At 42.8% G+C, this 64,666-nt stretch overlaps 1 long non-coding RNA gene across 1 annotated transcript; it reads left to right on the top strand.

Annotated features, from left to right (window-relative positions):
- Positions 1-32,852: 32,852 nt before the first annotated feature.
- LOC310705409 lies at positions 32,853-62,414 on the top strand. Its single transcript, XR_014525248.1, has 4 exons — positions 32,853-32,942; positions 34,222-34,388; positions 57,839-57,941; positions 62,288-62,414. It is a non-coding gene; the product is annotated as an uncharacterized lncRNA (long non-coding RNA).
- The last annotated feature ends 2,252 nt before the right edge of the window (positions 62,415-64,666 follow it).

Here is a 64,666-nt window from a genome sequence, read left to right as displayed (position 1 = left end):
CCCCAATGGTCATCTTGTTCAAACCCCTGCAATGCAGTGATCTAAAAATCCCCTCAAAGACACAGACGGAGGACTGTAGGGTGGATGTAGGATGGGATATATACATTTCATCAGCAAGATCTGCCCAGTGTTGCTATGGAGTTCTAAGAAAATAAAAAAGCATAGTTTTGAAATTGGTGGTTAAAATCAGTGCAGTTTTGAAATATTCAGTCCACCATCTTTATTCAAAAAAAGGTGTCCACTTGTAACAAAACACAGACAAAAACCTGCTCCTTGATCTCAGGGACCCTTGTACAAAATTTGGTTACAATATTTTAAGAGGTATCAAAATGCATTAAAAAACAGACAAATAAACAAATAACTTTCTGAAATATATAGTAGATTTTATGTTGGTCGTGCTCTGAGAGGAAGCTGTGAGGCTGGACAATTTCCATGAAAGTGGCAGGAGTGCTCTTATTCCTAGTGGCGAAATGTTAGTCATACATGGTTTCCTTATGAAGTTCTTAGCCCTACTTCTGAGAGTCTAGCTAAGAGGGAAATTCTTTTATTTCATTTGTACTACAGTTAGAATTATAACTTCAGAAGAAATGCCATTTAGAAGGGGGGATTTTAAAGCAGTGTTAAGGGGAGGGAAGAAACTTCTCTGTATAAGGGTTTATTTTTATAGGAACCCTTTTTAAGTGCCTGTATGAAAGTATCCGACAGAAGGGCTACACAGTTACCCAGTAAGAACTGCTCCCTAGATAAATTATTATTATTTATACTAAATTTTTATACCACTCTTCATCCGAGGATCACAGGGTGGTTTACAATATAAAAGCACAAATATTAATAACATTGTAACAAACCAAAACAGTACCCCCAAGTTTAAAAGGCCATTGTTTGTTTAATTAGCCAAAGGCCTAGAAGAATCAGACTGTTTTTGCCTGGTGCCTAAACAAATGTAATGAAGGCATCAAGTGAGCCTCCCTGAGGAGAGCATTCTACAACCAGGGAACCACCACAGAAAGGGCCTATTCTTGTGCTGCCACCCTCTGGACCTCTCATGGAAGAGGCACACAAAAATTGGGCCTCAGATGATGACAGCAGGAACCTGGTCAGTTCACATGAGGAGTGGCAGTCCTGGAGGTATTGTGGCAGTTCGAATCCCCGCGATGGGGTGAGCTCCCGTTGCTTGGTCCCATCTCCTGCCCACCTAGCAGTTCAAAAGCATGTCAAAGTGCAAGTAGATAAATAGGTACCACTCCAGCGGGAAGGTAAATGGCATTTCTGTGCACTGCTCTGGTTCACCAGAAGCAGCTTAGTCATGCTGGCCACATGACCTGGAAAAACTGTCTGCAGACAAACACTGGCTCCCTTGGCCAGTAAAGTGAGATGAACGCCACAACCCCAGAGTCGTTCATGACTGGACTTAACTGCCAGGGGTCCCTTTACCTTTACCTTTTAAGTCAAACCCAGCACTTTGAATTGGACCCGGAAACTGACTGGCAGTTTCCATTACCAAGGGGATTTCTATAGATCACAGCCATATTTATTAACCATATTTATTATAGCTTAGGAATGCAATCCTTGATCTTTAGAATGCATACTTCCTCATTCTCTGGAAATGGGCCCCATTCTCTCTTAACATAATCTGTAAAATCTATGGAGTCGCCCAACTCCAAATCACCTTTGAACAAACAGCTATGTAATTCAAGAAAAGTTGATCCAACTTTTCAATGTGTTTTCTGTTCCCTGTTTCCATGTATCAGCCTGTTCAGGATCCCTACACTTAGTTGACTATCCTCGTAAGTGAACGGGAAGGCTGAGTCAGAGTCTACGTACTGAACTTATTATTTGGAGCCACCTCAATATGTCTCAATGGATACCACAATGAATATCAAAGTATTTCTTCACTGTATTGGGCTATAACAATTTATTTGATATCAATTAATTTCTTTGATATCATTAATTAATGCTGCAAGTTTGGGCAATAGCAGGATGTGCTTCCACATGGCAACTGTAGCACAAACTCTGGACCTGCGAACAGGGCTGAAATTAGGTTTCATGAGGCCCTGAGCTACTGAAGGCCCTATATATGTCCAGCTGTCCTTTGTCAACAACAAATTGCCACTGTGTTTTGTGTTGAATATATGCTATATGGTAATTTATGGACCTAATAGGTATCTAAAGCCATTTACACATAATAAAATATGAATTTTATCAAAGTAATTGTTGAACTGAAATACAATTAAGAAGTATCCACTTTTTTCCCCTTTAAATTTTTTTGAGTCCCCCAAGAGAGTGGGGCCCTAAGCCATAGCTTGTTTAGCTTATACGTAAATCTGGCACTGCCTGCGAATGTTGGACTCCTGCAAGACAATTCTATTCATGCTTCCTCCAAAGTAAGTCCAGATGTGTCCAGTGACTCTCACACTGGGCCAGCCCTACCATTAGACAGGGTGAGATAGCCACCTCAGGCAGCAGAATCATGGAATTGTAGAGTCGGAAGGAACCCCAAGGGTCATCTAGTGCAACACCCTGCAATGCAGGAATCTCAGCTGAAGCATCCATGACAGATGGTCATCCAACCTCTGCTTAAAAACTTCCAAAGAAGGAGAGTCCACAACCTCCTGAGAGGCTCTGTGGCAGGGGAGCTAGGCTGCAGCAGTGAGGTGTTGAAGAGCAGAACTGAATGTGTTACAGGCCAAGGCCTACACCCTTTAAGCTAGTCTATTGTTCTCAGGCATGGTGGAGTGTGGTGACCCATTATTGGTGCTGATTCAAGATTCCACTACAGTAGTTTGCTTCAGTACATGGGATGAGTAGGAGGCACCATTTTGTGATTCACTTCAAGCAGTAAAATTTATTGGGCTTGCCCTGCCCGCACATCAATAGGAGGTATAGAATTCGTCCACTGGCAGTCACTATAGTCCTCCCCTGTCCACCATGTTGCTTCAGTGCTTCCCCACTGCCACTCCTCTTACACAATTCACTGAGGCCAGAACATTCATTTCAAGGTGAGCTTCCTATGGCTTCCATTCATTGACATATTCAGAGATGTATGGTGTCCCCTTGACATGATCTTAAAGCAGGAGGAAAATGTGCGGTGGCCTGAAGAACAGTTTTAGTGTTAGCATTATTTCAATTTCTATTCTGCCTTTCCCCCCAAAGGAACCTAGGGTGGCGAACAACAAAGCAGAAAAACAATACCATTAAAAACAAAATAAAGGCATATTTAAAACACCTAAGAACATCTAAAGAAAAGAAAAATCACTCACTGACCCTCCCAACTCATAATTTCATGTTTCTAGGAACAGTATCTTTCAGTCATCAAATTCCTGGATGAACAGGAATGCTTTTAAATTCCTCCTGAATGTTAACAATGAGGAAGACAAGACGTATTGCACCAGGGAGGCATTCTCCAAATGGGCAAAGACTGTCGAGAAGGCCCTGTCGTGGAACCAGGGGTGCCAACTCAGGAGGGAAATGGGGGGTGGGGCTGAGGCTGATATCATGCATGATACTGTGTTGTTGCACACTGTGTCTGGGTGTTGCATGCGATGTCACAACACCCTGCATGACAGCCGGAAGTCGGACATGGCGCTGGTGCACACAACATCCAAACATCACCCAACAGCTTGGCTTCCATGACTGTTGGCTCCTCCTCCTATTCCTACCAGGAGTTGGGAACTGCTTCCCCTCCATAGCAGCAGCAGGAGGAGGAGGAGCTGCAGTGTTGCTTCTGGGCATCGTGTACACCATTGTGACACCCAGGTAAACATTGCAGCAGTTCAGCCCCCTGCTGAAAAATATTGGAGGGGCTCAAAGGGGTCAGTCCCTAGGAGTCAGTGCCCCTGATCAGAGCAGCACCATCCAAGCAGAGCAGTACTCAGCCCCAGCAAAGTCTCCCATGCCGGTCACAGGACCCAAGAAGGTTGATACTGGGGAGGAACTCTTCTAGATATCTGGGTCCCAAGCCATTTAGGGCTTTATATGCTAGCACTAACACTAACTGATCAAATTTGCAGATGACACCAAACTGGGAGGGGTGGCTAACACCCCAGAGGACAGGATCACACTTCAAAACGACCTTGACAGATTAGAGAACTGGGCAAAAACAAACAAGATGAATTTTAACAGGGAGAAATGTAAAGTATTGCACTTGGGCAAAAAAAATGAGAGGCACAAATACAAGATGGGTGACACCTGTCTTGAACATACATGTGAAAAGGATCTAGGAGTCTTGGTTGACCACAAACTTGACATGAGCCAACAGTGTGACGTGGCAGCTAAAAAAGCCAATGCAATTCTGGGCTGCAACAATAAGAGTATAGCATCTAGATCAAGGGAAGTAATAGTGCCACTGTATTCTGCTCTGGTCAGACCTCACCTGGAGTACTGTGTCCAGTTCTGGGCACCACAGTTCAAGAAGGACACTGACAAACTGGAACGTGTCCAGAGGAGGGCAACCAAAATGGTCAAAGGCCTGGAAACGATGCCTTATGAGGAACGGCTAAGGGAGCTGGGCATGTTTAGCCTGGAGAAGAGGAGGTTAAGGGGTGATATGATAGCCATGTTCAAATATATAAAAGGATGTCACATAGAGGAGGGAGAAAGGTTGTTTTCTGCTGCTCCAGAGAAGCGGACACGGAGCGATGGATCCAAACTACAAGAAAGAAGATTCCACCTAAACATTAGGAAGAACTTCCTGACAGTAAGAGCTGTTCGACAGTGGAATTTGCTGCCAAGGAGTGTGGTGGAGTCTCCTACTTTGGAGGTCTTTAAGCAGTGGCTTGACAACCATATGTCAGGAGTGCTCTGATGGTGTTTCCTGCTTGGCAGGGGGTTGGACTCGATGGCCCTTGTGGTCTCTTCCAACTCTATGATTCTATGATTCTAACACCTTGGATTGGGTCTGTCAGCTCACGTACCCTCCAGCTCCAAGGATGGTTAGCAAAATACTGCTAGAAATAATGCACTGGTGCACTTTTACATGGCACATGCAATGATGTAGGAAGGCTATTCAATAAGTGAACACAGGAATCCAGAAAATAGTTGTCTGCACCAGCCAACTTGGGAGGCACATTCTGACCCTCTCTTGAAGACTCTACAAATTGCAGGTGGTGAAGGAATGCCCTCCTGCTGGTGTTGAACAGCTTAAAAATGTTGTAGAGCCTTTACTCTCCCAGAGTGCTTTCAGGGGAGAAGGAATCCGTCTTCAATTTATTCTTTATCATTCACAGCACAAACTGCTGGAGCCAGAGCAGATAGATACAAAGCAAGGCCATAAATCAATCATTTCCATTAGGAAAACACAATAATGATTTTTGTGGATCTTATCATTCTTGTATCACACTGCTGCCTCAATCGCCTACAGATCTCCTGAAACATACTTTAAAAGTTGGTTTTTGCATTCCTTTCCTCTTCCCATGCCTGGTTTATGAGCATTGAGTGACATTTGTTTAAACATTTTCGTCCATTAGGGTTGGAATGCAGAATGGTTTAAAGTCGCATAAAACTATTTTAAGCCCAGAGAAGGCAAACATCACATTGCCTTTGAACAATGTGGCGGTGCACCTGTAGGCTGTTAAACATTTTGTTTCATTCCTTCACCTCTGGCCACTATTGCCATGTTGAGGGCTGACCCTTTTACAAAGTGAGGGCTGCAACAAAACATTGCAGTGTTACTCATGTTCAGATTTCCAATCATTCCATTCAGTTCTCCCTCCCCCCAGTCAGAGCTGGTTTAACCACTAAGAGAACTGGTGGAGCCTAAGGCAGCAACATTTTAGGGGTGGAAAATTAGAAGGGCAGTTCTATGCTCCTGTTGGTTCCTCTGTCAACTCATGGAGAGAGAAAAGATTTTACAACCTGAGTCTTTTTATTTTAAAGTAAATACCTAATTTGATTTGACTGCTGCCACTGAAAGTCAAAAAAGAATGGGGACATAGAGAAGGATCAAACTTGAAGTGAACTGTCATTGTTATTTAAGGACTCCAGACAGGTTTTACTTTTGCATCTTCACTTTTAAGCAAAACCATTTTTAAGAAGTTTTTTTTTTTTTAACAGGTGGGATGCAGTCTGGTAAACAACAGCTGGAAGCCATTTTGCAGTCCACACTTAATATTTGGTGCTTAAAACTGGTAAGGGGCAGAGGCGGACATTTCTAAAAAGGTTTCTTTTTGAAGATTGTTCTTCTCATTTCTTTTTGTTTCTCTCCTCCCCCAACAATTGCAGTACGAAGTCTGCCTCTATTTCAGAACTGAGCCCAAGTTTCTTTGTTTTTCAGACAGTTGCCTAGTCCTTCTATGGCCTCATGGCAGTTAAAAACATCAGCCTAAGGCCAGTTTTGTGCTTTGGGCATTCACTGCTGCCAACCAGCATTGGGATGTTTGCTTTGGCCATTGACCCTTGCTGCTGTCTGAGGTCTTCAGACTGTCCTAGGCTTTGCTCTGTTCAACAGTGCTTGGGCCTCATGGTGTGCTCTTGATGGAAAAGAATTCACGTAGACACGAAGGTCAAGAAGAGAGCGTGAGAGGATGAGTGTTTGTGCTCAGCTCTAACATCCTAAACAATTTCTTTCACCAGAGTAACCCAAGAAAAACCCCTTCCAGCCAACTGGCAGGAGCTGGCCAAAGGAAGGTTGAGCTGTGGTTATCTCCAGAGGCAACCCCAAGTGACAAGGCTGCCCCAAGGCAGAACTTGAGGAAGTGCTGGCCTTTGCCTTACTCGTGTTCGAAGAACAAATATTTGCTTGATAATACGTCACATGTCCCTGATCATTTGCTATCATATTCTGAGAAGCTGTTATCGTGATGCTTACGCATATTGCACAGGGACACAAGTTAAGGTTCCCACGGCAACCTCGGCTTCAAAGTACCCACCATTTGCTGCCTATTAAGCCTCCAGCCTAATCTTTCATTAACCCAACACTCTGCATTTAGCGTCATTTACATGTAAATGCAAAGAAGAGATAAAGTTTGTATTTAGGGCAAGGATCTGCAGTTTCGTGTGCTATCTACCTTGAGAAGATTGTTCAGCTGTGGAATCTGCTGTGTGGTATGATGATATAAATCAGATTGAGATCTATCAACTTGAATTAAAAAACAACCCAAGAACATATAAATACCCTGAAGATAAAAGAGGCTTGGTCAAATGAATGTTGCAAACTGGCTCAGCAGTGAGTCGACTGAAAGGAAATATGTAACCATTTGGTTCCATATCAGATAGCAAAATTAAAGTTAAAACCTTAAAATTAAACTATCACAGATATTAACCCAAGCAACAGCAAGGATAATCTTGCTGATAAAGTCCAGAAACTGAGTCCATTGGGGCTTATTCCCAGGTAAGTGGGCATATCAGGAGTGGCTAACCCTTTTCTGTCTGATGCCAGCATTGAATGTGGCCAAAATAGCTATTGCATCCTCACGTATTCACCACATGTACATACATACATACATACAAACATACATACATAGCACACAATCTCCACACATATACACACACACACACACACACAAGAAGCACACTCACACTTAAGGGAAATTCAGGTGTTTACATGAACTCACAAGCACCCAACTGTGCAGGGAGCAGGGTCATGCACACAGACCCCATCCCAACATCACCACACACAGAGTGCCATCTGCTCAGCCCCACAACCTCCCCATGTTGTGCGGAAAAGCTCTGCATAGGGATTCTTCTCACATTCCTCTGAGTAGAACTCTCCGTATGGTCACAGACAAAGATGAAGCAGGGGCCCTGATCCCATGAAGGGTTTGGCTTGCATCCAGGCGAACACAAGCGGAAGAATTCCTATGCAAGATGGGGAAGCTTGGGGACTGAGAGCTTGTCCACATTTCTGTTTGCCCCACTGCTTTCCCCTCTACTGCTGAATCAGAGCCAACGTCAACTGGGTTTTCCATGGACTGCTGTTTCCTGTGATTCAGTGGTAAAGAGTGAGTTTTCCTGGGGAAAGTGGTGAGGCAAACGGAAAACATCTTGAGCCTGTGCCTAGAAAGCACAGGGCAAGCAGAAAACCTCTCAGACCCATGCCTTCTGGGCACAGGACAAGCAAAAGTTTGGACGAGCCCTGAGTAGAGGGGAATCACTCACATTGAAGTGCAGCCTGCAAACACTTCCCTTCTTCCTTCCCTACAAATGGCTTTATTTCGGAGGTTTGAGCCTCAGTACCCCTAGGCAGGGCTGGGAGTGATCTTGACGAAAATTCTGAAGAGCTGCTGCTAGTCAATGTAGGCAATAGTCATCTGATCCAGTAGAAGGCAGCTTCTTATGTCAGCTCCTCATCACACCCACAATGAGAACACAAAAACAAATACAGGACACGTACAGAGACATTCAGACAGACACGCGGGGACACACATATTCTTATACTACACAATATATAAGATTGCACTCTTAGGGGCAGCATGAATTAGCTACTCTGAAAATTGTTTTAAATGGTGGGATATAGACAGTGCCGGATTTACGTATAAGATAAACAAGCTATAGCTTAGGGCCCCACTCTCTTGGGGGACCCAAAAAAAATTAAAGGGAAAAAAATGGATGTACATTTCCTAAATAGAAGATAAAAAACAAATAAAATGGCTTCAGATACCTATTAGGTCCATAAATTACCATATAGCATACATTCAACACAAAAAACAGTGACAATTTGTTGTTGACAAAGGACAGCTGGACATATAAAGGACCTCATTACCTTCAGTAACTTAGGGCCTCATCAAACCTAAATCCGGCCCTGGATATAGACCACAACACACATCAAAGCTATATTACAGTTACTTGAAATAACAAAGTTCATAAAGAGTTTTGTTGACACAAACATGTTTTTGCCATTTCTTTCAGAACATACTCTTTTGTGTGTTATGACCACTGTTACACAAAAAAACAGATCAAGGCAGGCGAAGCACCCCTGTTAGTTCAAAGAATACGTTCTCATATGAAGCCCAAGGAAGGGCTGGCACTGGAGCCCAGAACTCCGTCTAGCACATACGTTGAGAAAACATTGTTCCTCAGTTTTGATTTACCTGTCTGCAGTACATCTGTCAGTTTCCCACCCGAATCCTTTTGGCAAATAGCCCCACCTCTTTGGTATACAGGATGCAAAAGACCTGGAGATTTTTGATTAATGGATTTTGAGATGCTTTCCCAGCAGCTCTGCTCTCATAGCAGGAGATGTTGTTTTGTTTCTGGTTCCTGCACTAAAGTAACATTTCAGTCCTAAAAATGGTCTCAGTGAAAGCTAAAATGGACAAAGTAATCTATTTCAGGTGCATATCCCTCTCACGTGCATTTCACACACAAATCTGATCTATTCCATCCCCCCAATATTCTATGATTCTTGAAAAAACGAAAAAATAAAGCTGCATATAGTTTTTGGCTAATCTTCTCTCTATCTTAATGGTGTGTTGTTTTTAATGTGCACATACAGATTCACCAACTCACTAAGGCTTTCTGTGAAAGACATTGGAGCCCCCTTCAGGTCAACAGTTGACACAACCCTTTGAGTACCCTGCAAAACTGATACAAAATACCGTAAGCATCCTCCATTTTCTCAGTCAATTAATAAAACTGAATGGTTTTTGTGGTTATGGTTACGGACTCTTAAGGGAATCCAGACAAATTATCTGTGTATTCAGAAGGATCTTGAATGTAGCAAAAGGGTGTTGTCTTATCAACACAGCTTGTTTTGGAGAGAATACAGAACTATTATTTATTTAACCATGCAATGTCTGTTTAATAAAATGGCTCAGTGAGTTTTGTTGTCTTTTGGCGTGAATAGCTTACAGAGTTTGTGCTTTCTCAAACTTGCTTATGGCATTCCCCCAAAGCTTTGCTCTGCCATTTCTGCAAATAGAAACAATCTTGCATCAACCAGAGTGCCAGCCTGAGAACTGGCAATGGGTGAACTTTGCTAAGCTCAATTTAGAACCAACTCACCCCAAACCAGCCAATTCAGGCTTACAGAATCCAAACAGAAATGCATACGTTTAAATAAATAAACAAATAAAATTACTTTTGAGGAGGCTGAGAAGTTGCAGTGCTGCTTGTGCTTGTTCAACTGTTTAACAGTTTTTACACAGTGGCAGCAACAGAATGGCATTAGGAAAATTAACAAATGCCCAAGGAAAGGGAAATATCTTCATCTGAAGCCAAAAAATATCAGTGTCAGTGCATGGAAGTTCCCAGGAATGGTGTGTGTGTGTGTGTGTGTGTGTGTGTGTGTGTGTGTGTGAGAGAGAGAGAGAGAGAGAGAGAGACTTCCCACAATAAACTCATTGACAAGCAGCAAAGAGAATAATATAATATTAACCTGAACTGTTCAGAGGGAAATTCAATTTGATTCAGATTTAAAGTCGAACCTACCTAACTCACAACATGCAAACCTAAACACAGCCAGTTTTGGAAATTCACACATCTCTCAATTTTGCAATGTAATACTCCAGCCAAATAATTTGTATAAAAATGCACATACTAGAGTAAACATGTATCTGAAGTAGTGTGCATGCACACAAAAGTTTATACCAGAAGAAATCTAGTTGGTCTATAAGTTGCTACTAGACAAATTTTTATTTTTTTATTTTTTATTTCAACTGCGTCAGACCAACACGGCTACCTACCTGAATCTAGAGTAAACATGAACATGCATTATGTAGAGGGACACTGCTTTGCAAAAAAGGCGAATATTTGGCAAAGTTGAATACTAACATGTATTAGGAAAAATTCACTGATGAATTTTCCTGAGAACATTTTTTTTTAAAAAAAATTGCAGCCTGGTGTGAAAATGTGGAGAACTGAAAAGACTGGGAAAACATGCAACTGTCAGAAACTAAAACTGACAGATTCACCCCATCCTACCTGAACACCACCAGAATGCAAACTAGAGTTGAGCAAATGATCATATGCCGCTAAGAAGCAGCATTATACTAAATCCAATTGAAGCAAAAGTAGTAACATGGTCTAAGGGACCCATTCTACAGGAAGGAACAGAGTGGGACTCACATAGGATTGACTTGTCAATGTGTCAATCTCCTGCTCATGCTTTATAGACATATTGTTATACGTTTGTGGGGTGCAAGACTCCCCTAAATTTCTGGAAACAGGAAAGGGCTAGAATTTAAGAATCTCCCACATTTCTGGATCTAGCAAGGGTCAGAAATAACACCGGCCAACTTGATAATGGCCACTAAGATGGGCCATTAGAAGGGAACAAAAACAGGGAGATAAGCCATTGGACTATGATACAAGCTGAAGAGGAAAAATAGTTGTGTTTTGCAAGCTATGAGAAAGGGGGGCCAGAGCAGCCTGGGGGCTGGCAGTTTTGGATCCAACATTGCAGCCATGAGGGAGATGAAACTTGTCTTGAGTGTAATGCGTTGAACCTATTCCACAGTAGGCTCAGGTTGTATATATGTGTAAATAAACTGTATATCATAAAGACACTACAGTCTCTGTTGTGCCACATTGCCAAAAGGAAACACAGACCCTGGTAAGCGTGCCTGGTACCCCCTGGAATCTTGTACCACTCTGAGATTGGAATGGCATGTAATGAGAGAGAGAGAGAGAGAGAGAGAGAGAGAGAGAGAGAGAGAGAACCACACTGTTTCCTCCTCGTTAAACTGGAAAAGGCCATATGTTAACCATGAGCAATAACTGAAAAGCTACTGTTTGCTGTGCAATGCTACAAAATGTAATTGTCTTCAAGGGAACAGACATTAGAAACACAGTATTTTGCATAACAACTCTGTTGGTCTTTCCAATCTTCTATTGATTCTCTGGGTGTAGGTGAAAGCACCCATAGCAATAAATAAAGCAACCACACCCCCTTTCTTTACACATGGGGTGCATCTACAATTGTCCCCTTTTCTCTGGAATTGCACTTTTTATGGAGCATCCAACCCACCCCTTCCATAAACCATTAATCAGAACTGTATTTCAGAATATTTCCTACATGGTTCATAACCCTGACCAATTAAAAATGAATATTGAGTCTAGCACACAATAGTAGTCTGATTTCATCAATTGACCAACTGCATGGTAAGAGCACGTTGCACAGTCATCATGTCCAGTGCTTCTCCCTTAACTTTATTTGCAATGTAAACTTGATTCATATCTCTATTTCAAAAGAAAAAGAAACCCCACAAGCTGAGCGTTATTTTTTTAGCATTGTACATCCTCCTCGGATGTGGTGATCCTATTATACGGCTATATATGCTTTAAGGCATATTACTGACATAAAAGCATGTTGCACCACAAGCTATTTCATGCCACTGATGGGGTTTTATTTTAATTTACTGTAGTGTTTTTTGACAAGGGTTGCTTTTCAAAACTGAGATTCAATTGAGTGAAATAAGACCTGTAATTGTTTTCTTCCCTCCTCCTAAACAGCAGGTCACCTCTTGCTTCACTGACCACAGAGAATTAAGCAAGACTTCTTCAACATGAGGGGCAGGGGCAGGGGCAGGGGCAGGGGCAGGGCAGGGCAATTCTGAAGGTAAGTGTGAAGTTGTGAACATGTCTCTGTTGTGTCGTGTTTACTGCCTCATGCCAACATGACTGAATCAAATCCCTAATGTACAGTGTACAATCCTTTCTGGATTGAAGAAAAGAGAATTTGTAACTTTAAGTGGTACTTCCAAGGCATGAGCATCCATAGTAGTTTATAGCAGGGGTGGCGAACCTGTGTCTTTCCATTTGCCGCTGGACTCCAGTTCCCATCAGCCCTTGCAACAATGGCCAGTGGTCAGGGAGGATACAAGTTGTTGCCAAGGGCCACAGGTCCCTCATCTCTGAGCTGTACAGTCTCCATAGACCCATATTCTGTGTCCAAGCAGTACAAGGAAACTGGCATCATTTAACTTAAATGTCTGGGAATTACTACAAGCTCAACAGTAAGAGAAAAGAAGACAGGGGTGGTGGAAATATTGCATATTTTCTTAGCTTTCTCACATCCTATTGTGTACAAGGATTTCCTGTTTAATCATCCTGCTCTTGTAAAGTCCCCACACGGTTCTCTTCCCTGGCTCATGTAACATCACTAGGTCCCCTTCCTGTAACTTCACCCAGGCCAGTTACAAATTTAACACAGTAGGTGTTGTGTTCCTATCCACTCCACTTGTCAACACCCACACCATTCTCTTCACATACACCCCCTGCTGCTTCCCCTTCCTGCCTCATGCAACTACTGAGCTTGCTTTTCACTGTCCCAACCACATTTCCAAAGCTACTTGTCTCTTCTATTCTGCAGCCCTGCTTTGCATTAATTCTCACCTTTGCCTCATGGCTCATTGTCTCCTCCTCCCTCTCCTTTTTCACAATCCCCCTTTACACACAGACCACCTCCATGCTAACTTCTTGCATCTTCTTCTTCCCAAGCATTCACTTTCTGCCCAGTGATGAAGCCACCGCCTCCCACTGTACAGCAGGGGTGCTAGCTAGAATATTTGGGCAGGGGCAGGTAAGTTCCGCCCTGCATAATTGATCACATGATGTGGAGCATGCACACCATTTGAATGGCAATGTCCATTAACTGGGGGGGGGCTCCAAATATTTTATGGGGGTGGCAAAGACCCCTTGGGCTCTAGTAGTTGGCTTTTATGTTCTACAGTACAGAAACATTTCGCTTCGGCCCCATTCCCATACCTCCTACTCTGTCATTTTTCGTACCCACTATGCACGACTTTTTCACTTTCACTCTCTCTTTTGCTCCACTCTCCTCCTTTCTTTTCTCAACCCTCCCTTCCACCCAGATCACACCCATTTCCCTGTCTTATCCTCTCCCCTATTCCACAGCCCCCTTTATGTACACATGCTCATTCATACATGCCATTGCACCTTTATGGTGTACTCAAAAACCTTGTTCTAAACTGCCGCCCCATTGTTACTCCTCCTCATTCTGTTTAAACTTCTGCCATTGCTTACGGTAAATCATTTCCCCCCTCTGTTTCCCCCTGTCCCTCCTTTTCTCAAACTTGCTGTTTAAAACCACCATTTCCTCTTTGTACCTCAATACCATGCTTTAATCAAACAAACTTCTGCTGTTTTTCAAAACCATCATTTTCTTCTGCTGTTATGTAACCTGACTCCTCTTGTGCTCCCTTCCCCCAACCTGACTTAATGCAGATCCAGAATAGTCGTGGGGCAACTGCAAATCCTCCACTGGAAGCTGTACAGTGATGGTCTCATATTTTTATATATCTAGGAATAAATGGGAGGGGGGATGTTTTTCTAGCTGTAAGCTAAATTCCAATGTATCTTGTGGGAATGAAGTGTCCCAGAAACCAAGGATATGCTGTCAAAAGAAGACTGCCTTCCAGGATCAACATTTTCTCTGAAAAATGCCATGGGACATGACTCATCCTAATATGTTGAAAAGTGGGTCCAAAAAGTGACAAAAATCAATAAACTTGTTTTTGTTTTTATTGGCTCATGTTCCTTTTTGTTTTCAATTAGAAAATGGATTATAGGCCCCAAATGTACATCAGCGAATCATTTTGTGTTGGGGGTGGGTGTGTTTGTGTTGTGCTCTCTCTCTCGCGCTCTCTCTCTCTCTCTCTCTCTCTCTGTGTGTGTGAGAGAGAGAGAGAGAGAGAGAGAGAGAGAGAGAGACATCAGCACACACAACTCCCCCACAACAACCCCAAAGCAAAAACCAATAAACTTATTGAGACTTTTTTTCACCTCAGACACTTTCTGAAAAAAAGAAAACTGTGAAATTTGCCTGAAATTTGGTGAAATTGCTTTATACAGTGTAGGTTTTCTCACCAGGGGGAGGGAGCGCTGTTACCAACGCCTGTGGTCTTCTTCCCGAACCTCTAGATCTAGTTCTGGAGACTTTCCCACGTCACAGTGAATCCTTCTAGGTTCTGGAAGCCCTCCTGAACCTTCTGAGGGGTCGTGAAGCCCCCATTTCACCCTTTCGGTGAGTGCGCATCTCCTAGAGCCCAAGAAACGTGTGTCCGGAGTCGAGCTGCGGCAAACCCAGAAGCCCAGAGATTGGTATCAGAAGAATGCAGAGTTCTTAGAGTTGGTCAAGCTTTTGGCAGCCATCTTGCAAGGTGTAGGATCTCAGTCAGGCAGAACAGCATTCCTGCCACTGTGTTTGTACCCCACTGAGCTCCCTATAAGCTCACCTCTTAACCTCTCAGTAAACAATAGTGACCCACCTGTCAGGAAGCTAGCAAAATGGCAGCACCACACCTGGTGAGCTGCTACTACCATAGGAATCTCCTCTGCTGCCTTTAGTATCCCGACAATAGCAGGAGGGGAAAAGAAACATTCAAGGAGTATGCTGGTGGAGGTTTTGGGTCCAGTAGATTCTCCTGTTCCTCTGACACACAGAGAATGGGTAGGAAAGTGTGCTGGCCTTAATCCCAGTGTACTTATATTTCCTTCCAAAGGGAGGAGCTGTTTTTATAAGGACATGGAAAAGGGGGAGAAGATAAAGTGCCACCCTTCCATTTTTCTGCTCTTCCTTTGGTGGCTCCTCCACCTTGGAGCCCTCCCTCCCTTGAACCCTTTGGATTGTTTTGTTATTCCATTCTTATTTTTTAAACCACCTTCAAACAACACGTGATAAGGTGAAGGAAAAATATATTTTAAAAGACCTGAAATTTTATTACGAATCAGCTTGCTTATGTTGGCTAAAAGAATGGATGACATTGCAGAACTCAGATTTACTAGATTTGGAAGGTTTTGATAATCGCTTTGGGTGGCATGCCTACCCAGGATATGAAAAAGTTAAAATTCATAGAGGCTTCCTGAATCATATCATTTATTGGAACCTAAAACTCCGTGGTGGCTAATCCCTCTGGAGGCCATTGCAGTGAAAAGAAAAAAATGGAAACAAATTGGGCCATGCACAAAGCCCTATTAGAAGAAGATAATCAATTGAAAGTGAAACAATTTGAAGAAATCAGACATCACCTAATGGACTGGCTACAATATTACCAATTAAACGAGGTTTTAAAGACAGACAGGAAAAAAGGTTTTGCAACAGAAGAATCAAAATTAGATAAAGAATTAATACAAAATAAGAAAAGTAATATCTAAAATGTACAAGTTTCTTTTAGAGTGGGAGGTGAAAGATGAAGAGGTGAAAGAAGTAATGATTAAGTAGGCAAAAGATTTTGGTAAGAATATCCAATTGTCGGCATGGGAAAGATTATGGAATAAAGAATGGAAATTTACAGCATGTTATACGCTAAAGGAAAATTTCTAGAAGATGTTCTATAGGTGGTATATAACTCCCAGCAAACTGGCCAAAATGTATAAAATGAGATCTAATACTTGCTGGAGGTGCGAACAGGCAGAAGGGCCATAGCTTCATATGTGGTGGGGCTGCAAAAAAATTAAGAATTTCTGGGACATTTATGAGGAATTGAAAAAAACGTTTAAGCAAACTTTTACAAAGAAATCAGAAGCCTTCCTCTTGGGCATTTTGGATTCAGATATTCCAAGTAAATAAAAAAAAGGAGAATATTTCTATATGCTACAACAGCAGCAAGAATACTAATTGCAAAAAAATGGAAAGGAGAATCAATATCAACAAAAGAGGAATGGCAGAATAAACTATTTAAATATCTAGAATTAGCAAAAATGACAGAGACAATTAGGAGACAGCCAAACCAAAAGTTCAAAAAAGAGTGGGAAACTTATAAAGAATATTTTAAAAAAACAGTGTCCCCAAGTCAAAACCTGGACATGCTTTGATTAATTTTCGCAAATTACAAGACAGATTATAAGTATAGCATACAGATAACAGAGCAAATGGGAAAATGACCAAAGAAGCAGATTAACAAAAAGATAAGACAGACTCGCATTGAGGAAGATGGAAGTCCATCGGGAAAGTTAAATAATTGGGAATTAAGAATATGGTGGCATAAATTATCTTTTCAGAACTTATGGGTGTATGGGTGGGTGTTCTTCCTCCCCCCCCCCCATTTTTTATTTTGTGTGTTTGTGTCTGTTATTTGTTAGTAAGAAATGGAACAATTTGTAAAACGTAAGAAAACTAATAAAAAGCATTATAAAAAATAAATTAAAAAACATTTAAAAAGCAAGCACTTTGGACTGGTGTAAATGCTATTTTAAATGCTATTATATCAGCTCTGTAAATGCTATTATATCAGCCCTGAGTGCTCACTGGAAGGACAGATCCTGAAGCTGAGGCTCCAATACTTTGGCCACCTCATGAGAAGAGAAGACTCCCTGGAAAAGACCCTGATGTTGGGAAAGATGGAGAGCACAAGGAGAAGGGAACGACAGAGGATGTGATGGTTGGATAGTGTTCTCGAAGCTACGAACATGAGTCTGACCAAACTGCGGGAGGCAGTGGAAGACAGAAGTGCCTGGCGTGCTCTGGTCCATGGGGGTCATGAAGAGTCGGACACGACTAAACGACTAAACAACAACAAATGCTACTTTGAAAGACTAACTACTGTTGAGGTGGGAACACAGACAGAGCACCCAATATGTTTTATGCAATATGGGGGAATATTGGATAAAAAGAGTTCAAACGGATTCAGCTTTAGGAATTTTAGGCGTGTTAGGCAGCAATTTTTCAGACTCACAAGGTCTACAGATTCCATCAACCCTTCCAAGAATTCAGGCAACAAAATGTTCTGCTCTTTAAGTAACCCAACACTGTAAAAAAAAAAAAAAAAATATCCTACCAAACTGGCTTTCCCACTGCATGTTGCAACTGTTCCAAGACCAGTGCAGAGAGGTAGAGGATCAAGCTGATGTCCTGGCAGGTATTAAGGTCTAAAAGCCTGCTGGGGCAAAAAAACCCCTACTTATATTTTTAGTGTAACTATGTTATCCTGCCTCCCAGTCTTCCATCTGAGACCAGAACTTAATAACTGGTGGTCAGCAAACATCCAGTAGCCACAGCTGCACTTCTAAAAGGCAAAATGGAGTCACAAAGCTTGCCCCTGAATGAGACAAACCAGTCTGCTGCATCAACCCCACCCCCTATGGCCTCTCCTGTTTTACTACAGTTTTGATATTTATTTATTTATTTAATTTAATTTAGTTTAAAATATTTACTTTTGGTTCCATTGTTCTCTATGTCAATAACCCTTCTCAAGGTGTTTTTCAGATGCAGCTACATCCCTACATAGTGGCTACTTGCTATTCAGGGCTCTCATTCATTAGAGAAATTAGTAGCGAGTGACAGTGTTATCGCCCCAACTCTATTCATTATGTTCATTGCCATGATCCTACACTTTGTCGAAGGGAAACTCCCCACCAGAGTAGAAATCATATATCAAACAGATGGAAAGCTCTTTAATCTGAGCAGGCTGAAAGCAAAGAGTAAAGTTACCGTAACTTCCGTCATAGAGCTTCAGTATGCTGATGACAACATAGTGTGTACACGCTTAGAGGATGACCTCCAAACCATCCTAAATATCTTCACAGCAGCTTATGAGAAGCTTGGCCTGCCACTCAACATCCAAAAAACCAAAGTGCTGCACCAACAAGTACAAAATAACCCCTTTGCAGTGCTACAAATCCAACTTAATGGTGTAACGTTGGAAAATGTTGATCACTTCTCCTACCTGGGCAGTTATCTTTCCACAAGGGCAAACACTGATGCCGAAATCCATGATCGCCTGGGCTCTGCGAGTGCAGCTTTCTCCCGATTGAAGTGAAGCATGTTTGAGGACCGGGACATTCGCAAGGAAACCAAAATGCTTGTTTACAAAGCTATTGTACTACTAACCTTACTGTATGCTTGTGAGACATGGACCACTTATAAACGCCATCTCCGATTCCTTGAAAGATTCCATCAAAGGTGTCTCCAAAAAATTTTACACATCACTTGGGAAGACAGATGAACTAATATCAGTGTACTGGAAGAAGCAAAAATCACCAGTCTTGAAGCAATGATTCTTCAACATCAACTTTGTTGGACTGGTCATGTTGTGTGGATGCCTGATGATAGTCTTCCAAAGCAACTACTCTATTCCGAACTTAAAAATGGAAAGCATAATGCTGGTGGTCAACAAAAGAGGTTTAAAGAATGTCTCAAGGCAAATCTTTTAAAATGTAGTATAAACACCAACAATTGGGAAACACTTGCCTGTGAGCGCTCCAATTGGAGAACAGCCTTTACCAAAGGTGTCATGGGCTTTGAAGACACTCGAACTCAGGACGCAAGGGAGAAACGTGCTAAGAGGAAGGCATGCTTGGCATATCCACACCATGATCAACTCCCGCCCAGAAACCAATGTCCCCACTGTGGAAGGACATGTGGATCCAGAATTGGCCTCCACAGTCACTTACAGACTCATTGTTAAAACCGTGTTTATGGAAGACAATCTTACTTGGCTATGAGTGATCGCCAAAGAAGAAGAAGACATGACACAGACAGGCACTCTTGCTTGAAGTCATCCTGTGTCCTAAAAGCATGCCTTCTTACCTGCATAAGAAGAGGTACATCAGAAGATGGGAGAGAAGAAAGAAACTTCCACCTAGTCTAGGGTACAAAGGGCACCTTTCTAATCAAACTGGTCAGTAATGTGTGGGCATGAGGACCAATGTCTATCTGCCACCTTCACTTGAGTAGCAGGTATAGAAAAAGCACATTGGTCAGTTTTCTCTCTCTTCATCAGGCAAGCAGCATCAGTATGAGGTCACAATTGACAAGCTTTATGAGGCGGGCAGTAACTTTAAAATGCATTGTTATGTCTGTGGGTCTGTCTGTCTGTCTCAACTTATTGCAGTAGCAAGAAGACGGAAGTGGGCAACATATCTCTTTCTTATGTGCACACTGAATCAGGCAGAAGCAGGAGTGTGTGGGTACAGTCTTTTTTTCTAAAGAAGGCTGCTCATTTAGGAAGAAAAAGCCCTACTGGAAGCAATGAACCCAGAATTAAAAGCAGAGAGGAGCTCAAAGCTGTAATACCCTAGTAATAATTTTGGCACACCTTCCATTCTATGCCCATCATTATCTGGGTATTGCCAAGCTGTGGCCCCAGCAAAGCCCAGTATGTGTGCCTTCCTGGAATATTTGCAACACCACTTGACCAGCAAGGGTGCTAATTGTCGTGATTCATGTTCCTCACCCCTTCCTTCTCTTCTTAGCACCTTGTTTAAATTTCTACATCCCAGCCACATGGTAGGCAACCGTGAGGCAACCCTAAAACTAAAATAGTGCTTATCTTCTATTTAGCTTTAATTATTTACCACATTTAGTTTTGGTTATTATAAAGTAATGATAAATGCATATATCTAGTGCATCACAAATGTATGCTTTACTTGAGATTTCTAGCTCACCCAAAGCAACTGCAGAGATTGAGTTCTGATTTCATTCTGCAAGGGCCCCATTTAAAAGTTCAAGAATATGGTTTAACTGTTCATTGTTATCAGTTTGGATGTGAGCAGAAAGACTGGAGATTTCACACACACACACACACACACTCCGTTTTGTAAAAGCAAAAGAAAGCAAAAAAGAAAAAGAAAAAAGCTTGCTATTGATTATACTTCTGGATTATTGCTTGCTTTTTATTCTCCAGTCAAAGCACTATCTGGCTTGCCATTGTGCATGTTGCCAGTCTATTTCTCAACACACCTGGCTATTGTGCGTCATACCGTGTTCTATTAAATTGTATTAAGTGTAGACATTTTACATCACCTCTTGAGTCACTTGTTCACACTAAGCTATGGTATGGCTTAACATTACATGCAAACAAGGACACTAGTCTTTCTGTTGCCACCAGTATCTAGGAGAAAACTAATCTTTGCAACTATGAATCTCTGATTCACAGCAAAGGGAATGAAATTCAGCTCAGTTTGCATTTTGATTTCAACCTGCCTTATTCACACTTCCTGAAACAGCACACAAACCAAAACACAGCTGTTCTTCAAAATCCACACTTCGTCCAATTTGGCAATGCCTTTCTGTACTCAGCACATGTATATTAGGAGAAATGTGTGTAAAAATGTATTTTAAAGTGAAAATAACACAAAAATGCATTCTATTTGTGCTAACTGCTTGCAAATCAATCAATCAATCAATCAATTAGGAGCTGTGCCCTTTAAAATGCTGATCCCCACCCCCGAGAACTGTTTTAAAAAATCACAAAGTGATGCAGAAATTTGAAGAGCTAAATTTAAGATTGGAAAAATGAGCAACTGAGAGAAACAGAAGTTGACAGATCCCTAGTTGGGACGGAACTTGGCATCACAGAGATCAGTTGAAATCCTGACATATTTACCTAAAATGGTCACATCCACACCATACATTTAAAACACATTTACGGCACACAGCTTCTCCCAAAGAATCCTGTAACAAATCGTTCAAAAAACTATAGGTCCCAGGATTCTTTGTGGGGAGTCACATGCTTCAGATGTGCTTTAAAAGAGATTAGCTTTAAAGCTACACAGAGTTTTTGACGTTCTTAAGGCTTTTCACTTCCAGCACCCTTAACTTCAGGCTGGGTTGCAGCTGTTATCCTTACTTGCTCAGACAAATGAATATATATAGAGAGGAGGGTGGGGAGAGAGAGAATGTGAACTTAGGTAAAATCTACTACTACTACTGATCTCTTTTAAAATCACATGTTTAACGTGGGTGGTTTTTTTGTATTCTTAAACTGGTTTCACACTCTTGAACCCTGTCAAGAAGTGCCTCAGAATCCTGGATGCTATCCAAAGGACCGTAGTTTGAGCAACAATGAATATTCTTTAGTTTATATTTGCAGATATTAGGATGAAGGGTTACACACACACACACATATTTACATGGGATTACTCAATTTGTTGACCAATCTTCTCTTGTGTTTTGTGTATGCTTAGGAGTCATGGTGTGGTCAGCATAAGCAAATACTTGGAGCGGCTTTGCAACACACTTTTCTCAAAGCCCTGTTGAGCTTAATGTTTTGTTTAATGCCAAAGAGGAAGTAGAAATATATTTTTTCCCCATTTCACTAGCAGGTGCTCTGCAATTGTAGCTTATAAATATTTTATCAGTGTAAAGTCTAAGGGAAAGTCCCACTCTGGCCCACTCTGAAGAAGAGCAACATGATCCATGTTGAACATGAGCATCACTCTCCACCACCACCTGTATATAGCACACATAGTTGAAAGTTTGTTACTAAACATCTTGATAAAGCAGAACACATGCCTCAACATTGCAAGTCATTTTTCCCAACTAAAACACTCACTCACTCACTTGTACCACATGCTTGTGTGAAGTGTTCCATTCCATTTCCCAGAATGCTTCTTAAATCCTCTGAAAATAGAATAATGGTATCCATGGAGGATTCTAGCAATCAGCGTGGTATAAAATGACCATGGCCAGACAACCAGTAAAGCTTAAGAAATGTGTATCTCATCTGGGTCAAATATAATGAGTAGTGGTTTGTGAATTTAAAATGTGACTATTAAAAGTAAACAATTTCATTTTTATTCCAAGGTTGCATGGAACTGGATCAATTCACTCTCCATGCTAATTCAAATCATAATAATTTCATCTTCAAGAATGTAGAGAGTGTCTCTTGTTGCTTTTGGAAAGGCTGACTTGAGGTAAAACACTTCACAGTAGTTTTTACAACCACCCTAAACTTTTAAGTCTGTAAAATAAAATACAAGCTACAGACACATATAAATAATGCATTCCTATATTCTGCTTATAGGCCAAATGCCGTTCAAAAGTATGTGCTCCTTAGATGAACAATCGGGACATGTTTCAACATAAAGTCCCCTTCAGTGGCCAAACATCTGTGATCCAGAGTCCTCAGTATAAACATAACTGAAGTATATATAAAACTTGCTCAAATGCAAGACACGTTAATCCCCTTTACTTCCTAATTCAAGCACAGATGTCTGAATAAGGATGGTAATTATTTTCAAAAACCACTAAGATGGCTGCTGGTCCCCTTGTCATCCTGACTGTAAGGGTAGGGGAAATGTGATTTCTGGAGTTGGGCTAGTGAGGGGCAGCAGGCACTGCAGGGGTGAGGAGGATGGACATTTCTTCAATTCTTCTGTCTGGCATGACCACTGAGGCCTTGAGCAGTAATAACCCCAAGGAGAATATGGACTCATATCCAGGACCATCCCACTGGCATCAGATTCTGCACCTGGCCCTTCAAAGCCTTATGAATAATCAACTATTGATGGCTCTGAGGGTCAAGAAATCCTTGTGGAGTCTCCACAAACCTAGTCCTCATAGCCCAGTCTCACCATCTAGGAGCTAACAGCTGCACCAAAGGACTTTGGCCCTTTAACTGGCATGTTGCAGCACACAGAAAGCTGAGGCAGCTCATTCCTTGTGCTCTCCATTACAGAAATGTTGCTTAATTGCTTACCCTTGTCCTTGCCAGGGTCCTGACCTCACCCTAGCATGAAACTGGTGCTTTCCACCATATTCCTCAGGCCCTTGTCTCTGCTCAGCTAATCTAGGCTTGTCCAATTGTGAGTCGAGGAAGACTTCAAGCAATGGGAGACCTTTGTGCAAGTTGCCTTTGTGTGTCATGTGCTGCAGGAGAGCTAAGCTGAATTATATATGTATGGTTGGCATAATTTACATAGTACTTTTGCTGCAAACTTCCTTCACTTTATCCCACCATTCCTCCGTTTCCCCTTCTTCCACCTTCCCTTTTCCTGTAAATTTCCCCTGAAGTATCTTTATTGGAATTTCTGTAGTCATATACTGCATCATATGTTGCTTATATATAGGTAGTACCGGATACAATTTGGGCAACAACTGAGATTGCTTTAATAAATTGTTTATCTCCCATATCTTGTGTCCAAGTTAACCATTACTTCTGATCACCAAACATGGTGACTAATTCACTAACACACAGACCTCTCTTAGTCCTGCATCAGTACTCCCCAATGTTCTCTTCCCTTGTGATGGGTTGGTATTAATGAGACTAAGTGGGTGCCAGAATGCATGAGAACTCCACTGAGGTATAACACTAGACCAGGAAAGAATACCCTCACTTGGCAAAACACGTTATTTCCAGTCCCTTGGCTTCAATGCCCATCTGCAGCAAGAGGACCATGTACACATACAAGATTCCAGGAGACTCAAGAGAGGCCAGTTTTTCTCACCACCCTCTGTGTATGTGCATGTGAATATTGCATTATTAATATTGCATGTGAATATTGCATTATTAATATCTAATAATTCATTTTTGAATTGTTGTAATCCACCCCAGGACCTTACGGTGATAATAATATCAATAATACAAGCAGATGGACAAATAATCTGGAATAGGGGTTATAGATGAGGGAGAAATTCCTTTCCTTCACATAGTTATATTTATAACCGTGAATATGTGGTTTGTATTTTTTTTTTAATGTATGATTGCCTACTGTGTTTTAAACATTTTTGCTCTTTTTAGGGTTTTCTTTTATTTAGGAACATGGGACAGAAATTAAATAGAACTGATTTTTAAAAAGAAAGCAGAAGCCGTGTTCATTTCTCATATTAGACGAAAAGACCCATTTGGGAGGTTACAGGGTTATTTCAAAACCCAGGATCCAAACACTAATCTTTTAAACTTCTGCTAATAGCTGGCATCCCTTTGATCCATACATCAGGCTAAGTGAGACCAAGTGACTGGAAGAACAACACTGATCCCTTTCAAAGCACATAACAGCAATTGGCTGGGGTTGCTTTGCTAATGACTCTCAAGGCAAATGGAGAAAAGCAGGTGTAAACTGCTGGTTGTCACCACCAGAGGGAGAAAGAGGGTACAGCATAATATACTTCCCTGTTAAAAAAAAAATTGGAAGAAGATAGATGAATTTTCAGGGCAATTTTTTTAATGCAAAACTGGTTCACAATTACCGCCATATTTACCCTCAAACCAGTCTGGAGACAGACAGACAGATGCAGGCCTGCAGGGATAAGTCTTTGTTTATTTCTATTGAGGAACCATGGAGAAATGCTATGCACACTGCCTTGAAACTCAACAGGATTCCTTCCATGTACGTTGGTGTAATGTGTATGGGTTGCTCGTGCGTAAGTTGCCGCCTCTCCAGGCTTTGTTGCCTTACTAAACCTTTCAGTCTGGGCAGCCCTTCACTTCGTGGCTTCCTCAGTCGCTAGCAGAATCCGTCAGTGGGCGTTTCTTAAATCTTTTCCAACATAAAAGTTGTTTGACACCCAGTCTGCTCCTACTCTCTCTGCGCGGAAGTCTTCTGCGCAGGGTGGGCGTGGGTAGCGGAGGACCCGTGCTCTCCCCGCTGGTGTCCGGTGAAGAGTCCTGGAGCCCTCTCGCCGATTCCCCCATCAGCCCCTCTATATCCCTGGTGTTGCGCTGATTTGCTTCCCCATCTGTTGAGCTGCCTCTCTCCCTGCTGGGCCCTTCTCCAGCATCATTTGAGAGCCTTCCCTCTGCCTCTAGCTCCGATGTCAGTTCCCTGACAATTGGCACCTCCATTTCCCAGTAGATATTGATCAACACTTACGCAGGGCACCCAGCAAATCCATGACATAGCTGAGATTTTAAGCATGTCTCGGGCCTAGGTTTAACACACTGGGACCTTCAAGCATGGGGTAATGTTGTGAGGAATTTCTCAGTTTAAATCAGATGTAATTTTACTGTTTAGTGTTGCATGACAGACCTCCCAGGATGTTTGCTGCATTCTTGGATCTGTTGTATAACTTTGCATTTGTGTTTCATCTCCTGATAAACGACCCAAAATAAATTTCAAATACACCTGCACACAACACTTCAGTTCTCATTAGCAGTACAGACTCTGAGCATCCTCATGGAACCAGATAGTAACGCAGCAAACTCAGTGAAAACCCCCGGCTTCTGCCAGCTGTTTTCTCCTCTCCTCTCCTTGCAAATTCTTTGAGAAAGTGTGCAGTGTAGAAGGGACTTCGGCAGCTGTGGGTGCTGGTGGCAAGCGATTGTGAGCGAAATATAGGGAGGGGCTGGGAAGAGGAACATCATGTTGAGGGTCATGGGTTTCCAAACTCCAGATGATTGCTTCAGAATCCCCACTCCCCATTTCTGAAATTCACCGCCATAACTACTTGCAAGGAGTGCAGCAGACAACAAACGCTGGAACTGCAATATAACATATCCAGTTTGAGCAGGATTTTTATGCCAAGGGTTACTCTTAAAATGGGGTCTGGGTCACTTGTAAAGTGGAACCCAAATGTATTATGACCCAAATGTATTATGACAAACATTTAACTGGTTCATCATCCCTTGACGTCCATATTACTGTAATTTCTGGTTTCATTTATGGATATACAAATGGTAAAGTGCAAAAATCCAGGAAGAGGTTTTACTGCTGTAGTTTCCGAACCAAAGTAGATCTTAGTCTGATTTCCTCCTTCCTTGTGAGAAAGGGCAAAAATAAGTGTGGTTTTCTAAGTAGGAGCTGAGATCAGCAGTCTAAGCTGATTATTTTCATGATTTTTGTCAGGATAAAAGTTTGCATATTTCTCTATTCTTTAGCATTCCTTGAGAAATATTAATATTTGTATTGCTTAGACATTTTATTCATGTTACCTGCTGTTATCGTAGCATATCATAGCAGATAAATTTGATTGTCTATATAGTACTGTGACATCATCTCATTCAGTATGTGATCCCTGAATGGCTGGGATCATTTGTGTCACTGGTTCAGAAGCAAGCAGGATCCAGGGGTTGAAAGTGCTGCTGAAGCAATAGCAGCCAGGTGGAACAGTCATATCAAACAACAGAGGGAGAAATCGTTAGTATTTGCACAAAATGTTTTTCAGGAAATATTGTTATCACACCAACGTGATATTTTGACTTAATAATCAAAACTGAATAATGTAAATAAATTATTATTATTATTATTATTATTATTATTATTATTATTATTTACATCCATAGAGCTCATCCCCTAATACACCTCGTCTCTCATCCATGGAAGCTGGATATTTTCTTTTCCTTTATAGCTCCGCCTTAACTTCGAGGTTTCTGATAGAATGGATGAGATGGGAGAAGACAAGAGGTTTTGAGGTGGGATTTGTACCTTTTATCTGACCTAGTAGGGATGCATTTATATGGCAATTCATTGCATTTCCCTGACATTTCCCTAACTGTTCATTTTCACAATATATGTGAGCTTCCACATGACATAAAAGCCACTTCTGGAAATCTAGCAGAACATAGTGGAAGTTTAGTTTCCATTTCCAAATCAATTGGTTCCAGAAATAACCTGTTTGCAACCCCATCAACCCCCGAAATCTCAGGAGCAAAGTGACACTTTTTAGGAGAGTATACCGCCATACAGTTCTTTCTGACATTTTCATGGGTGAGCGATGAGGGAACAGAAGCACACATGTGCGGAAAGGGTGAGGGAGCAGTGATGTTGTCCAATGACGTTCAGTTTTGTGTTACGCTACGCTCACAGGTGGGAATGATATTTACATGTCAGTATATTGGTCAAAAAGTCACAGATACATAACACAACACATACTGCAGTATGAAAGGAACATCAGAAAATGGGAAAGAAGTGCCAGCATTAAAACCAGGAAATCTAATGCAATGTTCCTTGTGTCTGAAAGCACCCTAGGCGTTTGGTGCTGTCAAAGAATATTGTTCATGAAGTACCTTTTACTTTCATGCAGCTATTATGGTAAGTATAGGCCCAAACACATTGAAAATGTTTTAACTGTCAGTGCTAAAGGAATTTCCAAAACGTTTTGTTAAGTTACTGGAACAAAAGATTTTTTACCAACTCTGCGAGTCTTAAATGGTACAGCCTGTCTGTATTTAACCTCACAATACTTAGCATTCTTGTTTTGGGTACAGTGCTGGAAGGATTCATAGTAACAATTTATCAGTAGGAATGAAAGTTAAAAGGGGGAGCGGGTAAATGCAACTTCACTATTTTGTGCCCAAACAGAACATTGCTTTCTCAGACATGACACATTCCACCAGCCATGCCCAACGATCCAACAAGAGTGATCCACAGAGATCTCTACTCAAGGTTTCTACTCATAGTTCTCTCATATTAAGAATACAGAAAACTGCCTGGCAGAGGAGGAATAGTATTCTTGCAGGCAGGATGAGTCCACATAGCGGATTAAATGCTGTGTACAGTGGTACCTCGGGTTACATACACTTCAGGTTACATACGCTTCAGGTTACAGACTCCGCTAACCCAGAAATATTACCTCAGGTTAAGAACTTTGCTTCAGGATAAGAACAGAAATTGTGCTCTAGTGGCACAGCAGCAGCAGGAGGCCCTATTAGCTAAAGTAGTCTTCAGGTTAAGAACAGTTTCAGGTTAAGAACGGACCTCCGGAACTAATTAAGTACTTAACCTGAGGTACCACTGTATTGCAAAATAATGTACTCAGTATGAAAAACACTGTCTAATCAAGTGTTCATTAGAAAAACAATACAATACAATAAAACATTAGTCTGCCTTTGTATTTTAATAGATGAAGAAGGTAGGGTTGCCATTTTTAGGAAACCACCGAAACTGTTTTTTAAAGAAAACCCCCCAAAAGTTTTTGAGCTTTTTTTGGCAGCTCTACAGAAGGTGACTGAGCCTGCAGTGCTCAATGTACCACTAAGCTCCTTTCCATTTACCTCTTTTGACATTTCATTTAATCTCCCACAGACCACATTGCTTTAAATAGTAAATGCCCACACCTAGGAATAGCTCATCTGCAAGCTCACCCACGCAGCTTGTTTGCAAAGTACGTAGCCAGGATGGTGTGGATTAGCTTATTCAAACAGTTTTAGTTGCTTTATTGGTTGATTAAATTCCAGGCAAAGAGTGTCCCTGCTCCCTAGGCTTTTTCGGAATCCATCACATTACAGTCATGCTTTCTTGCAGAGGATAACTTCAGCAAACAAATAGCAGAATAACATTGTCTCCTTCACTGATGCTGTTGAAAGCAGGTGGGGCATTTTATATTCCGTACTCTTCTAGCATATAGTGGGGCTCAGCATTTAAAGAGCCATCTTGATAGGAACAGAACTACATGCAGAGGGAAAGGAAAACCTTTCCCTGTATGAACTGAAACATTTACTCTGCAGATAATGAACTTCATGTTATGAGGAGATGGAGCAGAACAGGGTGACTAGAGAAACAACACTAGTCTCATAAGCATTTGACTCTTCTTAGTCAGGGATGGAAGACTAAATTTAATGCAGGCTAGAGGCTACAGTACACAAAATCAGGAAATCTGCTGAGCATCTAAATCACCCGAGCCAGGGACAAACAAATCGTTCAGCACAGAGAAACACAATGGAAATGTCTCACGATATGAAAGTTTGTATCCATGGTTTTATAACATAAATAAAATACACCACATGAATGTGGTGAATGCCGAGGCAAAGTTGAGTCTCACATATTCCATGGCATTTGCATATTTGCTGATGCGGGTCTAATTGTCCTTCCACATAAGGGGTCCAAGGGAAAAGAATGCACTAGTTCAGCATGTATCTCCCCCAATCAGCCCATCAATGCTCTGTATGATATTGGACAAATGGTGGCAAGTTCCTGGGCCACCACTTCATGGCCAGCATGGGCTAGGCCATCCACTTCAGTCCTTGTCCATTATTTATTTATTTCCCTGGTTTCTGGTCCACCTTTAAATCTCAAAGGTTGTTGTTGTTTAGTCATGTCTGACTCTTCGTGACCCCATGGACCAGAGCACGCCAGGCATTCCTGTCTTCCACTGCCTCCTGCAGTTTGGTCAAACTCATGCTGGTAGCTTCGAGAACACTGTCCAACCATCTCGTCCTCTGTCGTCCTCTTCTCCTTGTGCCCTCAAACTTTCCCAACATCAGGGTTTTTTCCAGGGAGTCTTCTCTTCACATGAGGTGGCCAAAGTACTGGAGCCTCAGCTTCACAATCTGTCCTTCCAGTGAGCACTCAGGGCTGATTTCCTTAAGAATGGATAGGTTTGATCTTCTTGCAGTCCATGGGACTCTCAAGAGTCTCCTCCAGCACCATAATTAAAAAGCATCAATTCTTTGGCAATCAGCTTTCTTTATGGTCCAGCTCCCATTTCCATACAGCACTACTGGGAAAACCATGGCTTTAACTATACGGACCTTTGTTGGCAAGGTTACATCTGCAGAGACATCTCAAAGGTAGGATTCATAAATAATAAAATCTAATTACATTAGGGCTGCCTCTCTCTACTTTGAGACCTAAACGGTGAAAAGTTGGATATAAATTCTTAAATCAAACAAACAAATATACCCTCCAACACACAGCACTGCATGAAGGTGGCAAATGCTCCCTGCACATCTCACAAATCCAGTTCTCATTAAGCTGCTGTGGCTGTTCATATCATAAGAACATAAGAAGAGCCTGCTGGATCAGGCCAATGGCCCACTTAGTCCAGCTTCCTGTTCTCAAAATGACCAGCCAGATGCCTGTGGGAAGCCTGTAAGCAGGGCCTGAGCTCAACAGCATTCTCCACCCCTGTGGTTTCCAGCAACTGGTATTCAGAAGCATTATTGCCCCTGACTGTGAAGGCAAAACATAACCATCAGGAATAGTAGCCATTGATAGCCTTTTTGTCCATGAATCTGTCCAAGCCCCTTTTAAAACCATCCATTTTAAAGTTATTCACTATATGTTTTACAGCAGTTTGTATAAGTCTGTTTCAGGCTTCTGCAACCTGATGCCACCCAGATCCTGTTAGATCATTTTCAGGCGTGGGAATACAGGATCTAAACAGGCGAGTCTTCAAACCCCGTCTTGCTTAACCTCACAAACCGTATGCCATACAGGAAAAGCTTTTGGAATATCTGAGAAATCCAAACAAATTTTTGAAATCCTGCTGAGCGAGCTTTCGGCTGAAATTGCTCTTCTGTTTTCCAGCACCTTTCTGCAAAGCTTGAATGCGGAGCACTTGTTATATACTAGCCCACAGTAAGTCTCAGAAGCTTCCACTCCTCTCCCAATATTGCACCAGGAGTACATGCATACATACAACGTTTTATTTGCATGCCGTCTTTCCATAGTTAAAACCATGTTCAAGACGGCTTACAACATGAAAAAATTACATAATTAACAAACATAACAAAAGTAGTCATAAACAATCAATAAAACATCAAAAAGTACACAACCAATTGAGCAATTACCACATTAATCATAATAAGACCTAAAACAAAGATACAAGCAATTACTAGCAATGACAGCAACAAAACCCACCAACAACCACCTCCAAACAATGCCCCAGCCCTAGAGTCTGTTTGACAGCTTCAGCTTTTGTAGCTGGAGTCAGTCAGGGCCCCACTCTTCCAGGCATGGAGCAGGTCCCCCAGGAGTAACAACCACGAGTAGACACTGGAGCACACTTAGATCCCCATTTCATATTTGGGCATGAAGGAATCACTTCACTCTTGGCTGCATGGTATTTTTGCCCCCAGTGAAAGGTCAGGCTTTGGGGAATAGGCTCCCCCCCCCCCGTGGTAGTAGATAAGAAGATCAAAGAAAGGAACATCTTACTAGTTAGAAACTTTAATAATCAGAGTGAGAGAACAAAGAACACATCACCTAGAAATGGTGGTGCTCCCAATTAAGGATCACACCCCTTCCATCCCTATTAATATATGTCATGCCTACATATTGTAATCTGAGTTTGTAACCTCTGTGCTCTCTATTCTGAGACTTTCTGAGCTCTTTGGGACTTTGGGGAGATCAGAGGAATGCTGTCCAACGACTGTGAATCTGTTAACCCTCTCTCTTCCAGTGTTTCTTCTCCTATCTGTCCCCCATCCAGTATTTCCCAGCTTCTGCCTTTTGAACTATGCCTCTCTGCAAACCACTCTTCCAAATCTATACTGTTCTCCTGCTCCTGGGAAGATTCAGGAGCAGGGGCAGGAGCAGGGGGAGGGGGTGGCTCCCACCATTCCTCCTCAGTGCAGCCCGCCCCAGCACGGTCCCTGACAGTAGGATGCTGCCTTACACCAAGTCAGACCATTGACCCATCTAGACCATAAGTGTCTGCACTGACTGGGAGTAGCTATCAGAAAGATATCAGTCCTTCCTGGAGGTGCTGCAGATTGAAGCTGGGAACTTCTGCATTGAAAGCAGATGGTCTATCACTGAGCTACAGCCCTTCCCCAATTAAACACTTGCTTTGGCTGATGAGTCTGCCAGCTCCCTGTTCTGCCAAGGAACACTGCAGAGTCAGGAAGATTCTTCTCTCTATTGATCCTCCTAGGCAGCCTCCGCAGCCGCTCCTGGTGTTCGAGCTTGCCTCTGCCCACCTCCTCTCTGGTGCTGCTTGCCTCTCTTCTTCCACCCTAGCCTTTCCCATGACTTAAGGCAGTCTCTGACGCTAGGGCTACGTCAAGATGTGAAAACCCCATTGCTGTAATCCCTGCACATCACTTGATGGCCTGCCCATGTTATCAATTGGTTGGGCCAACAGCATCACCATACTGATAAAAGGCAAAAGATTTATGCGATCTGAAGAGAAACCAGAGTATGCATCACCATACTGGTGAAAGGGCAAAGGCTGCCCATTTCCTAATCAGTTTATTTATATAAAAATGAAATGAAACGAAACCTATGTTTCACAGCATTTTAACCAACATGTGGCAAGGCACTTTGTACTTCCTGTGAGATATTTGCTACTGACCGTTGCTTCGGGTTACGAACATAAAACGTGAATGTGTCAAAACATATTTTCTCTGCAGCTGAGTATTTATATAGTCTTTGGAGTCTACATAACCTTTCCATAAATACATACCAACAGCTTTCTAGGTACATAAATCCCAGGTTGTCAAATGAGGACAGTTATTCAGCCTCTTGGCTATCTTCCTTCTACAAATAGGTTTCTCACAAACATGTTACAAAACTGGTATGTCTATGAGCTTTAAATTTAATGGGTGCATATCTTTATCATACTGTCTACAGATCCATTCAGACTGGAATTAAGTGAAGTCGGAGAAACATAGAATTCTCCTACAGATAGAAAAAACATTCAGACTGAAGAAACAGGAACAAATCAAGTGAGCAAAAGTCCTCTGGAAATAATGGCTCTTCCTTATGCATGTGAGATCTCTGTTGCTTCTATATATGCAAGAGTTTCCTCATTCACTTAAAGAAGATGCAGTTCAGCATATGTATTCCTTCTATAAACACAATTATCCCCTATTTAAGTGAATAGAGGGAGTCTGATTGGGTGGGGTCTTCACATAATGTAAGGAGCCAGCAGGCTGGAGTCAAAGAATCAGAGAGCAAAGCACAGGCACTACTAGGACAGCTTACAGGGGCAGGGACTGACTAGTCACCACATTGTCCCCCTGATATTGGCAGGAAGAGAAATTACAGCTAGTCAGTCCAAGAGGAATCATAATACCTAGGAAGCCAGCAGGGATTCTACCAACCCTCTATAAGATCTCTTCTACTCTTCGATTTAGGTTTGGGGAAATGTCCATGAGAGAACACAGCCCTGGCATTTGTCTGCTATTCCATCATTCACCATGGCCTGCCTCTGATCCACATCTGCCTGGTGTGGTATCTGGCTTACCAGCCCCTCACAATGTGTTCTGTACTTGGTTGTTTCAGAACCTGACCACCTTCAAACTCCTGACGTTCCACTTTGCCTCTGTATGATTCCATTCTGGTGCCACTTGCCTCTCTTAGCTTCAGGCAGGCTCCAACTCTAAGGCTACAACAAAATGTCAAAACCTTATGGCTATGAGCACCACATATTTTTAGACCTCCATGTGTTGAGCAGAAAGGTCTGCACAGGGTTTCTAAGCATGTTCTGCTGAATATGCTTAGAAACTTCCCTTCAACCAGACACCCCAACTAATTAGGGCTTCTGATTGCAAGGAGGTTTCCAAGCAGGTTCCGTTGAACTTAGTAACTCTGTATAGGAATTTATGCTAAATATGAGACGGCATGCCTGGGGCCCCTGTCCCATCCCGTTTTCAGCCCACACACATTTCGACCCCCAACACCTAACCGAGGCTCTAGCTTCCTGCTTACCAGTATAATTTCAAAAGATATCAAGAAGATCTTAAACAGCCACATATTCTTGGAATGTCCCAAACCCAGAACAAAGTTATACTGAGAAAGAGATAAGGCACTAACAAGGCTAGTGTAGACGGCTAATCTTGATGTGTGAATGAGTCAACAGCAGTCACAAGTCTTTGCGTTTCAAATAGCTGTTCACCATGCTTTAACTGCTTCTTGTCTAGCCAGCAAGAGAAAAGCTCATTCTCCATAGGTCCATTATATTCAGTTTAAGCAGTTGTATTTCTGTTCCTGAATCTATTGCAGAGTATGCATCATAGAAAGTCCTCTATGCCACCTACACATACACTTAAGGTGACTTGCAACAAATTAAAAACAACAACACCAGAGCCCTGTGCTTTCAGATCAACTGTTCAACATCCTGTTTCCCACAATGATGATCCAGATGACTCTGGGAAATCCACAAGCAAAATGTGAGGCTCTACCCTTCTCCTATTGTAGTTCTCCAGCTATTGAAATTAAGAGGCATGCTACCTCGTTTGGAGGTAGCCCATAGCTATCATGACTAGTAGCCACTGACAGCTTTTCTTCTGTGCATTTGCCTAATTCCATTTTAACACTGACTAAACTGGCACCCATCACCATGTCTTATGCTAGCAAAATCCATAATCACTTCCTTTGGTTTGTCCTGAATCTTCAACCATTTTATTTTAAAGTGTATGTGTTGGGGGGGGGGCAGAAGGAGACCATGGTTCCACTAGCACATGGGTAGGCAAACTAAGGCCCGTGGGCTGGATGCAGCCCAATCACCTCCTAAATCTGGCTTGTGGACGGTCTGGGAATCAGCATGTTTTTACATGAGTAGAATGTGTGCTTTTATTTAAAATGCATCTCTGGGTTATTTGTGGGGCATGGGAATTTGTTCATTATTTTTTTCCGAAATGTAGTCCGGCCCCCCACAAGGTCTGAGGGACAGTGGACCGGCCCCCTGCTGAAAAAGTTTGCTGACCCCTGCAGAGGTTCCGGGTGTTGCAATGCCACTTCCTCAGATTGGAGAAGTCCTGGCAGAATGAGATTCTCCTACACTGGAGCTTCTGACGCAGTGGGGATTTCCCAGGCCACCTCTCAGGGCAAGTCCCTCTTCTCATCTCCAGTTCCAGTTAACAATTGATAAGCTCCTTTGTTCTTTGGCTCCTGACCTGCTTTCTTAAGTGTTTGACCAATATGTGAGTTTCAAGGGGTTTACACTAGAATCTCTAAGGAAGGGTGCTGAATGTGGTAAATATATTGTAATTGAATACGGAAATGAAAAGACTGGTAAGACTGTTGGTTGTAAGAATAAAGTTAAGGTTTATTACTCAATGTAAACAAAGGCATTCTGAGTGCAGGGTTTACTGTGGCCTGTATGGGGCCAAGATGTTCACACTAACACATGCTAACTCATACTGACTAGCTGTAGCTAATTAAACTTTGAGAAGCTGCGGGAGTGAAGAAAAAGTCTGACAGGACGTAATTACTTCACCAACAAGAGAAGGAGTCAGTGAGGAGACAGAACTTTCTGTCTCTTCCCCACCTTCACACACACACTGGTTCAGGTAATTAATTGCAAGTGTTATTGCTTCACTCCCCAAAAAGGGGAGTCAGGCCATGAGGTCATGATACCACCCTAAGGTGCTGGCCCACCCGTGAGGCAAAGTGAGGTGACCACCTCAGGTAGCAGGATCCACAGGGACAGAAGATCCCAATGTAGATCTTTATTCCCCCCATGTTCCTGATGTAGGTCTTCACTCACCCCTTCTTCCCTGGCAGAAAGTGGGGAACCATTTTGTGGTTTGCCTCAGTCACCAAAATGTTTTGGGCCAGCCCTGCATTTGGATTGCCTTCTCCATGAATAATGTCAGGCAGAATCCGAGAAATGAAGGCCTGGGAGAGGCTTGCCTTTCAGTCTACCTCTCTACCAAGAGGCAAGACTACTGACTCTCCCTGCTAGCACATCTCAGAGAGCAGAGGAGAGGAGAGGACAGGACAGGGGGGGCGGGGAGTCCTTATAGAGTGAATGGCTTAAGATTGTTCATGAAGCTAAGGCTGTGATTGCAGATATCAGAAACTGCTGCTAATTCTTTTGCCTTGGAAATGTAGCACTGTATTTTTCCACAAGTAGTATTTTTTCTGTAGTTTACATACTGTTAATTTCTACTTGAGTCCCACTGCTTTTAAACAAGAAAACAAGATTCATGGGCCTAGGTCATGGCTCTGAAGTCAATCATAGGTAAGATATAATAACAACCAGACATAGCTGGAGGCATTAAAAGTAGCTCAGCAGGTTTTCTGAAAGATATACCACTGCCTGAATGTACATGATGATTTATGTCAACGTGAACTGTGACTGCCTTTGCAGTTTTGTCCAGTTTAATCCAGGATGACAGTTCAAATATTTCTTCAGAAATGACCGGAAGAACAACTATTACTGACTGATCTTATTTCTTAGAGAACTTATTTGTGTTCCTCAGATGATTCTATTTTTTTGACTACATTTCTGGTTGATGGGATGGACTTACATGCTCTTTTACTTTTTTGGTTGTGGGGTGAAAGCAAGATTTGTAGATTCTTGTAGATTTGTAATTTTAACTGATTAGTCAGCAAACCAAAAGAAAACACTTTTGATTACTTAAGTATTATTTTTTTTAAAAAAAAATGACAAATGTTTAAAATGATGGCCTTCTCCCACACATATAGGAACACAGGAAGCTGCCTTAGAGTGAGTTGGGCCTTTGGTTCAGCTAACTCAGCTTTGTCTACTCTACACTGACTGGCAGCCACACTCCATGCTTTCAGGCAGGAGTTTTTCCCTGCCCCATCTGGAGATACAACACAGGGATGAAGAGCCAGTGTGGTGTAGTGGTTAAGAGTGGTAGTCTCGTAATCTGGGGAACCAGGTTCGCGTCTCCGCTCCTCCACACGCAGCTGCTGGGTGACCTTGGGCCAGTCACACTTCTTTGAAGTCTCTCAGCTCCACTCACCTCACAGAGTGTTTGTTGTGGGGGAGGAAGGGAAAGGAGAATGTTAGCTGCTTTGAGACTCCTTAAAGGGAGTGAAAGGCGGGATATCAAATCCAAACTCTTCTCTTCTTCTTCTAAAATGATACGATCTACAAAATACATGTGCATTGCATCATCTAAAAAGAAAGTCTAAAGACTTGCCTGAGAGTGAGCCCCAGTGATTGATGTAAACATGTGTAGGATTACATCATGTGGCTGCAAGCACCCTTGCAAGATCACACAGCCCATTGAGTTTAATGAGTTCTACTTCTGAGTAACTTCTGAGTAAAGGTGCCTTCTAGTTTGCAGCAAGGGACACGGGTAGTGCTGTGGTCTAAACCACTGAGCCTCTTCGGCTTGCAGATCAGAAGGTCGGTGGTTCTAATCCCCGCGACGGGATGAGCTCCCAGCTCCTGCCAACCTAGCAGTTCGAAAGCACGCCAAAAAGTGCAAGCAGATAAATAGGTACTGCTCTGGTGGGAAGGTAAACAGTGTTTCCATGAGCAGTATTGGCCCTAGGGGTTGAAGGCCCCTGAGCCCCTTAAAGGTCTGAAAGCAACTTGGACATAAATTTTCCCTTTATTCTTTACATGAATAGAACATCATTTAATATGATTGATTATAGACCACAGCAGAATGATTATATACCCAAAGTTGCAATGAAAGCAGATAAATGTATCGTAGTACATTCCTTGTGGTCAATTTTTATTACAACTGGAATGGAGACTAGTGTATTAATAGTCAACACACTGTAAATACACAAATGCAAGTCATAAACAAAACTGAAACAAGCCATTACCTCTCCTATGTAAACAGAAATAGCAAAACAACAATATAAAATCCTAAAAAATTGCTATCATGTACAGGAAAAAAGGCATAAGGACAGCTCCCGACCAAGGAAGTTGGTGTGGATAGACCTGTCTTAAATGGGGAAAGGACTTCTATCCGTTTTTGTAGGGAAGGGCTTGTTTGCTTGCAATCCTACTCAGTTAAAGATAAGGCAGTCTGAGAATGACTGACTTTAAAAGCAACAAGCAGACTTTAGTACAAGACTCGGCCCTCTAAAATGTGGGGTGCCAGGTCATTGCTCAATTTGCCCCATCCTTAAAGTTGCCATAAGGGGTTTTAATAAGGGGTGGTTCTTTATTGATTGGTTGGCACTGCCTGCTTCATTAGTGGTGAATGATTTTGGCAACCTGACTATGTTTAGCTAGATATTCTGTGGTGGATTAGATAGGGCCATTATTATACACTCTATTGTTTCTGGTTTGCCGTTGGCTTTTTTGGCACTCTGGATAATGTCTGACAATATATTCAATATTGAATGAGATAGGGCAGCTATTCTACTGTTTCTGGTTTATCTTTGCATTTTTGCCAGCTGATTATGTCTAACAAACTATTCTTTGCTGGATAAGATAGGGCAACTGCAATACAGTCTATTCTTTCTAGTTCTTTGTATTTCCTTTTTCAGATGGTTCGCAATTTAGCAGAACCACCTGCTACATCGGGGCCAAGTATGGGCCACATTATCTCCTGCAATGATTTTGCAAAAGTTTTTGCAGGTAAAGTCACTCAGATTCAGGAAGAGGTAGACTCCACCATGGGAGCAGGGCCGGGGCAGGAGAGTGCTAGAGTCCTGTCTAGTAAAGTTGCATGGGATCAATTCCAATCTGTTACCTCTGAGGATGTGGACAGGCTGCTTGGACGAGTGAAACCAACCACCTGTCTCCTTGATCCTTGCCCATCCTAGCTTATAAAAGCTAGCCGGGAAGGGCTGGGTGATGGGCTTTGAGGGTGGTGAATGCTTCTCTCTGTGAGGAAGCCTTCCCAGACCCGCTGAAAGAGGCGGTTATCAAACCGCTTCTTAAAAAAACATCTTTAGATGCTGCCAATATGGCCAACTATACCCAGTCTCAAATCTTCCATTCTTGGGCAAGGTGATTGAGCGAGTGGTTGCTGAGCAACTCCAGGCATGCCTGGAAGAAGCGGACCATTTGGATCCCTTCCATTCGGGATTCAGGGCTCATCATGGGACTGAAACTGCCTTGGTCGCACTGGTTGATGATCTCCGGCGGGCTAGGGACAAAGGTGAGAGCTGTTTCCTAGTTCTGCTGGATCTCTCAGTGGCCTTTAACACCATCAACCATAATATCCTTCTGGATATCTGTCTAGAGGGGCTAGGAGCTGGGGGCACTGTTATACAGTGGTTCCACTCCTTCCTCCTGGGCTGTGTTCAGAAAGTGGTGTGGAGGATGAGTGTTCAGGCCCCTGGGCTCTCACTTGTGGGGTGCCTCAGGGTTCTGTCCTCTCCCCCATGCTTTTCATCTATATGCAGCTGCTGGGAGAGATCATCAGGGGGTTTGGGCTGGGTGTTCATCAGTATGCGGATGATACCCAGCTCTACCTCTCTTTCAAATCGGAACCAGTGAAGGCGGTGAAGGTCCTGTGTGAGTGTCTGGAGGCGGTTGGAGGATGGATGGCGGCTAACAGATTGAGGTTGAATCCTGACAAGACAGAAGTACTGTTATTGGGGACAGGAGGCGGGCGGGTGTGGAGGACTCCCTGGTCCTGAATGGGGTAACTGTGCCCCTGAAGGACCAGGTGCGCAGCCTAGGAGTCATTCTGGACTCACAGCTGTCTATGGAGGCGCAGATCATTTCTGTGTCCAGGGCAGCTGTTTATCAGCTCCATCTGGTACGCAGGCTGAAACCCTACCTGCCCGCGGACTGTCTCGCCAGAGTGGTGCATGCTCAAGTTATCTCTCGCTTGGACTACTGCAATGCACTCTATGTGGGGCTACCTTTGAAGGTGACCCGAAAACTATAACTAATCCAGAATGCGGCAGCTAGACTGGTGACTGGGAACGGCCACCGAGACCACATAACACCGCTCTTGAAAGACCTACACTGGCTCCCAGTACGCTTCCGAGCACAATTCAAAGTGTTGGTGCTGACCTTTAAAGCCCTAAACGGCCTTGGTCCAGTATACCTGCAGGAGTGTCGCCACCCCTATAGTTCTGCCCGGACACTGAGGTCCAGTGCCGAGGGCCTTCTGGCGGTTCCCTTGCTGCGAGAAGCCAAGTTACAGGGAACCAGGCAGAGTGCCTTCTCGGTAGTGGCACCTGCCCTGTGGAACGCCCTCCCACCAGATGTCAAAGAGAAAAATAACTACCAAACTTTTAGAAGACATCTGAAGGCAGCCCTGTTTAGGGAAGCTTTTAATGTTTAATAGGTTATTAGTATTTTAGAGTGGCTGGGGGGACCCAGCTAGATGGGCGGGGTATAAATAAATTATTATTATTATTATTATTATTACTATTACTCCTGCAAGTGTTGGTGTCCACCTTTGACTTCTGACTTGCTCAAAAACAAGTCAAGCTGCTATATGTGTTCGCGCAGTGTTTGATGGAACACTTGTTGCATGTCAAAGCTGCCTGCAATGCCAGACATTACCGTGGGCTAGGATGAAGAGGTGGATATAAAGTTGGGAAAGCTTAAAGGGGATATTGCCAGTGGGTTTGTGTTTTTATATGGAAATGGAGCTGTAAGTTGGACTAGTCATAAACAAAATTCAGTAGCTAACTCTTCAACAGAAGCAGAGTATGTCTCTGCTGCAGAAGCAGGGAAAGAAGCACAATGGCTTAACCAGGTTTGAGAGGATCTGGGAATGCCGGATTCTAAACCCTTAAGCTTATGGAAGACAATCAGAGTTGTCTGAAATTGGTGCAATCAGAGAAGATGAATACACATACTAAGCAAGCAGACAAAATGTTACACAATAAGAGATTTGAGCCAGAAGGGATTTATTGAAATGCAGTATTGTCCAACAATGGAAATGACAGCTGATATTTTAACAAAGCCTTTGTCAAAAGCAGGTTTTGAGAAGTTACGTGCTAAATTAAATTTGGTTAATTCAAATTAGGATGTGGGTGGCATTGTGGTTTAAACCACTGTGCTGCTTGGACTTGCCGATCAGAAGGTCGGTGGTTCAAGGCCCTGTGAGGGGGTGAGCTCCCATTGTTCGGTCCCAGCTTCTGCCAACCTAGCAGTTCGAAAGCATGTCAAAGTGCAAGTAGATAAATAGGTACCGCTCTGGTGGGAAGGTAAACGGTGTTTCCGTACGCTGCTCTGGCTTCGCCAGAAGCAGCTTAGTCATGCTAGCCACATAACCCAGAAAAACTGTCTGCAGAAGTGGACAAATGCTGGCTCCCTCAGTCTGTAGAGCAAGATGAGCGCCGCAACCCCAGAGTCGTTCACAACTGGACTTAACTGTCAGGGGTACCTTTACCTTTACCTTTTGAGGCAAGCCGACAAAATGTTACACAATGAGAGATTTGAGCCAGAAGGGGTTTATTGAAATGCAGCATTGTCCAACAATGGAAATGACAGCTGATATTTTAACAAAGCCTTTGTCAAAAGAAAGTTTTGAGAAGTTACGTGCTAAATTAAATTTGATTAATTCAAATTAGGCACAGTGAGAAGGGAATTGTAAGAAAAACACTAATTTGATCAGTAAAATGTCTGGCATCTGGTAGCTGGGGCTTTTGTGTTGTGCTCTGGAATTCGCCTCTCCCTTTGGGTGTTCAGTTCAGTTCAGTTACAGAGACCAGCAGTCATTCTTGCCACATTCTTGCCTCTTGATGTTGTTTTCGTTTTCCTCAGATAGCATGTTATTGTGTTACAATCAGGGGTGCCAACTTGTGCCAACTTGTGCCCCAGGTTAAGTTGCCCAATGGCACTTATGACATAACATGATGTCATGACGTTGTGACATCATTACGTCAAGTTACATCAACATTATGCAGCGGTACTTCTGAGGCCTGGCTGGACCTCCGACACAGCTTTTGGTAGAAACTGGAAGTTGTGTTGGAGCCTGCACTGTGGGTGCTGAGCATCCACAAAAAAATAATAATTGTGGGTGTCCAGGCCCCCAGGGCCCCCTATCGTTTGCACCTATGGTTACAAATTTCTTTATTATTAAAGTTTTGTTTGACATGTACGTGAGCTGCTTACTTTGCTGAAAGAAAATGAATTCTGCTGAAGAATGGTAGAATATCCTTAACTGGGTGAGTGAGGGGATATTCCCAGTCTGACAGGAGGATTGATTTTTTTAATCACCCCCATCATCCATGCATTTGAAGTTGCAACTCCTCTGGTTACGAAGTTTCAGCCTTCCTGGGGTAAATTCCCATGGCCATTTCCTCCTGCTTGAAGTCAATATGAGTTGAATACTTAATTGGGTTTGCTCATTGTTGAACGAGACTTGCGAGTGGTTCAACGATTACTCAGATTGTGAGTCAAACTATGTGGTTGCAACCTTTTCAGTAAAAGTTTGATCCCAGATCTCCCCAGCTTTAATATGACATGTGATATCAGGAAAAGGGATTCAATAAAAAATATCATCTGTAAAGTATATACACACACTAAAATTCTACCCACTTGTCTACAACTATATAATTAAGAAGATCTTGTTTCATACAAGGGGTACAAACAGCACAAACATGCCTAATGAATAAGAGAAATATTGTCCCATAGTGGTATGGAGTTATGGAACACAGAAACCTGGTAGCCATAGTTACCTTCTGCTGTTTGTCCAGCAGAGAGATTGGATGGACACACACACAACCCTAATCTCTGAGTGGCGTGAGATTGCAGGGATTGTGGGTGCTTACCCAGGGTTTGTGTTTCCTTTGGAATAAGGCACAGCAGAGAATGTGTGTTGTATATATGATTTATTTACACACATATATAACCTCAGCCTACAATGGAGGGGTTCACAGCATCAACGCCCCAAGATGTTCTTGTTTCTCCCATAGCCACACCCTTGGATTTAATGGCCTGTCACCCAGGTGATCCCCTCATCAGGAAGCCAACCAGGCTTATATTTTAACACTGTCTGGATCCAGGGGTTAGAAGGGTCTTAGCGTACAGCCTACTGCCTCCCACAAAAAAACCCGTAACACACACACACTTACACACACACACACACACACACAATCTGTACTTCTTCCAAGGAAGTCAGGGTGACATAGATGGCTTGGCTCACTCCTCCTTTTTTATCCTCAAAACAATTGTGTGATGTAGGATAGGCTGAGAAACTCAAATATGTAGGTTAAACTGAGATGTTGATCCCATATCATCCAGTGAGCTTCTTGACTGAATTGGGATTTGTATTTTGGCCACTCTCTACCCTGGTGCAACCTTTGGCAACTTAGTGCTCTACAGATGGTTTGGACTACAATTCCCATCACCCCTAGCCAGTATGGGCATGCTGATAGGAGCTGTAGTTCAAGGTATCTGGAAGGTGCTAGGTAGGGGAAAGCTGCTCTAGCAACTACACCACACTGACTCTCAAATGACAGTAGACTGAAAGTGAAATCTGTTGCTTATCATCAATCATTAAACACTAAACCTTTGAAACAGTAACATCATTACATCCTATTGGCATCTTTGGGTTTTCTGCACTGGAGACAAAGACCAAGGCTGCACTTATCAATCCAGAACTTCCTTTCTCTGTAGAAACATGGGAAAAGTCAACACACTATGATTGCAGGGTAAACACTTACCGGTAATACATAGGTTTCCTGATAATTCATCTGAAAGCATTTAAATTAACTTACTATTTGCCAAATGCTTAGAATCTATACTGTTAGCTCGCCAAGATTTATCAACCAGTTGCTGTAGGCAGAAATGGCCAATTTTGTACCTCATCCCCGCCCCCAAAAGCCCCACTGCAGAGTGAAAGGGAGTAGCTGCCACTACTACCCACACAAATTGGTTCTCTGCTGCATTCTGGCAAATGGTAATCAGGAAAATAGCAATATCTATTGGTGTTATCTCATGTGTGTTCACAAGTTACTAATGGCTCAGCACAACTCTTCTTTGTAAGGAACAGCTTATCGATATATACAACATGACCACCTGGGCTTCTGGTTTTGAGACTTATCAAAGATTACCCTAAATATATATTTGTACTAACATACAGCTCTCACAGCCATATTAAACACAGATGAAAGGGTTCACAAGCCCTAAGCGAACAAATTGAGAGAAGTACATTCATGCTGTCATTAAGATATATGCACACAGATTTGAGCCAATATTAGAGTGAGGCATCCTGGGCAAAGTAGCTGGGAAAGCACCTGCACCACCACCAATTTTTGTTGCTGGGATTTCCTTTCCTCCCCCACTCTAAGTTTAAACAGCTCTTCAAGCTGTTGTGGCAAATCACAATGGCACTCTCCTAGATGACTCAAAGTGCTGGGTTTGACCTATAAAGCCTTAAATGGCTGAGAACCACAAGATTTCAAGGACTTCCTCTCCATATGAACTGACCCGGATCCTGCAATCATCATCTGAGGCCCTTTTCATCTGCCTCCTCCATGAGAGGTCCAGAAGGTGGCAACACAAGAATGGACCTTTTCTGTGATGTCCACCTGCTTGTGGAATGTTCTCTCCAGGGAGGTAATGCTTAAGGAACTGCAGTCTTTCACCTAAAAAAGAAAAAGAAAAAAAGAGCACCTCCCAAAAAACAACAACAACCCAGGTCTCCCTAGGGACTATGCTGCTGGGAGGTTTGAACTGTTATAGAACTGTTTTGATAACTGGGCACTGTGGATTGAAGTGGGGTATCATTGGAGGCACCAGTGAACTGGAGCACTGTGTGTTAACTGTACATGTGCTCCTCTTGCAATTTGTGAAATGACAACTGCCATTTTTCAAGGAGTCTTATGAGTGATGGCCATTCCACCCCCCTCCTCTGGTGAAACCAACAATGAGCATTTCCACAGAATTCCCACGGTCAGTCTACCAGTAGCCTCAAATGCTTCAGTGGGCAGTCACTTGGGGGGTTGCCAAATATATTCACTTGTCTGAATCTCTGACATTCTTTCCACCACCACCATTTGTTTAGTCTGCACCTAGAAGGAAGTCTCATCACAGTTCTGACTCTCACTTTATCTGCCAAGAATCGTACGACAGAGGACTTCAGCTAGAGATGAATGAAGATAAATGAACATTGGTGCCAAAAATTCCAGGACATGCCCATGTGTATTGTAGGCTGCATCATATCCTTGTTTAATATTGTTGTTAGTACTCACGGCTTCACACGGGCACAACTTAGTAAAAACACCATTCTGACGTCAGACATCAAGGGGAATTTCCTTCTATTACGTTCAGCAAAAAAGGAAAGGAGGTGGTCTTTCATAACTGATATTAATAACTAACTGATGTTACAACACAAGGAAACAATCCACATTTGCATGAGTCATAAATGATCAGAAAGAGAGAGATATACATCTGTCTGTCACATCTATTTGAAATATAATCTGATCTGCAAACAAAAGTGCTAAGAATACCAAGATGAGTCATTTTAAGGCCAGAGCTTCTTTCATTTTGAACTTTGTGTATTTGGGAAAATGCACAGAAAGAGCCTAGAAATGTGTTGCTGAGTATTCATACGAAGTTTGTAGTCAAAAGTCATGGTCATGAGTCTAGGTTCCGCAAATCCCCGTTCTGGGTGTATGCACACTGCAATACTCAAATTTATTGTTTGGAATGGAAAGCCTGCTCATTTTTTTTAAAATAATTTTTATTAGCTGGCCAATCACATCAAATTAAATCATATCACATAAATTCCGAATTACAAAGCCGAATTTTAAATTTTGTTGAGGGGACCCATATTTCAAGATCCGAAGGGGGATTCTGATCATCTTCTTGCTGCTGCGTTAATGTCCCAATCAGTCCAAATCAGTCCAAACAAAGTTCATAGTTCTATCCCATCATATCATGCTGTTTCCACATCACATCTTGTTCATATATTTTCTCTTTTTTCTTTATGATCTCTTCTGATAATCTCCTTAAGCCGATAAACACCAATAGTAATAATAGTCCTGTGTGAATTTTCCGTTCTTCCAATCCTCAAATCGAGATGGTTTCCATATATCGTCTCCTTCATAGATAACATCACTCTTTCCATCATAGTCTCGTAAAACTTTCGCTCTTAAGTCCCACTGAGGAGTTTAACCCACAATATATAAACAGCTCTATTTCTCTCTTTCTCCTTCCAGACTCAAGACCTCCGACAGAACTTCCCAATATGGCGACGGCATTTTTAACTGCATCATTCCCAAGCTCTTACACATTCCACGCTCTTCTTAAAACGTGCTTTGGTTCGAAAGTTTATCTCCACACAGCCTTAAATCCACAGCTTAAGTCCTTAAAACGACATTTCTGACTCATGAGAGGAGGGGATTCTTGTTTAATCACATGGAAAGCCTGTTCAATGCACACTTCTTATATCTCCCACGAATCTTTCTTGGTAGCTGAAGACAAGTTATATGAACACAGAATTTTATGATATCAGTTGAAACATGCTAGGGCTCTTGACCTGGATGGGACCTCTCTGCTACTTGGCTGCACTTTCCATTACATAAACCACCCGTAGAGAGGAGCAGAGAGGGTCCTGTCCAGGAAGCCATGGGCTCAAGCTGCAGAGAACCCCCAAAGTCACTTGTGCATGCCTGACATATCCAGGGCATCTGGGCATTTTGAGCACTGCAGCTTTCATTATGTTTGGATGAGCCAGACATGCACAGGAGTCTCTAATGCTTCTCTAGAGCACATGCCCCTCCTCGTCTGGTAAGTTATGCAGAGTAGAGATTGGTAGAGAAAGTCCTATCCAAATTGGGAAGGACAGTTTACAGGGAAGCTTCTAGCCTTTGACATATTCCCACTGACATAATTAGGCCTTCTTGGCACAGAATTGATTTCTTTTAAAAAGTGATTAATTTTGACCATCCTACATTTTAATGGATCTATTATCATTGGTCACAGGGAAACCATCTATTGCCAATTAATCCAGAATTACAATTTATTCCATACTTGGGACCACTAATCACTTTGCCTATAAGCAGGCATTTAAAGACTAACCCCCCTCCCTGTTTTATCATTGCACTTGTAAATGCAACAACTTACTTTTTAAAACTGCTAAGGGGAAAATAATTTATGGCACCTGAAACTTTGTGTGTATTTTGCAAAGCATGAAGGAACCAAGCCATTAAAGGTCTTATAGATTTTCTCTTGTTTTTCAAAACCAAACCTTGAGTTATGACTTGGGGGAAATGGGGAACCATTACCCAATGAATCTAGACTTTGAAAAATATTATTCCCTTGTAATTTTATTTTGTTTGAATAGGTCTCATATAGTGATGTACATTGAGCAGGTTTGTAACGGACTGCAGGGGGAATAGAAATGTAAGTTTTGTAGTTAAAAAAGCATGCACACATCAGAAGTGCATTATATCTAGTCAATTTTGTTAAATCTTTCTCATTGTGGCATGCTGTTTAAAAAATAATCTAGAAATATTACCAAAAGGAGAAATCAATTTTTGAAATACAAGTCAGGGTTCAAAGAGCTGTGAACCAAGGGTGGCTTTGGCTAAGTGGAAATTCAAAACTGAGAGTTGCTGGTTTCCCCCCAAAACTAGCTTGCAATGTGGTATGTGAGCTGACTGTGCACAGGAAGAAGTCAAACAAATTCTGCCATAATTCTGGCAAAATTCTCAAGCTCTTTGCTTGAGCCTCTTCGGTTCCTGTCCTCTGAGACCAATGAAGGCAAATTTGGTGAAGTTAATGAGGGAGAACTTCATTGAAGCAGTTCATTGTCAATGTTTGTTCAAAAATTGGCACTGCTTGTATGCTGTGAGAGCAAAGGAGTAAAGTGGCATTGTAAACATTTGATCAGTGATGATAGTTGTGTTTATATTTCTTAAATTAAAAACACAAGACTGCACGCTCACAATAAAAATCACCCTTAATCTTCAGGAAATTTGTGGAGTTCAAAGCTTCCCACTGACACACTTTTCATTGCAAAATTCACACATAATTTTGTGTACAGGGTAGTCCTTCTTGGGTGTTGTTACAAATTGTCCCTCACAATGCTCCCAAATTTCAATCAGCTGCCACTTGCTATTTTTCTTATGGAAACAAAAAAATCACTTGTAGCCTTAAATGTCCTAGAAATGCATTGAATTTTGCTATTGGGTTGTGTCTACTACCCTAGTCAATAGTAGGAAATAAGGGTAGTAAAATGCATCATCATTTTTAAATAGACGAATGGTCTGGGAATGGTCAAGAAAGTTTTTTAGCTGTCAGTAGGTTGCCACAAACCACCAAGGACAGCTTTCTTGCAGGTTTCTTAACAGTGGCGTAGCGTGGGTTGTCAGCACCCGGGGCAAGGGAAGTAATTTGCGCCCCCTAACCCGTGGATTTGCGCCCCCTAACCCTAACCCCCAGATGTTGCGCCCGGTGTGGCCGGCCCCCCCTGCACCCCCCACGCTACGCCACTGCTCAGCCTGCAGAGGCCTCTTCCCAGCCGTGCTTGAAAGGGGCAGGCAGGCACTGCCCCCCACCTCCCCCCAGACAAATAGGACGTTGATTAGTTTTTCAATGGACCTGTTTAAAAGATTTTGTAAATTGTTCTTCTTCCTGAAGGAGCATCTCCACCCCCATTGTTCTGCCTGGACACTGAGGTCCAGCTCCGAGGGCCTTCTGGCGGTCCCCTCATGAGAAGCCAAGTTGCAGGGAACCAGGCAGAGGGCCTTCTTGGTGGTGGCGCCCGCCCTGTGGAACGCCCTCCCACCAGATGTCAAAGAGAAGAACAACTACCAGACTTTTAGAAGACATCAGAAGGCAGCCCTGTTTAGGGAAGCTTTTAATGTTTAATAGGTTATTGTACTTTAACATTCTGTTGGAAGCCACCCAGAGTGGCTGGGTAAACCCAGCTAGATAGGCAGTGCTTAAATAAATTATTATTATTATTATTATTATTATTATTATTATTATTATTATTATTTGTTTTCATTACTTTGCTCCCCACTCTTGGGAGTGGGGAGAATTCAGCTGTAGAGAAGGCTATAGATTCTGCGAATAAGTCAATAATATTTCCCCTCTTTGGCCAGCTGCTGGTCCCTCCATGTGCACCCCTCCATTTGTCAACTCCGAGGAGCCCAGGCTCTGCCTGTCCCTAAGCAGGGGCAGAGGAAGGGGGCGGTGGGGGCGGTCCACACCAGGTGTCATCACTGAGGGGGGTGACATTCGGCGCACCGTGACTCCCAGGCCTACCCCGAGCCGTCAGGGGAAGGGGTGGAGATGCGCCGCCTTGCCAGCGGCCTTCCCCACCTTCCCCCTTTGTTTTGACAGCTGGGGGAGGCTTTGGAGTTGTGGGCCGGCGTCGCGCCATTGCCCCTCGCTTCCGGGCTGCTTGGGGGGGGGAGCCTCCCCATAGCTGTTAAAAGGAAGAGGGAAAGGAAGAAGGGCGCTGGCAAAGCGGCATGGCTCCCCACCCCCCAGGAAGCAGCCCAGCATGGACAGCTCGCTCCACCCCCCCATGGGCATCTCTCCCCCTGGGACACTCACCCCATGGCATGTGCACCGCTCCGGGCGCTGGAGCAGCTAGATCTGCCTCTGTCCCTAAGGCCAGCCTCTCAGTCCCCCCCCCCGCCAATCATAGAGTTAGAAGGGACCCTGGGGGTCATCGAGTCCAACCCCCCCTGCAATGCAGGGATAAATATGCAGCCGTCCCAAACGAGGATCAGAGACGCAACCTTGGCGTTCTCATCGCCGCGCTCCAACCAACCGAGGTATCCACACTTCTCCCAAATGCCCCCTTCCCCGAGAGCTGCCCGAGGATTTGCTGTCGATTCCCCGCGTGAAAATGCTTGCCCATTAAAAGGAAGGGAGGCTCCCTCCGCCCCTGCCACGGGGAGCTCAGCCTGCACTTGGGCAGGCCCTTTGCGTCACGTGCGCTTGGCGCGCTGCTCTTTCCAGCTTCCTCCCCTCCGGGCCAGCGGCTCCACCTCTTTTCCTTTGCCTCTTTGAGCCGCTTAATTCCCAGCAAGGAATTAGCAGGCTCGCTCCACCTCCTCCTCCTCCCGACTTTGCTGCTGCTGCTGCGCGGCTTTTTTCCTCTACCGACGGCACGCTGTGCCTTGGAGAGGTTCCCACTTCCTCGAGGGGGGCCGGCCAAACGCGCCCCCAAAAATGTTGCGCCCGGTGCGGCCGGCACCCCTGGCACCCCCCACGCTACGCCACTGTTTCTTAATGAGGTAAGAAAAACATCTCACAAAACATTAATTTTAGTGAATGTTAGGTATCATTAGTTCTCAGCTGTAACAAAGTTTTTTCTAGACAGTTTACAACAGGCATAGGCAAACTCGGCCCTCCAGATGTTTTGAGGATACAACTCCCATCATCCATGACCACTGGTCCTGTTAGCTAGGGATAATGGGAGTTGTAGTCCCAAAACATCTGGAGGGCCGAGGTTGCCTGTGCCTGGTTTACAACATTTTCAGGACATTCTTTACTTTAAAAGTTTTTGTTGTTTGTAACTGAAAATAAGCCACCATATAGTGGAAATCTCATTGGGGTTGAGAGTCCACCATCTCCTGTGAGATAGGTTAGGCTGAGAGGCTGTGACTGGCCCAAGGTCACCCAGTGAGTTTTCTGGCTGAGCAGGATTCAAACGTTGGTCTCCCAGGTCCTAGTCCAACACTCTAACAACTAATTTCACCTTACTAGCTTCCTTTGTGCACCCCATTGTTTTCTGTTTATTTCCATGACACTTTCCAAACTTCAGGAAGTCTGATTCTTTTCCAAAGTAGATTTGTGGTGCTAGGTGAGGGCAACAGAACCTTTAATGCAGTTTAACTGGGCAAATGGAAAGTTCCAGTATGTGCAAGAATACCTCCTGTGAAAAACTGACCATCTGGAGTCACCCTCCCTGAATTCATTAAGAGGCAGTCAGTGAGGATTTCCCATCAAACACAGTAACATAACACAAATTAAAAAGGGGCAGAAGTTGAGCGCCATGGGGAGAAAGTTTCAGAAGACAGAAAAGTCTGGGGCACTGTCTAAGAGGTTATAATATAAAGGATGATGGATGGGGAAGTTTGCATCAAAAACAAAACAAAAAATTAAGCAGGCAGCGTGTACCTGTGTGTCCTTAGTTGTTTTATTGTACTGTAGTGTCAGTAACCCATTATGACAGAGGAGTACATGTGGTCCCATTGATTGTTAACTGTCCTTGGGTGTGGAAGGTCACAGCTCAGCCCCACCACTGTTGACTCAATGTGTGACCCTGGCCAAATCACCCATTCAGTCTTGGTTTCCACTTCTGTAAAATGAGCAGGTCAGAGGCTGAATGAGGGGAACGTAGCCTCATCCTACCCCTTTTCTGGCAATTCAGTTTCAGTTTATTTGTTGGAAGAAAGGAGAGTCCTCCAGAGAGACGTTGGAACTGTCTTTGCGGATCACCACCTTGTAGCTTCATTTTCCATGGCCACCCTCACACTGTGAATACTGGTGACATACTATGTGGGGCTATTGTGATGGACAATACACTTCACACATCGAAAGTATTATAAAAGATATGCAGCAGTATTTGAGACTGTTGTTAGCTGAGAAATAGAAGCAAAAGTAAGTACCATTGACTTCCATAGCTTTCAACAGGAGAAACTGAAACACGTGTTTAACATTCCCATTGAGTAATGGGGTTCAGAGTCACTTAACAGCAACTGAATCATGTCCATAGTCTTCCGGTTATGTAATGAAGAGCTGTGTCTTTAACATCATTAAAATAAATAAGCAAATAAATTGAATGTCACATCCTTCCCACAATAATTCTACAGCAGGAGGTTTTCCCCAGGGGATGCAAATTTTTGCTGCAATTGTCTTTTACAAGGGACAGGGTGTACAGCCTGGGGGTGAGGATCATAGCTGGTGGCAGGAACTATTAGCTGCTGGCTGCATCTGCCTATCCTAGTCTTAATGTCGTACTTTATTGTTACATAACCACTGATAACCATCAGCACCCACAAGGCGTGTGTATAACTTCGTGAATCTACTTTTGCTATATTAATCAGAAAACAACATAAGAAGTAACTTTCTAGGAAACTGAGAAATTATATGTCATGAAGTATGAATGGGACGCGGGTGGCGCTGTGGGTAAAACCTCGGCGCCTAGGACTTGCCGATCGCATGGTCGGCAGTTCAAATCCCCGCGGTGGGATGCGCTCCCGCCGTTCAGTCCCAGCGCCTGCCAACCTAGCAGTTCGAAAGCACTCCTAAGTGCAAGTAGATAAATAGGTACCGCTTACCAGCGGGAAGGTAAACAGCGTTCCATGTGTGCTGCGCTGGCTCGCCAGATGCAGCTTGTCACGCTGGCCATGTGACCTGGAAGTGTCTGCAGACAGCGCTGGCTCCCAGCCTATAGAGTGAGATGAGCGCACAACCCTAGAGTCTGTCAAGACTGGCCCGTACGGGCAGGGGTACCTTTACCTATAGAAGATCTACTAACATGAGATGTTATACTGGAATGTGAGGACCAAACTAGCAATTGTGTGAATTGGTTTTTAAAGTAAGGGGGGTGTATTGATCTGCATTGAGACCACCATGGGGGTAAAGGGTTAAAATCCCCCCACCCCCACCAGTTGCACACCTGCTAGGGTCCAAATCCACATCAAATATCTGGCCATGTGATCATTTCAATAAGGAATCATGGAGCCAGCATGCTATGTAGATTTGGCCATGTAACAACCTCAAAAAACCAAATCAAAGTAAGGGCATCCTGTTCTTCAGCTAAGTAGGAGAGCATCTCTGACTTGTTTTACAATACATACCCCCTCCAATTATTGCTGAAAAAGGAGGCATGTTTTGCAGAGAACATTGCAAATGTGGGGCCCGATATTTCGGCTCAGTCCTGGAGTTAAGCTTGTGTTTAAATCTCTTCCATTGAAGTTGGTGGGGTGTAAAAGCGCTGAAATTTGACAAGGAAAAGACACTGTAGGCTTTGCCTCAGACACTTTGAACCCAAGCATCTAGCTGTGCAAACTGGCTGACATTAGATAGGGTCCTACTGGTTTCAAGGATTTGGATCTCCTAATTTTCTAAACTATATCCTGTCGGTGAACATTGCTAATATATAAAGGAGCGAGTGACTCATCAGTGTAATGAACTATGAACACACACATTGCTATTTTTTGGTAACTGAGTATGTTAGGCTATGAGAATAGAGCAACTCTATAAAGGGCATCAGATGGAAAAGCAAAATATCCTGATATGAGGCTTTAGAAAACTGAATCCAACAAACAGAGGGGCCTCACCCAGTAGCAAGGTGAGCAAATACAGGGCGATTTATCTTCAAGTGCATTAAGAATCTTTTGCAGCAAACGTTTGCTGAAGGCCAGATCACTGCACAAAGCAGTACAGCGAGAAGCCAGGAGTGATTAGAAAGTGGGAAGCTCACAGCCTCACCCAGAATACTCACCTCTTAATCACATTATCAGCAAAGGAGGGCTTTTCCTCATTGTTAGAGACCGTGGAATTACAGGGTTTTAGCTTCTCTGTAAGGTCAAAGAATGAGTCACTCCGCTAACACAATGCAGAGAATAAATTTCATTGCTGCACACAATGGGGGACAACAATGTAGACTGGGGATAGCCAGCTTCTATATTCTCAGGGTGATGCCATTTTCTAGCCAGTGTTCTGGGAAATGGATGGTGTGCTTTGCTGTGCAGTCCAACTGCCTCTGGTTGAACAATAAAGGCATCGCCACATATATCTATTTAATTTATTTATTTAGAAAGATTGATGAAGCAATCCCAAACCTCTCACAAGGGTGTACATAATTGTAGATGAAACACAGCTAAAACCACAAAACTATTAAAAAACAAATACAGTAGTACCTCAGGTTAAGAACTTAATTCGTTCTGGAGATCCGTTCTTAACCTGAAACTGTTCTTAACCTGAACCACCACTTTAGCTAATGGTGCCTCCTGCTGCCTTCTGCTGCCGCTGCTGCGCGATTTCTGTTCTCATCCTGAAGCAAAGTTCTTAACCCGAGGTACTATTTCTGGGTTAGCGGAGTCTGTAACCTGAAGCATCTGTAACCTGAAGCGTCTGCAACCCGAGGTACCACTGTATACATTAAATAATTCTCAATAAAACACAGATAAAAATTAGTATTGCAATTATTTCTAAACACACACTAATGTAAGTAACTGCATTATTTGATTGGTTAGCCTTGTTGAATTTTTTTATTTTTATTTTTTTAATCAGCAATATTTAAAAAAATATTGAGGGTGCCTGCCTAATGTCAACAGCAGTAAGTGTTTCACAATTGTGGGGCACAATTATATAATTAAGGCAACATCATTTATGTGTATAGAGCCTGATGAATGTGTGTGCTTCCTATGAGAGTGCCCTCTAGTGGCAGATTAGCAGTGGCCCATTGCCTTTCTGTGCAACCTGTATGGAAAGCAAATTATATCCCATTGTTTCTTCCAGAAACGATTGTCCAGAGCTTTTTTACCAACTCCTAAGAGTAATGTGGGTGGCGCTGTGGTCTAAACCACTGAGCCTCTTGGGTTTGCTGATCAGAAGGTCGGCGGTTCGAATCCCCACGACGGGGTGAGCTCCCGTTGTTCAGTCCCTACTCCTGCCAACCTAGCAGTTGGCAAGTCAGAGTGCAAGGAGATAAATAGGTACCACTCCGACGGGAAGGTAAACGGCATTTCTGTGCACTGCTCTGGTTCGCCAGCAGGGGCTTAGTCATTCTGGCCACATGACCCGGAAAAACTGTCTGCAGAAGCGGACAAATGCTGGCTCCCTTGGTCTGTAGAGCGGGATGAGCGCTGCAACCCCAGAGTCGTCCACGACTGGACTTATAAAAGGTAAAGGACCGCTGACAGTTAAGAGTGAAATTAAAGTGTGGAGCATCTCCCAGTTTTGGGATGCAAAATTATTTTCCTTGCTACTGAAACTCTGAGCAATCTTCTTTTTTTAAAAAAACTAAAGTTGATTAAAACTTGGTGTGACACAGTTGTTTGGTGGGGGGTAGGCGTGGATCTGGCCCATTGCATGTCAGCTTGCCATTTCTGATCTGGACAGTGTTCTTTAATATGTTCACCAGGCTCTACACGACCACATGGAGATTATGAGGAGGCATTGGTTCTAGCAGCATCTCCGTATGAAAGCTACTGGCACACCAGTTGCAATTCAAGTGATCATGGCAACCTTTCTGCAGCTGCCAGGATCCTTGCAACACCTTTGTGTCCACTCTTCATATGGAGACATTGGTTCATATATGCAGTGCCTGCTCCAAGCAGTCTCAGACAGGTTGCAAATCCATTAGCAGCAGTGCAATCTTAAATTCCACCCTCTGTTTCCCCTAAGAATAGAGTTTCATCTTCAGATGGTGCATAATCCTCTTCCTTCAGCTTAGGATCTCATGTCACACAAGAGAATGGGTAGGCAAACTAAGGCCCGGGGGTCGGATCCGGCCCAATCACCTTCTAAATCCAGCCCGCAGACTGTCAGGGAATCAGCATGTTTTTACATGAGTAGAATGTGTGCTTTTACTTAAAATGCATCTCTGGGTTATTTGTGGGGCATAGGAATTCGTTCATTCCCCCCACCTCAAAAATAGCCTGGGCCCCCCACAAGGTCTAAGGGACAGTGGACCACCCCCCTGCTGAAAAAGATTGCTGACCCCTGCACAAGAGGGACATACAGAAAAATGTCTGCCCTTAGCCAGTGAATGAAGGACACAGATAACTGTTAGAAAGCTTCAAGTCGGGCAAAACTTCTCTTTTATGATCAAAGTACTTCTTCTGAACTTTTTAAAAAAGAGGGCAGATTATGCCTGCTTTTTAAAAAGATGAAAGATAACTTGGGCTGGAGAACCTTTGGCCCTCCAGATTCTTTTTTTGGACTACAATTCCCACCAGGTCCAGCCATCATGGCCAATAGGCACTATTGGAATTGCAGTGTAGCGACATCTGGAAGGCCTAAGGTTCCCCAGCCCTGGTCTAACAATCATTAAAGTAGCTCTGCCTTTAAAGTGAAGCAGATTTAATGTTAGTTACCTTCCTGGGATTCTGCCTTGGAATTTTCTTGTGTTGTTCACACCAGAACTCCTTGTAGGGAGTCTATAATGAACAACCAGTGTATAATAAGCAAATAAAGTAAATATTTTAGTTAGGAGTAGTACTAAACTGGTTGACCCCTTTTCTATGTATAACCATGAACATGATATACTTTATATCACTCCCCAAAAGGTTGGATTGTGAAAATGGGTAAGTATCTGCATTTGGAAGGGAACAGGGTTATTAGTAGTTCATGAGTTCCCCCTTCCTGCCTCACAGCCGGAAATTAGAACTACTTAAACCTCTTTGGTTAAGAATATGCTCTGCAATGATCCTTATTTAAAGTGAAGAGAATTCAGATAACTTTTTAAGAATCTTGAAGGTCCTGTTTTATCATTGCATCAAATGTTTGCTCACCATTTCCTAGACTGAAAACAGGAATTTCTAGAACTAGGCCGTTGAGGTAATCAAAAGAGTTCAAAAGATAAATTTCAGCATGAGAGAATTACCTGGATAGGTTCCAGCCATGGTGCTGATTGATTAATAATAATAATAATAACAATAATAATAATAATAATAGCAAAACACATTAGCAAATATTTAAACATTTGGGTCTCTGCCCAGCACCAGAAAAATTTCCGATCGGAAACCAACTGTCTGTTAGTTAGATAAAAGGCCAGAGTGAAGAGTTAAGTCATGTGAGCTAGAAAGTGGAAGTAAAGCTGCAGCCTGGAAAGGCAGAGAGAGAGAGAGAGAGCCATGCCTAATTTCTGCTGGAATCCAAGGCTGTGGCTATGGGGGACGTCTTGGGCTGTGAACCTGTCCATCACAGGCCACAGCTGTCAACTTTCAGATTTGAAAATAAGGGATCAGCAGCCTCACCTGTCCTGGTGACAGTCTACGGGACATCTAACAATCTGGGATAGCAGCGGGAAGCAGCGGGAAACGGAGCTGGGATAAGGGAATTTCCCGCAAAAAAGGGGAATGTTGACAGCTATGTCACAGGCTCAGGTTGTATATATTTGTAAGCCATCGCTAAAAACACCACAGTCTCTGCTGTGCCTCATCCCAAAGGAAACACAAACCCAGGAACACCTGGAATCTTGCACCGCTCAGAGACTGGGGTGATGCACAACAATACATTATCACCAAGTTTCCTTACAATGAGTTGCAATCCATTGCCAGGTCCCAGTCTTTTAAAACTTCAGTGTTCAGTACATAACGTGCTGCCTAACTACATATAAAATTACAACCTACAAACATGACAATAGCAATTGTGAAACATGATATCTTAGAACAGAAAGTAGGTGTAAAACCTAGATGTATTTAAAAACAAAGCTACTCGGTGCGGCTCTCCGTTGCAAGGGGAAAGTCTTTTTGTACTCCACTAAGAAAGAACAACGTACAAAAAAATGCTCATTTGAAATGCATTTGGGCCTCTTATGTTCTGTCATCAGCCAGATAGGACAAGGTCTGCAGGAGGACTGATACGTCTAGGTTTGCAAGAAAATAATTTCAGTGTCAGTTGGCACTTTGATAACATTTAACTGGCCGTTATCAAATGAGAAGGAGCATTTCCAAAAATGGCAGCAGTATAGAATTTGTACTAATGTAGCAGCTTTGAGTTCCAGGGCAGTGGACACTTCTCAAAAACCCATTTTGTTGGTAGCTGTTCATTATTTTTATTTAACAATCTAATATTTGTTCATTTATATAAATTCCTCTCTTATACTTCATTCATACATTTTTCCATTTTCATGTTTCACTCATTGCTTGCATACTTTCATCATTTCTGGCCTTTGATTTAAATAAATCTTTCCAATTTGTTTTATTTTTCGTCTGTCTCTGATTCATTTCTGATTACCGCTACTAGTTCACTGGAGCAAGCTTATTGGAGAAAAATGGGAGAATCTATTTTCAAATGATTTCTATAAGCACATTTATTTATTTGTTTTGCACACTCCAGTTTGTGAATGGGCATGATGTGCATCTGAATGAGCATTCTGTTGAAAGAAAGGGATGGCATCTGGAAAAGCGCCTCTGAGATGTGCATCAAATAGAATTTAATGGTGAGTTTCCATATTTTTATGTGCATTCAAATGCACATTCCGATGTTCATCTGATTTACTACTGCAGTTCCTAAAATAAATGTTAACCAAGACACACTGTGGTATTTCCAGAAAAAATGATTGAAATAACCATTGGTTGGTTGCAGCCCACCTTTCACCAAATGGTCCAAGGGTGGCATACCAAAACACCATAAGTAAGTGCAATGTACAATTACAATCATAAAATTAAACCACAAAACCTACCAGTTTCAGAATAATGAAACAGGAGCACAGATCTCCAGGGCACAGCAAAGCAGAATAATCACAGATATCTACTCAGCTGAGGGCCTGGGGCAAAGAGGTACCCCTTTCCAAGGATCCAAGCTTTCACTCAACTCAGTGTGCCATTTATTTGCACCCAACATTTTGTGCTCCATTATTCAGCGATGACGTGCTGCTAGTTTTACTGATGTGATGTAAATCCATGCTAAAATGCATGACAATGCAATCTATGAAAGACAACTGGGGGGGGGGATGAAAGGGAGGCGCTGAAGTCTGCTGTAAATCTGGTCATAAGAACCCAAGCAGTTAGAGAGGCACCAGAAAAAGGAAATCAAAGACAAACTTCCATAGGTAGCTGTGTACTTTATTTGGGAACTTCTCCATTCACCCTTCAGTGTATAGTGCAAACATTTTCTCTCCACTGAACAATCAGATGACCACTTTGCTATACATGAAACTGCAACACCTGCCCACTCAGTTTTCAATCTACTGTATGTATGAAATTCAGTCCTGAAGCTGGAGCCTACCTCTTTTCCTAATGTATTATTATTATTATTATTATTATTATTATTATTATTATTATTATTATTATTATTTCCTTTTTCTACTAGCCTGGCTTTATTTCCTTTGTTTAAATCTACCAGTCATCTTTAGAATCCTTGCAAGCCACATATGTCAATCACAACATTTCTCTGAACATGCGGGTATCAGTTTATGTATTTTTGTTGAACAATGATATGTTGTTTTATTTTTTATAATCTTTACACTGTCGTTTCTCCCTTTTCTAATAAAAAAAAAAATGAAGTCCCATGTTCAGGTCATAGAAAAGTAAGTAATATGGGCAACAGTATTGCACTTCAGTCAGTGACCCCATGTTGGGTCCATCAATCTCAGTTTAGGCTGGGCATTTTTACCTCATGCCAGCCTATTTCTAAAGCCGTCTGTATTTAATTTACCGCTCCTCCCTCAGTTAAAGGGTTATTGTGTTGGCCTCAGTCACTGAAATATCAGTGGACTGGACTTTTCATGAAGAAAAATGGTTGTTCATGACAGGTTGTTTATGAGGTTTGCTTGATTCATTGATCTAGATCATGTCCACATTTATGTTCACAGAGGAATTTTCCCTAGAAACTATGGAGAGATGTTACCAGCGGATGACTGAATGAAAATATCACATATAATTCTTCCTGAATAAGCACCTCAGAATGCAAATTTAGCAGAGTAAGTAAATATTTTGTGGGGCACATACACAAAGCAGGACTGGCTTTAACATTAGGCTGAGGGAGATAACTGGCTCAGGAAGCAGATGCTGGAGAATGGGTAGCACTGGCAGGATGTTAGAGGACAGAGTTCCATGTGCCATGTGACCCAGCCCAACCCCAACCCCCAAGCTAGCCTACTGTCTCCACATGCAGCAGAGGCAGGGTGGGACAGTAGTACTTACCTGACTTCCTGTCACCAGCATTGCTATGACATACTGGGAGAAGGAGATGGGTATTGGCAAGGTCAGCATGGTGCAAATGCCCTGGCAGATAACCAGGTTATTAAGAGACTTGTCCCACGGTGATGGATTGCAGCCTTAAATGTTTAGGTTTAGGTTTTAGCAGTAATTTAAAAAGCCAAATAAACTTTCTCAGCATCATTTCCAGGAAAAGGTGAGCATGGTGAATTAAATGGAAAGTCTGAACTCAGAATAGCATTGTGAAAAGCATAGGAGTTTTTTATTGGATTCTTTTCTCTGCGTCATTGGTCATTCATTTAACAATAAATCAAGAGGAGATCCAGTGATCTGATATGTTCTGGGTGGCAGTTGTAAACACAGTTATTAAATCAGGCCAACCAGTATCAAATTGAGAGGAAAATGATGGGACAGGGGACAACTGTGGAATGACTATGGGTGTTGATATAGAGCAGGTAGAACAGCCTCTTCATGAGCTGTGAGAGATAGAAGAAAACTTGGGAGTTTTCAATGATAATCTGACTGGCATCCCTCTGTCTTGGTAGACGATGGAGGAGTGCACCTTTGCAGATGAAGTCAGAAGATTGGAGAGTTACAGAGCCCGCTGTGGCTGTAGAGACATGTTTTGTTGTGGCTGGGACAGATGAAAGTGTCCAGTTGTGCTGCTGCAGATACTCCTTAGGTTTACTCCTTCGCCTCTTCTCCTGAAGATGTCCCACAAGATTGTTCTCCTGAAGATTGTTCCTCAGGGTTTACTCCCAAAGCCTTTCTCACAAATGAGTATAGCTGCAAGGCAGCAGAGGTTTAGGATCAGAGTTTTCCTTCTCCTTGATGGGCTACCTTCCCAGGTTGACGAGCCCCACCTGCCCTTCATTTCCCTTTACAGCATGTGCAGAAACGGCCTTCTTGTAGATGCACACACAAATGTGTGCCTCTTCAAAGGAAAACACACATAAAAACAACTGTACAATAAATACAACACCTAAAACCAGTATAAGAAGATGGCAGCAATACTACAGTAAAATCAAAATCAAGTTTCAAAGAGAGAGATTGTACTATACAGTGGTACCTCGGGTGAAGTACTTAATTCATTCCGGAGGTCCGTTCTTAACCTGAAACTGTTCTTAACCTGAAGCACCACTTTAGCTAATGGAGCCTCCTGCTGCCGCCGCGCTGTCAGAGCACAATTTCTGTTCTCATCCTGAAGCAAAGTTCTTAACCTGAAGCACTATTTCTGGGTTAGCGGAGTCTGTAACCTGAAGCGTATGTAACCTGAGGTACCACTGTATAGGCTTTTCTTATTTGCTGGAATAGCATCATGGGTGCTTTGAACTGTTTGCTAGTACCCTTCTTGTGGTGCCTTTGCACTTGTGGTGGGTTGTTGAATTGTTGTGTTGCCCTCTAAATCTTGTGTTTGCATTACCAGTGTGTGTTGCAAATGATTAAAGCCAACAATTTGCATGCCTCTCTTGTCTTCTCTTGAACTTCCTGCTTTAACTTCTGGGCAATTCATGATTAACTTGTTGATGGGGGGCGGGGGCGGGAGAGGTCTCTGCTGCTGCAATGGTGCAATCGATGAATTCCTCGCTAATTGTGCTACTTTTCTTAATGTTTGGTCACATCTGACTTTTTTTTAAAAAAAAAAGATTTGCACTCCACCCGTCTTAAAAGCTCTCTGCAGGTAATAATAAATTAAAACAATTATCCAAATGCTGTTAAATGCCAACCAAAACACACAACACTGTCAGGATGCTGTCAGCAGCTCCCAGTTGGTTGCCCAGGAAAGTATAAAGACAAGGAAAAGTTTATTACAGTCCTTTTTTTTCAAACTTTACAGTGAGAGGCTATAGAACCCAGCCTCTTGGATAATGGTGGTGTCCTGAGTGAACCTCCACCCTCTTTTTCTCCCACTTTCTCATTTGTCATTATCATCATCTTCTCTTCTATGGGTGCTGCTTAGTGCCATCTGTCTTTGAGCTCTTTGTTCTCCTACTTTTAAGGTTCACCGGTTTCTGGGAGATGGTGGGTCTGGAATGCTTTCTATGTGTCAGCCAGCTGCTGCTCTGGCTCTGCCTGCTTCTCCTTTCCCACGATTCCCCAACTTTCCCCCTCATCTGCCTCTGAGCTGTGATCTCCTGCAAAGCACTGTTGTAAATCTATACTGTCTTCCTCTTCCTCCTCCCTGGAAGGGTTAAGATGGGGAGGTGGTCTCCACCATTCCTCCTCCTCTGCCCAGACCCTGACACACACAAATTGCAGAGTGTACACTAACATGATCTCCATTTTATATGTCAGAAGAAGAAAAGAAAAACATAAAATGTTTGCCTTTTTCCTTTGATGTAAAATATTGAACTTAATATTCAAAAAATCTGGAGATGTTTAGATTAGAGGTCTTTCCTGCAAACAAATTTAAAGGTTCTCACCAACATTTGGGATGCAAAATGTGATGTTCATTTGTTAACTTAGGTGCCTGAATGAAATTAGATTTTTAGTTTAGAGGAGGGTTTTTTAATTATTATTATTAAAAAATGTTTTTTAATGGCCACTTACTGTCCCTATGTGAATCTCTCCTGGATGTTGTTTCTCATTGTGAGTTCTTTGCTGCCTTTGTGTTCCACTTATTTAGTACAGAAGAAATCCTCCTTTCAAAGGGATTAGCACAACTGTGGAAGCATCAAATCTCCAACCAACAAGAAATAAGTGGTGAGACATTGCGCATCCCATGTCCAGTAGCACATGCTGGCCTCCCATCAGTTTGTGCTCATGGAAATAATTTGCATCACAGTAGCTTTGCTTCTATGTTACAGAACATGGGATAACCTAGCTAGCTTCCTGTTCTGCCACAACACATAGAAATCCAGTTTACCAATGCGCCACAGAGTGCAGATGCACTGGGCAGAGGAGACATGAACACTTGGAGAACAAATACCTGTGGGTGACTTATGCAAGCAAGGTTTCACGTGCTACAATAAAAGACAGAGATGGGAGAAGTCCAATTGTATCTCATAGCTAGGAGCACAGGTCTGCCTCCTCCTGCTGCCATAAAGGTAAAGGTAAAGGGACCCCTGACCATTAGGTCCAGTCGTGGCCGACTCTGGGGTTGTGGCGCTCATCTCGCTTTATTGGCTGAGGGAGCCAGCGTACAGCTTCCGGGTCATGTGGCCAGCATGACTAAGCTGCTTCTGGCGAACCAGAGCAGCGCACGGAAACGCCGTTTACCTTCCCGTCGGAGCGGTACCTATTTATCAACTTGTACTTTGACGTGCTTTCGAACTGCTAGGTGGGCAGGAGCTGGGACCAAGCAACAGGAGCTCACCCCGTCGCAGGGATTTGAACCGCTGACCTTCTGATCAGCAAGTCCTAGGCTCTGTGGTTTAACCCACAGCACCACCTGCATCCCTCCTGCTGCCATAAGCCCTGCCCTGCTGCCATAAGCCCTGCCTATATATGCTATGTGTGGCCCCTGAGCCACAGGTTGGCAGTCCATGCATCAAAACATTGCAAGCACGTGACATCTTGGCTGTAAAGCATCCAGTGAATTAAATTAAGCCCTCAAAGTGACTGAGTGAAACATGAACTACTCTCTCCTGACTTGCCCAACTTATTCGCTTTGAGGAAAGTTTCTTCTACATTCCTATGCAAGGCTTGTTGTCAAATAGCACTTCGATGAAGTGTAGGCTTTTATACTTTATGGTTGTTTTGGAATGAAAATGCAGGACACAGCATAAGGAGATCCTTATCTTGACCTATTTCAGCACACTTAGCAGAAGTTTCTTTTCACAGGCTGAACAGGCACAAAGTACTCTTTGATGCCAACTAGCACAAGCATTGTCTCAAATACACAATATTTCATTAAGGACTGTTTTCACACCATGAAACCCAGCTAGCAGCTTTCGTGCCTTGTTCTGAAGATACAACAAGAACGGAAAATAACTTGCCCTCCAGTAGCTCAAGTGGGCTGTGTGACAATAGCCGTCTCTGTTCAGGCTCTCGCCCTCTGTTGAAGTTCAACCCACGCCATTATTATTACATGAGAGACTGCTCAGATCACTTGGGTCCTGTTCCAGATATTGCCAAGAGCAGATTGTGTATTTAAGATTTTATTAGGGTTTGCCCTTCCTAATCTCCTGTGTTCATACTTTGCAGTGTGAATCAGTGGTTGCTGGTTATACAACAGCAGTGAATGCACTTAGCTCCGTTTATTTATTGATGCCTTTCCAGTGTGGGCTTTGACCAGGTTTCTCAAGAACCATGTTCTCATTAGCTATGTTTGCTTAGGTGGGAGCCAACATAAATCACAACTTCTTTAAATACCGTGCTTCTGAAGCTCTAAGCAAAGATGCCGGCAACAGTTATCTAATTCTGAAGCACGGGGTGGGGGGTGGGGGTGGTCTTGGTCACACTTTCATTACACTGCAGAAGCTGCCGGTGAGAGTATTTCTTTACCAGCTTCTTTGCTGGAAAGGAAGTAATTGATAACTTCCTCCAAGATTAATTCAAGTTAAAGGAGCTGCGGGCGGCATGAAAAAGGTGTAACTGATATTCTTACTGAGAGGCCAGCCTGTCAATTCCTGCCCTACTTCTCATTCCTAAATGTGTTTATGTCTTTGACATGAAGTCATGTTCATCTGAAAAGAGCTTCCACCTAAGTGCATCTTGGTCTTGGACAAACACTAGAGATTGTGCACATATTATTCATTGGCCACACTTTAATACTTGTTATAAGTATTGAATCCCACCAATCTGGTTTGTAAGTTCTTTTCTTTCTTTTTTTAAAAAAAGCCCAGTATCTTCCACATTCCATATAGCCCTGCATTCCTTCTCTTAATCTTTCAGTATTTGCAAGTTTATTTTCCACAGCACAATGGTCAGCGCACCTTGAATCATGTAACTGACAAGCCATCTACCTAAGTGTGGCATCTTAGGACCACTTCCCATCGGGGAGGCCCACCTGGTGCCTTCCTTGTATATCTTTAGGAGCTAGGCAAAAACATTCCTCTTCTCC

The sequence above is a fragment of the Podarcis liolepis genome, assembly GCF_965112155.1.
Source record: "Podarcis liolepis genome assembly, chromosome: 1".
Taxonomy (NCBI): Eukaryota; Metazoa; Chordata; class Lepidosauria; order Squamata; family Lacertidae; genus Podarcis; species Podarcis liolepis.
This window is presented reverse-complemented; position numbering and strand designations above follow the sequence as displayed.